At 47.6% G+C, this 72,089-nt stretch overlaps 2 protein-coding genes and 1 pseudogene across 3 annotated transcripts; 2 read left to right on the forward strand and 1 right to left on the reverse strand.

The window, feature by feature from the left end:
* Positions 1 to 33,430: 33,430 nt before the first annotated feature.
* On the forward strand, positions 33,431 to 34,711 carry LOC123078613 (60S ribosomal protein L5, mitochondrial). The gene has a single exon (XM_044501177.1). The coding sequence runs from the start codon at positions 33,940 to 33,942 to the stop codon at positions 34,507 to 34,509; it is 570 nt and encodes a 189-aa protein (XP_044357112.1). The 5' UTR covers positions 33,431 to 33,939; the 3' UTR covers positions 34,510 to 34,711.
* A 336-nt stretch (positions 34,712 to 35,047) lies between these two features.
* LOC123078612 (cytochrome c oxidase subunit 3-like) lies at positions 35,048 to 36,232 on the forward strand (annotated as a pseudogene).
* Positions 36,233 to 52,723: 16,491 nt separating this feature from the next.
* LOC123078614 (bidirectional sugar transporter SWEET6a-like) lies at positions 52,724 to 56,184 on the reverse strand. 2 transcript variants are annotated; one of them, XM_044501178.1, is made up of 4 exons: positions 56,138 to 56,184; positions 54,741 to 54,897; positions 53,251 to 53,370; positions 52,724 to 53,151 (listed from the first exon to the last, which is right to left on the reverse strand). In XM_044501178.1, exons 1-4 carry the CDS (start codon positions 56,182 to 56,184, stop codon positions 53,050 to 53,052), a joined length of 426 nt encoding a protein of 141 aa, XP_044357113.1. In that variant the 3' UTR covers positions 52,724 to 53,049. The 2 variants fall into 2 exon arrangements, 1 of the variants encoding a protein (XP_044357113.1); XR_006437571.1 differs by lacking the exons at positions 52,724 to 53,151; positions 53,251 to 53,370; positions 56,138 to 56,184 and adding an exon at positions 55,017 to 55,171 and having other exon boundaries at positions 54,761 to 54,897.
* Between the last annotated feature and the right edge of the window lie 15,905 nt (positions 56,185 to 72,089).

Genomic DNA, 72,089 nt, shown 5'->3' on the forward strand with positions numbered 1-72,089 from the left:
CAACTCGAGACTCAGGCAAAGCGTATTCGCTCCCTGGTCATCGAAACCCTAGCAATTCCACAACAACTGGATTAGGCTTTTACCTTCACTGCAAGGGGCCGAACCAGTATAAACTCTCTGCGTCCCTTGTCCTCTTTAACCCCTTTAAGCTAACCCGCGCGATGGCTCCACGACTAAGTCCTTTCCTTAGGACATCTGCCGTGACAAAACCACGATCGTTGGCGCCCACCGTGGGGCTATCACACGATGGTTTCGAGTTCTTAGAGGGCAGCTTCGAAGGACTCAAGGGCTACGCTGTAGGCCGGATGACCAAGAGTCATCGCGGCAAGGTCTACATCGACGATGCAGGCTGGGGCCCCGAGGCCGGCTCAATCGAGTATGGGTACCAGGTCCCCTTTGGTGGCATACACGTTTTCATTGGCAAGATCGGCGAACCGGGCCCTGAGCCGGACATCTGCACCGACCTCATCGAAATGGCTCAGCGTGCGAGATCTGCCCGGGTCAAGCCTGTCATGAAGCGTGCCTTCGTGGGAGTCATCCACAGAGGGGAATCTGAGGATAGATCGGACTCTGGTGGTGAAACCGTCGTTTATTCCGGCGATGAGTCATCGACTGGAGAGACCGAATCGTTATATCAGTTGCAAGATGGCTGGATTGGGGGCAGTTCCGATGGCGATAGTATTCCGGACCCCTTTGATCTGCCAAACCGGGTTGCGATCTTCATGGCTGGTACACAACCAGCGCTCCACTCTTCGACCGCAGCGGCGGTGATTTCCGGATCAACAGCGGTGACAGCAGCCAGGGCAGGAGGCCCTGTGTGACCGCCAGCTCTGGTTCTGTCTGATTTGTTTGACACTTTGGCAACGCTGATGGCGGAGGTTAACCCGGCGGATCAAGACGCACATAATGCAGAGATCGCGAAGGTGAAAGATCAGATCACCCAGGCCAAGGCCGACCTGGCAGCAGAGGATACCAGGATGGCTGCAGAATGAGCCGCATTGGATGCACAGGCTTACCGGCTTATGCTGGATCAGAGTGCATCGAATGATGTCCTGAAAAGGAGGTACCGATCTCGCCTGCCGCCGGTTTATGAAGCTAGGAACCTCTTTAATACCCCAGGAGCAGGGACCAGTAATCCGCCGGTGGTAAACCGGGCGGAGGCACCTGGAGCGGGGGCGCCGGTTCAGCCGCATTCCGTGGATCCGCCTCGCCAGAACAACATTGTAACACAGCATGTCCCGACACCACCAGGTCATTACTCTAACCCGATGGACAACATTGTCGCTGCCGCTTCATGGCTGGCGGCCATCCCGATCGAAGGCGAGTCTCCGGCGGCGGTCGAGACACATCGGGTTAGGGAGCTTCTTCAGACAGCCTTGGTTCAGCAGGAGGCTTATTCATATAGTCGCGATCAGATCCATTCCACTCCCCACCCAAGCCGGAGTTACAGCAGGCGTATGGATGAACCGGCAGTGTCAAGCAACGCGCGGAACCGTGATCCGCCCCGTGGCAATAACCCGGTGGGTTGTGCTGGTGATGCTCAGGAGGTGGTGGACCGGGTTCGAGCACGTAGAGAGGCCGAGTTAGCGACGCAGCATGAAGCCCGTCAGCTTACTCCGGTTCGTCCAACCACGTCGGTGGAACCAGAAGTTACTTCTAGTTCTTTGGGAGTACCGTGTCTTGTCCCAGCGTTGCGCAATGTGCGCCTGCCCAAGGATTTCAAAGGCCCGCGCAAGGTGCCGAATTACACCGCCGATTTGTCCCCTGAGACATGGGTCAAAAGCTATGAGATGGCCATGGAGATGCTGGATGTGGACGATGCGGCGTGTGCGAAATACTTCACTATGATGCTAGAGGGGACGGCCCGCACTTGGCTGAAGAGCTTACCGGCTAATTCTATCAGGTCATGGGGCTGAGTTGAGAGCCCGGTTTATCCAGAATTTCAAGGATGCATGCAAGCAGCCCATGTCGATTATGGACTTAGCTGCCTGTGTCCAGGAAGAAGGAGAGTCAACAACCCGTTGGGTGCGCCGGGTTTCAGAGATTTTGCATTCATCGGACCGCATCAACGCTGATACCGCAGTTTTAACATTGGAAGGCAATTGCCGGTTTGAACCCCTGAAGTTGAAGTTGGGACGGCTCAAACGTCATTGTAATGACATGGGAACTCTCATGGCCGCTCTGGTGAAGTATGCCGACTCTGATAGTACCAAGGATCCCGAGTCTGACGATGATAAGACAGGGAAGGGAAAAAGGAGCGGCAACGCCAAGGGACAGCACCACAACCCGGCGGGTCATGGAAACGGCGGCAAGCGTAAGGCGGACCACAATTTAGACTTTGTGGCTAATACCAACACACAGGACATGGGCCGGCGGCGTAAGGGTAAACCGCCCCAGCGCGGTGGAGGGCCAAGTCCTAATCCGGACCGCATGTCTTATCTATTGAATCAGCCTTGCCCAAAGCATGGGACGAAGGAGAACCCGTCTACACACCTCTGGAAAGATTGTTACATCATGCAAGAGTTCAAAAACTCTGATGTTTCCGGTATGATCATGGACCGGGTGGCGGTTCAGGCTCCGGATCTCATGGGCCGGGTTACGGTGGTTATAATAATCATGGGAATCAGCAACAGCAGCAGCATCAATCGGGTTACCAGAGCAACCTGAAACAATTGAATAGCGGGCAGTATCATGTCTTCACCACTAGCCTGGACGAGCGCCATCAAAAGCTTCATAAAAGGGCAGTGAACTCCGTTGAACCGGTGGTTCCCCAGTACTTACGTTGGTCGGAATAGCCTATTGTGTGGAGTCGAGAGGATCATCCGCCCCGGGTTGATAATCCGGGCCATCTGGCATTGGTGGTGGCACCTTAGGTGGGAGGTTATAAGTTCACCAAGGTACTCATGGACGGGGGGAGTAGTATCAATATCCTTTATTATGAGACCTTCCGTCGCATGGGGTTAACAGATAAAAATCTTAAACCGTCCAATACGGTGTTCCATGGTGTGGTGCCTGGTAAATCAGCATATCCTGTTGGTAAAATAGCTCTGGAGGTGGCTTTTGGAGATAAGCATGACTCAAGATCAGAAACTTTGACCTTTGAAGTGGTGAAAATCAAAAGCCCGTATCATGCCCTGTTTGGACGGCCAGCTTATGCTAAGTTTATGGCACGGCCTTGTTATGTCTATCTGCAGCTCAAGATGCCAGGTCACAAGGGAACTATAACAGTGCATGGGAGCCGCAAGATCGCTTTGGAGTGTGAAGAAGGTGATGCGACTTATGCTGAGTCGATTTGTGCAACAGAAGAGTTGAAGTTTTACAAAGACAATGTTGATCCGGCAGATATGACTTCATTGAAGAAACCAACTACAGAGCATGATCCGGCCCTGAAGTTAAAATCGGCTGATGAGACTAAGCTTGTTGACTTTGTGCCCGGCGATTCGTCCAAGCAGTTTAACATCAGCGCTAACTTGGATCCAAAATAGGAAAGCACGCTCACCGAGTTCATCTGTGAGAATCGGGACATCTTTGCGTGGAAGCCTTCTGACATGCCAGGTGTACCGAGAGAACTCGATGAGCACACTCTCAATGTTGATCCCAAGTATAAACCGGTCAAGCAGCTTCTCCGCCGGTTCAATGAAGAAAGACGCAAGGCTATTGGAGAAGAAGTAGCCAGGCTCTTGGCGGCTGGATTTAGCGTTGAAGTATTTCGTCCTGAGTGGTTGACTAATCCAGTGCTGGTCCTTAAGAAGAACGGTACTTGGTGTATGTCTGTGGACTACACAGATCTCAACAAAGCTTGTCCAGCAGATCCTTTTGCCCTCCCCCGTATTGATCAAATTATTGATGCTATGGCGGGTTGCGAGCGTTTAAGCTTTTTGGATGCATATTCTGGTTATCATCAGATCAAAATGGCAGTTAAGGATCAGGAGAAGACAGCCTTCATAACTCCCTTGGGAGCCTTCTGCTATGTGTCCATGCCCTTTGGGCTCAAGAGTTCCCAGGTGACTTATCAACGGTGTGTGCAGAATTGTCTTCATAAACAGATCGGCCACAATGTTCACGCCTATGTGGATGATATTGTGGTGAAATCAAGGAAGAAGGAGACATTGATTGATGACCTGAAGGAAACCTTTGATAACCTGCGGGTTTATAAAATGATGCTTAATCCGGCCAAGTGCGTCTTTGGTGTACCTACAGGCAAACTCTTGGATTTTTTGGTGTCTAACAGGGGCATTGAAGCTCATCCGGAAAAGATCAAAGCCATCACCTCCTTGGCCAAACCGAAGTGTATCAATGATGTTCAACGCCTGGCAGGCCGGATTGCCGCGTTGAGCCGGTTTATCAGTCGCCTGGGCGAGAAGGCCATCCCTTTATATCAGATGCTGAAGAAAACGGATAACTTCGTCTGGAGTGACGCCGCTAATGAAGCATTTGAGGACTTAACGGCAGTTGGCTAATTCGCCGGTTCTCGCTGCTCCGGTTGACAAGGAGCCATTGTTGCTATATGTGGCAGCTAATGCCCGGGCTGTTAGTGTGGCTATTGTGGTGGAACGCAAGGAGGCAGGAAAGGAATATCCGGTTCAGCGGCCGGTTTACTATATTAGTGAGGTACTTATTGAGTCCAAGCAGAGGTACCCGCATTGGCAGAAATTGGTGTATGGAGTTTTCATGGCAAGCCGAAAGCTTAAGCAATATTTCCAAGGTCATCCCATCACGGTGGTCAGCTCTGCTCCTTTGGGGGATATAATCCAGAACAGGGAAGCAACTGGCCGGATTGCTAAGTGGGCTATCGAGCTTGGGCCTCACGGGTTGAAATACATACGCCGAACGGCGATCAAATCTCAGGCACTTGTGGATTTCATCAATGATTGGACAAAACTACAAGCACCAGAAGAGAAGCCGGATCATACTTATTGGACTATTCATTTTGATGGGTCCAGGCAATTGGAGGGCTCGGGGGCTAGAGTCGTATTAACTTCCCCACGAGGTGATAAGTTTTGTTATGTTCTCCGTTTACTGTTCCCTTGCACTAACAATGCAGCTGAATATGAGGCTTTACTCCATGGTCTTCGGATGGCTAAGGAGATGAACCTAAGCCGAGTTAAGTGCTTCGGTGGCTCGGATCTGGTGGCTCAACAAGTGTCCGACACTTGGGATTCCAAGGACCCACTCATGGCAGCATATCGTCATGAGGTGGATATTGTTGCAGGTCACTTTAAAGGTTATCAGGTGGATCATGTGGACCGGCGGAAGAATGAGGCGGCGGACGCTTTAAGCCGCCTGGGTTCCCAACATAAACCGGTTCCACCTAATGTCTTCCTGGATGTTTTGCATAATCCGTCCGTCAAGCTCCCTGGTGAAGAGGATTTGGCTATTCCTGATCCGGAAGCTCAGTTGGTGGCGGCTCTTCATGTTATCCCGGATTGGACGGTTCCATATCTAGCGTATATGAACCGGGGCGAGTTACCAGAGGATGAAACTTTGGCCAGGCAGATAATCCGGCGGTCCAAGTCCATGACTATTATCAATGGAGAGTTACATCATTGCAGTGTGACAGGGGCGTTTCAACGATGTGTGTCTCCTGAAGAAGGCCGTGAAATTTTGCGTGAGATCCACGAAGGAGATTGTGGTCACCACGCCGGTTCAAAGTCTTGGGTGGCCAAGGCGTTTCGTCACGGTTTCTATTGGTTGACAGCTCATGCTGATGCCGAGGACTTGGTCAAAAGATGTGATGGCTGTCAGAAATTTTCAAGGCGCCCTCACGTACCAGCTCAAGAATTGAGAATGATTCCAATCACCTGTCCATTTGCAACTTGGGGGCTGGATATGGTTGGGCCTTTCAAGAGATCCAAGGGCAAGCAAACCCACCTTTTGGTGGCGGTTGATAAGTTCACGAAGTGGGTGGAGGCAGGGCCAGTTAGTAAGTGTGATGGAGCTACGGCGGTTCAGTTCATCAAAAAGGTGATCTTCCGGTTTGGCTTTCCACACAGCATTATAACAGACAATGGTACCAATCTGTCAAAGGGTGCCATGGAGGAGTTCTGTCAACATGAGCACATCTGGCTTGACGTGTCATCAGTGGCTCACCCCCAGTCCAATGGTCAAGCGGAGAGGGCCAATCAAGAGATCTTGTGAGGCATCAAACCCCGGCTTATGGTTCCTTTGCAACGGACGCCGGGTTGTTGGGTTGAGGAGTTACCTTCTGTGTTATGGAGCATCAATACCACACCCAACAGATCGACAGGATACACACCGTTCTTCATGTTTTATGGAGCAGAAGCGGTTCTTCCTAGTGACATCCGTCATGACTCACCTCGTGTAGCGGCATATGTTGAAGCTGACAACGAGAAGGCACAGCAGGAAGCTCTTGACCTGTTAGATGAGGAGCGTGACATGGCAGCAGCCCGTTCGGCGATTTATCAGCAAGATCTGCGTCGTTATCATAGCCGCCGGGTTAGAACCAGGACCTTTCAAGAAGGCGATTTGGTGCTTCGACTCATCCAGGATCAGACGGATATGCACAAGCTATCCCCCCTTGGGAAGGACCCTTTGTGGTCAGCAAGAATCTGCACAACGGGTCATACTACCTAATCGATGTTCGAGAGCGCAAAGACTCAGGTAAATCGGAGGACGAGACCAACCGGCTGTGGAATATTGCTCATCTTCGGCCCTACTATGCTTGAGCCATAGGCTCTGCTTATGTACATATTATGACATTGTATATATTATGATCAATATAATAAACCGGAGCCTCAGCTAAAGCGGGGTATCTGTTGTTTTTCTTACATCTTGTGTGGTTACATGGAGCTTTTAAAGCGGCGTCCGGTTTACCCCTTGATTTAGCTTTTCAAAGCTTTATATTACATCACTTGGATGCTTGGTCGTATCGGAACCATAGCTACACCTCTTGATCGGTGCAATGCCACAGCATCACTTGGGGGCTTGGTCGTATCCAAACCATAGTCACACCTCTTGATCGGCTCAAATCCAAATCAATCCGGGGCCAAAGAGAGTGTTGTAAAGCAATAACTCAAACATAGGCACCCACTGAGCACAGCTCAAAATGTTACTTGGGGATTCTTTGCTGTCGAAATGAACTAAGAATCTACACTTGTAATAGGCTATCAAGCCATGGCTTGGAAGCCTGGTGTATACACCTAAAACCCCGGGTTAACCTGCCTATTTAAGTAAGTCACTCCGCCCAGGTAAACCTGGTATGACCCTTCGAACTTTGACAAGTTACTCTAAAATAAAGACCCTGAACTTGTCAAGTTAAAACAATGATTGGTTAAGGATTGAGGACCATCTTAAAAGGCTTTGCAAAAATGTTTTAACTCAGTGGCTTGGCAAGCCATGAAAAGCGTCGAATTTGGGGCCTGGCAGCCCGTGAAAAGCCTCGACTACAACGGTTTTTTATTTGCCTTTTGCTAAGTTTTTCTTTCTTTTGATAAGATTTGTGATGTTTTCAAACCGGTGTTTATCAACCCGGTTAGGCTGTCAACTACAAGTTGTCAGTACATGATTAAGTTATAATCCGGAGACTATCAGCCCGGTCTGGTTTTGACTCAAAGTCACCAGTATGGAATAAACCGGTATTTATCACAACCCGGAACGGTTTTATTGTAAACCGGCATCATACAACAGGAGTTATTTATTCTCCGGAGTAGGGTTATGACCCTCACTACAAAGTTGGTCAGCCAACATTATGCCTAAAGGTCACAGGTATCATATATTTCCGTATTTGGTTATCTTTTACAACCTTGGTTATAAACCTTGGTCATATATATATTTGGGTGTTGTGACCCGCCTGGTGGTAAACCGCCAGGGCGCTTTAAGCTTCTTATCTGTAGGGATGGCTTGAATAAATGGCTATGGATTATGAATATCATATCTTAAGCATGGCGGATTAGCAAGCATCAGTCGCAGATAAATATGCACGAAGGCATAACATACCAAGTATTTTAACTAGCCTATTACAAGGCGTTTCAGTGCCCAACAGGATAATTGTTTTCTCAAATACATGTTGCAGCATGTAGAAGACTAAACCGGCCTCCGGATCATGATTCATCACCAGCTCGGCCTGACGGCTGCGGATCATCTTGCACCGGTTCACCTCCCTCCTCTCTACCCAGTGGCTGGAAGTCAATAGTTGCCCAGTCGATCCCAGTTAGGGCTTGGAATACAGCTTCATCGCTTATAAGCGTGGACAGTTCAATGTCAGGGGCATAAGTGTGCTTACGGATTGGTGGGATAAGATTTTGTGCTTCTGGAATTGGTGCAGCAACCCGTCTGTTCTTGTCATCATAACTCGCCTGGTAGTATGAGAGATCCGCCGCTTCAGCCAGTTGACAAGCCAATGGACGTACTTCCCGGTTTATGGTTCAGAGATCATCATTGCCAAATTCTGTTCCGTCTTCTTTCAAGCTGGGATAGCCTTGGGCCGCTTCCACTGGATCAAAGTCAGGTACCCATGCTTTTGCCCGGATTAGTGCGGTCAGAGCGCCCGTTCTTGCGGCAGACTTTTTTAGCTCTTCTACCCGGGCATGAAGCATAGATAACCTTTCTAAGGTTTCCTTGATCAAGGTGGGAGGAGGATTATTATGTGAAGCGGTATAGATGATCCGCTGCGCACCGGTGTACAACTGCTCTATCAGAGTGTAGGCAGCCTTCAACTTCTTCTGCACATCAGAGCCCAGATGGCTAATGCGAGTTCCTGCACTATTGTACACATCAGTAAACCGACAACACATGGGAAGACATGTTGAAAGTATTAAGGAAAAGATGTTTACCGAACACAGCAGCAGTCATGGCATGAATCTGCCGCTTTACACCGGTTAGTTCATCAACCACCGGCTTAAGAGCTGCTTCTGCGTTCTCGGCCCTTTTTATCAAAGTGGATTTTTCAATCTCCCAATCCGCCCGCTCCTTGTTGAAGCCCTCTTTCAGTTTCTCCATATCGCCTAGAGCGCTGGTCAACTCTTCCTTGGCTTTGGAGGTTTCGGCTTGCTGGGATTTGAGGTTCTCTTGCAGATCAGCGGTTTGGCTTTCCTTCTTACTCAGCTCAGCCTATAAAGAGACAGATATATCATGAGTTGACAGTACATATTTGAAGTACCAAGCCCATAACAAGTTATGCCCTTGGTACTTGGGGGCTAATGCATATTTGCTCTTTATCAGAAATTTTTACAAGTCCCAAGCACAATACAAGTATTAATCTTGGCACTTGGGGGCTAATGTGTGTTTGCTCATAATTGCTGCTATGGAAATTCTTCTACAGTCCCGGTTCAGCTTTATAAAGTTAAACTGGCCCTTGGGGACTATACCAGTGAAAAAAGATGAAGTGTTGCAAATATAAAGATTGTTATTAAAAGTCCCGGTTTAGATTGATATCTTAAACCGTCACTTGGGGGCTACTGGAGTTGATATTTGGAATTTACAAAGAAAGACATTTAAGCAGAGTTGAGTATTAATTACCTCATATCGCTCTTTCATCATATTTACCAAACCGGCTTCATAGTCACGGCTGGTGTACAGACGGTTCAAGAAGCCGGAGTGAAGGTCTTGAGCACTAAGATGGGCATAGTTTGACAAATCGGCGTTCCATTTGCCTTTGCCGATAGCAGAGAGCTCGTCCTTGGTAGTATGCTTTGACAAAGCGATAGGATTACCAGGAGTGGTGTGGCCAATACCAGTAATCATAATATCATCCTCTTTACCATCAGCAACTTTTGCTGGAGTTGGTGGTTTTTCGGTAGCCTTAACTGGACTAACCGGTTTGTCATCAGTCGGACAGGGCTGGTTGGCTGGTTAGCATGGCTTGTGGTGTCAACTTCTATCTGCTCAGCAACAAAGTCATGATCTTGAGGCGGTGGGCCATTAAGCATGGCGTCAACATTGGTCTCTTCAGGATCTAGAGTTTTTTCCGGTTCAACAGCCACGTTATCATCGACCGGTTTATTCAACCGAGCCTTCTTGCTAGGTCTGGGCTTGGCGCTGAGAAAAATAAACATGATGATCAGTACAGTATATAAAAATAACATATCAAGGATAAAAACAAGTGTATGGCTCACCCAAGAACTGTTTTGAGGGGTGGAAGCTTTGTGGCCGATGACTCGCCAGAAGATGAGTGAGAAGTACCCTGATAATTTGAATCAGATGGGTTAAGAGGCTGACGAAAACAACCCGCTTTGGGGCATGAAGTGTCATGGGGATGAGAGACCTCTGTTCGGCGTTTCCGAACCGGAGTGTTCGGTAAACCGGCGGAGGTAACTACCTGGCCGCTGTGCCGGGTTGTGCGATGAGCTTCGTGCTGATGTGTCTTTAATAGAAAGTTTGGGTCCAAGTAAGCAAGGGGGTGAGAAAATTTTACTTTCCGGTTTGCTCGACGGATTTTTGATGTTGGCAGAGGATCTGAATCGGAGGAAAGAATAATTACCTCTACATCATCAGCATGACTGCCTTCAGCGTCATCCTGATAATAATCATTGTCAATGAGGTGTATGAAAAATGAACCAAGAGAGTAAAGTTCTACCTCTGATTCCGGGTTACCCATATCGTCATCAGCTGGTAGCTCGGCGGATGCAGTGGTCTTTTTCTTGCCAGGTTTCTTAACAACCTTGGTCTTTGGGCGAAGTGGCTTGGCCGGTTTGTCTTGCGGCTTTGCCGGTTTTTCTTGTGGTTTCTTGCTCCAGAACGGATCATTACCCTGTCAGAAGATAATCACAATTTCAGAAAATATTTGGACAGAAGCAACTTCAGGTAAAAAGATTATATGATTCTTACAGCTGGCGGTTTGTTGAAAGTGCAGAAAGGGAGTAGTCCGGTCTGGCCACAGACAGCCTCCGGTTCATTCAACATCTTCTTTACAGCCTCGGTAACTTCCGCATCTGTAAGCTAAATGTCAATGTGTCGTTGAGCATCCTTCAAACTCCCTGTATACTCACACATCAAACCGGAGCGCCGACTTAAGGGCAGAATACTCCAGCTTATCCAGCAACAAGCAAGGTTAACTCCTGTCAAACCGTTCGCCATGAAGGCTCTAAGCTTTGATAACTGAGGGGCATAGTTGGCCCTTTCTTTTGCAGTCAACCTCTGGGGAAAAGGATCCGTGTTACTAAGGCGGTGAGGGCGGTAACCCGGCAAGGGGTTCTCATCGGTTGGAGATGTGTCTTTGCAGTAAAACCAAGTCTGGTTCCACTCTTTGGGGTGACTGTGGAGCTTGGGATGAGGGAAAGTAACTTCCTTCCTTTTCTGAACCGCCATTCCACCCAATTCCATATTGGGTCCATCCGTGAACTCTGTGCGACGGTTTAAGTGAAAGAAGTCCCTAAACAATTCAACCGTGGGCTCCTCTTGTAGATAAGCCTCACAGAAGACTTGGAAGTGGTAGATGTTGGTCACAGAGTTTGGACCGATGTCTTGAGGGTGCAGCTGAAAGCTGGCCAGTACATCTCGGAAAAATATTGAACCGGGTGGGCTGAAACCTCGACCCAGGTGATCAGCAAACACGACTACCTCTCCATCCTTGGGAGTAGGAGGATTTTCCGGGCCAGGGACCCTCCAGTGGATGGCATCTTTCTTGGCTAAAGCGCCCATTTTAACATAGTTGTTTAACTGCTCTTCGGTTACTCGAGAAGGAGCCCAATTACATTCATAGACTTGCTTGGCCATGGCAATGAAAATCTGAAACATGATTATTGCCGGTTTAGGATTTGTAGTGGACAACTGTACAGCGGTATAAGGATCTAAGCATATTGTTAAACCGGAGCTGGTTATATGTAAACCGGAGTCTGACAATGGAGACAGTACAATGGTGAATGCAGTGGCGGTTCAACAGGGGACTAATGGTATCTACTGGGTCATCATTTTTTTCTATGAAGTTAAACCGCCTAATCTGGTATTGAAGATATAAGTTTAAAGATGCGTAAGTGAAGGAAAAACAAGTTTCACAGCTTGGCTTGGTAATTTCAGATCTACCGTGCGTTGGAAAATCAAAATAAATTCAGACCTAATTTCAAGAGTTTGAACAGTTCAGCAAGGTTCAGATGAGTTTTGTGTAAAGGAACAGATCTAACGAAAAGGGGATTATAGCTACAGCCGCGTAAGAAATATCGGATCCAGCTAGTTGTTTATGCTAATGAAAAGAACAGGAAAGAACAATGGCGGAGATTGGATAGACTCCGATGAACATTGAAACCCTAATGGTGGATCTAGAGCAAAGAAAAGAAGAACTCACTGATGATGAGGGAACAGCAGAGGAGCGCCGCACTTTTCTGGTCCAGTCAGGTTGATGCAGCGGCCGTTGCGGAGGCAGAAACGAAGGTCAACGGTGGCGGCGGAGCTCCAAAGGCCGGACATCGCGAGGAAGAAGATGAGGTGAAGAGATGCGGGGGGTGGGGGAATGGAAAGACCCCCTGGCCCTATTTATAAAGGCAAAAAGATAAGCGTCAGGCGCGAAAATCAAGGAGCCCAAAATTTGGATATGAGGCGGAGCTGTCGCCTCGATTGCCGGAGGCTCATTAATGAAGGTGGGTTATACACAGTTTTAAAATAACAGATGACGTCATGGCGGTTTACCATGGTCCTAGAAGATGACGTCACGGCGGTTTACAAGATTACGTGAAGATGTGGAACAAGAAATTTGCTTAAGTATTGAGGATTGACATGAACCAGTTCAAACCAATCTGGGGCCTAATGTTGGGGATATTACCACTGGGCGTAAACCGGCCAGGAGAGGCCGGGTTAACCCCATGGTAGTTCACTATATCTGAAGCCCATGAAGATAGACGGTGACGCTTTATGAAGGCCCAGGGCCCAAAGCCGGTTTAAGTCCTGTAGACATAAATCGGCATTGATATGTAAACTTGTGTTGTAAGATAGAAAGAGCAGAGACCGAGCCGGACATGTTTATGTGCCGGCCTCGGGATTCTGTAAACCGACGGGCGTCAACCCATGTATATAAGGGGACGATCCGGCGGCGGTTCAAGAACAACAGACAACACCTCAAGGCTCAGGCAAAGCGTATTCGCTCCCTGGTCATCGAAACCCTAGCAACTCCACAACAACTGGGTTAGGATTTTACCTTCACCGCAAGGGGCCGAACCAGTATAAACTCTCTGCGTCCCTTGTCCGCTTTAACCCCTTTAAGCTAACCCGCGCGATGGCTCCACGACTAAGTCCTTTACTTAGGACATCTGCTGTGACAAAACCACGACACCTCCCTTCTGAGGTTTCTTTCCATCTGCCATATTCTTCAGCTGAGGATTTTGAACAATTGAGTTCTCTGAAGAGGTGTGCAATTTTTCTTTGAGGAACACTGCAAATGAGTTAAGTTGATGAGAACCTAGTGATTCAGCAGCGGACATGAGTACCTGTGAATAGAGTATAGGTGCGAAGAATTTGGAGAGGTCATATGCTTTCTCAGAAGTTTTTGCAAAAAGAAAAAGTTTGAGGAATTTGACCAGTGGTATCTTGAGGAATTGCACTAAGCGTTTTTGACTTAGGTTCCAGAGTTGTATAGATTGAAAATCCACACAATTGAGGAATCTTGAGGAAAAATGTTGCTTAAGAGAAATAGATCAAGAGCGGATGCTCGTGTGAGGTGTTTAAAGTGTGGAGATTGAAGAATAAACACCTTTCGAAGATTTTGTAGAAAGCATAAGAATCAACAAGGGCAGTAAAAGTTACTTTTAATTACCCTTGACGAAGAACACGACGAACTGGGAATAGTAGATTGGAAGTTCGTCAGTCCAGATCTTCCATGCCCTAACTTGGCAGAGGAAGACAGCTACGACGGCGGCGGAGTGAAGAAATCCGCGGCTGGCGCGAGTACGACGGCGATGAGGTCGAGGCAGTGAAGCTCTTCCTCACCGGCGACGATGGAAGTAGCAGCGGCGCTAGGTCAGGAAGCTCGAGCGAGGGGAGTGAGGTCGAGCAAGGTAAATGCAGTCTGAGAAGGGAAGGGGTATATATATAGCCGAGGTGAAAAATCGCTCGCCCGAGGAAATTGAACAAACGTGCCCCTGACACTTATCATCCTAGCGACTTGTGTCAGCCACGTACAGAGCGGTGGAGATCGTGGGTGAATAGATAAATCCTATCATGGGAGGTGGAACGGTTTGAGTGGCAAAAGCCAAAATTTCAGAGTAGAATATTTTAACGTTTCGTTCGCAAATTCTTCAGCTGACAAGGACATAGTGAAGATTTTGAACGGGTTTCAAATAGAACGCACATGAAGAATTTGTGAATAGATTGGATTGAGTATAGCATAGAAGGGGAAGCATCCGATCACATTCACTTAGCAGACAAAAGAAACTAGAAGAAATAGCAATAAGTGAATGCTATAGAGGACTTAAACTCATATATATATATATATATATATATATATATATAGTCAATGAAGAAAAACGACGGAAAGAGTGAAGACATTGCAAAGTTGAAGAAATTGAACAACTGAGGAATTTCAAAACTGAAGAAAAACTCAAATTGAAGATTTTCAACTTTTGTTGGTGGCGTAACCCACCGTATAAGAATGCTGATTTCAGGCACCGCGTACAATTTTCGTAGGGCTCTGAGAATCAAATTCCTCGTTAATTTATTCACACTTAGAGTGTTAGTCTTCATTGATTGAAGAAAAACGTTACTTCGTGTGTTGCACATCTAAGTCATCAATTTTGCATAAGTGTTAGGATGTGTGTCCTTTTCAAAGGACATTCGAAGATTCTAAGATATTTAGCTCACACCACAACTTGCTAAATCTCTTCTCATCAAACGGCTTTGTGAAGATATCGGCTAGCTATTCTTCAGTCTTCACGTGCTCGATGGAGATGTCGCCCTTCAACACATGATCATGAAGAAAATGATGACGAATCTGAATGTGCTTTGTCTTCGAGTGCTGAACTGGGTTATGAGCAATCTTGATGGCACTCTCATTGTCACAGTAGAGAGGCACATTCTTCACATTGATGTCGTAGTCCTTGAGGGTTTGCTTCATCCATAGCAATTGAGCACAGCACGAACCAACAGCAATGTACTCAGCTTCAGCAGTAGAAAGTGATACGTAGTTCTGTTTCTTCGAGGACCAACATACCAAGGATCGTCCAAGGAAATGACATGTGCCTGATGTTGACTTGCGGTCCACACGATCACCAGCATAGTCAGAGTCTGAATATCCAATGAGATCAAAAGCCGAGCCCTTGGGATACCGTAATCCAAGTGTTGGAGTGTGAGGTAGATATCGAAGAATATGCTTCACAGCCTTATGGTGTGATTCCTTCGGTGTAGCTTTAAATCGGGCACACATGCAAACACTAAGCATAATATCTGGCCTAGATGCACATAAATACAATAAAGAGCCAATCATGGAGCGGTATACCTTTTGATCGAAGTCAATACCATTTTCATCAGTGCATAGATGGCCATTTGTGGGCATAGGGATTTTGACTCCTTTGCAATCTTGCATGCCGAATATCCTCAATACATCCTTGAGGTATTTCTCCTGAGATATGAAGATGCCGTTTCGTTGTTGACGTATCTGAAGACCTAAGAAGAATTTCAATTCTCCCATCATAGACATTTGATATTCTTCACTCATCATATAGGTAAATTCATCACTGTAACGTTGGTCAGTACAGCCAAAGATGATATCATCAACATATATTTGGCACACGAATAATTCATCATCATAAGTTTTGGTGAAAAGAGTTGGGTCAAGTTAATCGGGTTTGAAGCCTTTCTTCATGAGGAATTCCTTCAAAGTATCATACCATGCCCGAGGGGCCTGCTTGAGGCCATAGAGGGCCTTATTGAGTCTGAAGACTTTGTCAGGATGCTTTGGATCTTCAAAACCTTGGGGTTGAGCAACATATACTTCTTCCTCAAGCTTACCATTGAGGAATGCACTTTTCACATCCATTTGATATAAGATGATATTGTGATGGTTAGCATAAGCAAGTAATATGCGAATAGCCTCAAGTCTAGCAACAGGTGCAAAAGTTCCATCGAAATCAATTCCTTCAACCTGTGTGTAGCCTTGAACTACAAGTCGTGCCTTATTCCTCACCACAAGGCCATTTTCATCTTGCTTGTTGTGGTAGATCCATTTTGTGCTGATGATATTGTGCTTGCGAGGGTCTGGTCGCTTGACAAGTTCCCAGACATTATTGAGCTTGAACTGATGTAATTCCTCTTGCATAGCTTGAATCCACTCAGGCTCCAGAAATGCTTCATCTACCTTAGTGGGCTCTGTGATAGAGACGAAAGCAAAGTGCCCACAAAAGTTAGACAAATGTGAAGCTTTTGAGCGTGTGAGAGGACCTGGTGCGTTGATGTCGCTGATGATTTTCTCAATCTGCACTTCATTTGCAACGCGAGGATGTGCTGGTTGACGACGACGAATTTGCTCAGCATTTTCTTCAGAGCCATTTTCTTCAGGTGCACTAGCATGATGTTCTTCACGATCTGGAATGACTTCTTCAGCAGATTCTTCAGTAGGAATGACATCCTCAGTAGCCTTGAACTTTATGGTTTCCTCAGGTGATTTTTCATCTAGCACAGGAGGTAGGTGCTCTCTTTGCGAGACATTAGCTTCATTGAACCGCACATCTACAATTTCAACAACCTTGTGGTGAAAGTTGTTGAAGACTCTGTAGGTGTGCGAGTCCTTTCCGTAACCAAGCATAAAACCTTCATGTGCTTTCGGTGCAAATTTAGAATTGTGATGAGGATCTCTAATCCAACATTTAGCACCGTAGACTTTGAAATAACTCACATTGGGTTTCTTGTCAGTGAGGAGTTCATATGCGGTCTTTTTGAAGAATTTGTGAAGATATACCATGTTGATGATGTGGCATGCAGTGTCAATTGCCTCAATCCAGAAGTGACGAGGCATCTTGTATTCGTCAAGCATAGTGCGAGCCATCTCAACAAGAGTCCGGTTCTTGCGCTCCACGATGCCATTCTGCTGAGGAGTATAAGGAGCAGATAACTCATGAGTAATACCAAGTTCATCAAGATAGTCATCAAGACCAGTGTTCTTGAACTCAGTTCCATTATCACTTCTGATGTGCTTGTCTTCACACCAAAGTTGGTTGAAGCCCTCGAGGAAAATCGTTTGAAGACTTCCTGCACTTCACGTTTGTAAGTGACGATATGCACCCATGTGTATCGAGAGTAATCATTAACAATAACAAAGCCATATAGAGATGCTTCATTAGTGAATGCAGAATAGTGATTAGGAACAAAGAGATCCATGTGAAGCAATTCAAATGGACGAGTGGTAGTCATGATAGTCTTTGCAGGATGCTTGGCCTTGGTCATCTTTCTAGCTTCACCGGCTCCGCACAGGTGATCCTTGAGGAATTTGACATTGTCAATGCCAATGACATGCTTCTTCTTCGCGAGCGTGTGCAAATTCCTCATGCCAGCATGACCGAGTAGTCGATGCCATAGCCAGCCTTCTGAAGCTTTTGCAAGTAGACATATAGTAGGTTGTGGTCCTGTGGAGAAATCAACAATATACAGATCTCCTCTCCTAAAGCCTTCAAAGACTTTGGAATCGTCAGCTTCCATGATCACAACACATCGATACTTGCCAAAGATAACAACCATATCAAGATCACATAGCATTGAGACTGGCATGAGGTTGAATCCTAAGGACTCGACAAGCATGACTTTGTCCATGTGTCAATCCTTTGAGATCGCAACCTTACCTAGACCCAATACCTTGCTTTTGCCTTTGTCAGCGTAGGTGACATGCTTCAGATGCGATGGAGACAAGGGAGCGTCCATCAATAAGTTCTTGTCACCAGTCATGTGATTTGTACATCCACTATCGAGGACCCATTTAGTGGCTTTGGGTTGATCATCCTGGAGATGAATTAGTGCAGCTTACAGACTCATATACTTCATCAGTGAAGAATATGACATCAAATTCATCATATCAAATTCCTTTTCCCACTGAGGACAATCTTGAATGTAGTGACCAGGTTTCTTGCATTTGTGGCACAGTCTCTTCTTGTAGTCATGGGATGAGGAATCATATCTTATGTCATCACTTCTTGAGGATTTTCCAAAGCGACCACGTCTTGAGAACTTCTGGAATTTCCTCACGAGCATTGCGAGCTCCTGGCTCAGTTCTTCAGGATCACCAAGGCTGCTACCAGAATCCTCACCTTCAGATTCAGATACTGCCTTGGCCTTCAGAACGCGTGATCTGCCGTAGCTTGGTCCATAGAGATCTCTCTTCTCAACAAGCTGGAACTCATGAGTGTTTAGCCTCTCGAGGATGTCAGCGGGATCAAGTGACTTGTAGTCTCCACGTTCTTGTATCATCAGTGCAAGGGTGTCAAATCAGGAATCAAGCGATCGAGGCAATTTCTTCACCACCTCGTGGTCGGTGATGTCAGTGGCACCAAGTGCTTGAAGCTCATTTGAAATGTCAGTGAGGCGATCGAAGGTTTGCTAAACATTTTCATTGTCGAGTCTTTTGAAGCGGTTGAAGAGATTGCGAAGAACGTCAACTCGAGAGTCACGTTGTGTTGAGACTTCTTCATTGACCTTGGACAGTCTATCCTAGATAAGCTTTGCTATCTCCAAAGCACTCACTCTGCCGTACTGCCCTTTGCTCAGATGGCCACGTATGTTGTTCTTCGCTTGAGAGTCGAGTTGCTTGAATCTGTTCACATCAGCAGCGTTGATGGTAGGAGTGACAGAGGGAACGCCATTTTCCACAACGTACCAGAGATCGTTATCAATTGCCTCAAGATGCATTCGCATCTTATTCTTCCAGTAGGGGTAGTCCGTCCCATCGAAGGTAGGACACCCAGCAGAGACCTTGATCATAACTGCGGTCGACATAACTAAAACTCCAGGTGGTTAAACCAAAATCACATAGAACAAGGGAGTACCTCGCTCTGATACCAATTGAAAGTGCGTTAAGTCGACTAGGGGGTGAATAGGCGATTTTTACAAATTCGTCACTGAGGAATTTCAGGGTGAAGAAATTCCTAAGTCACGAACGACTAGCAGCGGAATAAGTACTCAGATGCAAACATAACAGAACAAAAGCACAGTCGTCATGATGAAATGAAAACAAGAACAGAGTACAGAAAGCGTAAACACAAGATAAGCAGGCTGAAGACAAACTGACTGAAGAAACTGAACTGAGAAATTGAGAAAGTCTTCAGTCAAAGTCTTCAAACAGTAACGATCAAGTACACAAGACAGTAATGAGGAAATGGAAGGGTTGAGGAAATAGAACCAGTTAGCTCAGTGAAGACAGTGATTTGGTAGACCAGTTCCAACTGCTGTGACAATTATACGTCTGGTTGGAGCGGCTAGGTATTTAAACCTGAGGACACACAGTCCTCACCGTATTCTCCTTGAGCTAAGATCACACAGACCTCGCCCAATCACTCGTGGTAAGTCTTCAGGTGACTTCCAAACCTTCACAAACTCGGTCACTCGGCGATCCACAATTTCCAATTGGATGCTCTAGACCATGACGCCTAACCGTCTGGAAGATGTACAGTATTCAAAGGTAACAAGCATCGGATCCACACAGGAACAATCTCTTCAGTGATGCTCAATCACTTTGGGTTTGTAGGTGTTTGGGTTTGGGTTTTCCTCACTTGATGATTTTCGCTCAAAGTCCTCGGAGGATGGGATGCTCTCAATGACAAGTGTCAGTTTCTCGCGGAACAGCCAACTAGCTGTGGTTGTAGGGGGCGGCTATTTATAGCCTAGGGAGCAGCACGACATGATAAGTCATAAATGCCCTTCAATGATATGACTGTTAGGTGGAGAAGATATTTGGGACAGCTGGCGCATAGCACAGCAACGGTCGGAAATTTGAGGTTCAAATTTCTCAGGGCTATCATGTTCCTCACTTGTAGGCAATCCGCACTGGCGAATTCCTAACTCTTCAGTCATACAAAATCCTCAGAGACCAGTAGAACTTCGTCTCTTTCACTAAAGAAATTGACTGAACTGTATGAGATTTCCAATGGCTTCACTCGAAGGGATTGGTAGGTGTAGGATTTTGAGCATCACTTGGAAACTTTTCCTTAGTTTTTCCTCGACCCCCTTTAATAGTACGGTGTTTCCTATGACTCAAGAAAGATAATGAAACTATGAAAACAAAAGTCTTCACGCTTCATGTTCCTCGCATGAATATCAAGTCTTCACAGTCACACCAATTCTTCACTTTCAAAGTCTTCAGAAAGCCAAAGTCTTCAGTTGAAGACATTCATTTTTAGGGGTCAACTTTCTCTGTAAATATCAAACTCCTCATAGACTTATAGACCTGTGTACACTCACAAACACATTAGTCCCTTAACCTATAAGTCTTCAATACACCAAAATCACTAAGGGGCACTAGACGCACTTACAGGTTGCTGTACTTATCATGCCTTTCCACTACTTATGCAGGACAACAACTGGAGTGGCCACCATTTTCCGCAGAGGTTAGCTTCATCCCTCGGCTTGTACTCCCCCCGTCGTTCCATAATGTAGTGCATATAGATCCAGGCCTAGACACTAGGTAGCTTCTAATATTGACTTGTTGCTTGTAGGTACATATGCCGTTGGCAAGGATCCACGCATCGACCCTTTTTGCGTATGGGGCAATGAGATATTGATGAACAAGCATCAAGTGAGGAACTGATAAGGATTATTAGCAAAAAGATATGAATGGTGACAAGCAAATTATTTGTTTATGCTCTATCCAACACAACAGTGAGTTGTAGGATGGTAACTACAAACTCTGCAGCCTTCTCTTTTTACTGCCCATAATGAGTTGTTAGACAACAATGTCTGAATCTTTTTCGTTCCCAGTGGTTCCTGAAGCAGTTCACTCAAGATTACCTCGCAAAGTACATGATGGTGGACACGCAATGAAGGTTAAAGTATTTCATCCAGACTGCAATGAGCATCAAGAAGTCCTAATGAAGACAGTGAAGGATGGACGGGCAGCCATCACAAGGGGTTGGCCTAGAGTCATGCGTGCATTACGCATGGAGGAGGGCACAATATGGGCATTCCGCTTCACCTTCTCTAGCAACCAGAATGTCTTTCGCCTCTCTCTTTACAATCTTTAGTACAACTGTGGTTCATCATTCTTCACTTGGTGCTTCTGTAGTTCTTCAGTATATGTACCTGTGCATCGAATTATGCATTCGTGGTTGAACCTATATTTGTAATAAAAATGGTTGGATATGAAATAAGTGATTGCCTACTTTCAAATTCAAAACATGTGATTTTTAAATTAGGGATTAATTAGGGATTACACCGCACACGGTTTGCGAAAGCGAAACGTCTGTGATATCGTGGAGATCAGAAACGTTTCTAGGATCCACCACGTGTGCGATCAATCTCCCCTGCACACACGACTTTCTCTTGAAAATGGTTTGTGTTAGGCCACCTTGCGCAGACGTTTACCACATAAAAACTGTGTGTGATGGACAGCCGTTGCCACACAGTTTCTTCTATGCACCGTGTGTGATGCATTCAATAACGCAAACGATAAAATTATTAATATCGTGTGCAATGGCAACGCTATCACAAACGATTTAATGGGAAAATTGTGTGTGATGTACTTGTGAACAAAAACGTTTTCCTTGGAGCGACTGTGTGGGATGTACATACGAACGGAAACGTTTAGCGGGGACTGACTGTCTGGGATGTACTTGCGACCGGAAACAATTTCGCCTATATAATTGTATTTTTAGCTATACTGTACGTATTTCCGTATTTGAGCGCTCGCCAGTCGCACACGACCTCATTTTGCCGAGCATGTGTGCCAGGAGGACATATCCCCGACGGTTTCTGGGTCGTGTGGGAAGGACCCCCCTATCGCCCACACTCACTTGGCGACGGTTCCAAATGTCATCGTGGAAAGGGGTTAAAAACCGTTTGTTTAGGACCGACGCATACCAGGGTCCAACTATAATAGCAAAGCTCGTGGTACATCAAGATCGTGCCAAATCAAGAACACGAGAAAGAGAGAGATCAAACACATAGCTACTGGTACATACCCTCAGCCCCGAGGGTGAACTACTCCCTCCTCATCATGGAGAGCGTCGGGATGATGAAGATGGCCACCGGTGATGGTTTCCCCCTCTGGCAGGGTGCCGGAACAGGGCCCCGATTGGTTTTTGGTGGCTATAGAGGCTTGCGGCGGCGGAACTCCTGATCTAGGTTTATTTCTGAGGGTTTTGTATTTATAGGAATTTTTGGCATCGAGAACAAGTCAGGGGTGTCAACGAGGAGCCCACAAGGACGGAGGGCGCTCCTTAGGGGCGTGGGGGCGCCCTCCACCCTTGTGGAGGCCTTGTGGCACTTCTGGCCCAACTCTTTCGCTTTGGGGGCTTCTTCTGGTCCATAAAAATTGTCCATAAATTTTCAACTCATTTGGACTCTGTTTGATATTCCTTTTCTGCAAAACTCAAAAACAAGGAAAAAACAGAAACTGGCACTCGGCTCTAGGTTAATAGGTTAGTCCCAAAAATCATATAAAATAGCATATAAAACATCCAAGATAGATAATATAATAGCATGGAACAATCAAAAATTATAGATACGCTGGAGACGTATCACCCCGCCCCAAAGGAAGGAGGTCGAGTGGGGAAAGGAAAAGGAGGGGGTTCGCCCATTCGGCGTCCTGGGAACGGGGGTCCCCAGACTTGCCTGCCTGCGGCCCTTGGCGTGGCTCCACCAGCGGCCCTGTACGGCCCATCTTCATCAGCAAACACTCAAGACCCTCGTGAAGGGCCAAGCCTCATGAGGTGGATGATGCAAGACCTCCTAGGGGGCGGCCTCACCAGGCTGGCTTGCGAGGGGGAGAGAGATCAAGGCAAGGGGCACCTCGCGAGGTTTCTGTGACGCAAGCCATGATGACCGGGGCCAGTGTTCGTTTGCACCCCAGTGTTCGAGCCTCAAGGGTTTTGCCGGAACCCGAAATCCGACACGCCCCCTGAGGGAGTCCTGGACTAAGGGGTCCTCGGGCATTCGGCCTGTTAGCCATGGGCCGGACTGATGGGCTGTGAAGATACAAAGACCGAAGACTCTACCCGTGTCCGGATGGGACTCTCCTTGGCGTGGAAGGCAAGCTTGGCGACCGAATATGAAGATTCCTTTCTCTGTAACCGACCTTATGTAACCCTAGATCCCTCCGGTGTCTATATAAACCGGAGGGCTAGGTCTGTAGAGAAAAAGACTCATAATCATAGTCATACAGGCTAGACTTCTAGGGTAATAGCCATTACGATCTCGTGGTAGATCAACTCTTGCAATACTCATATTCATCAAGATCAATCAAGCAGGAGTAGTAGGGTATTACCTCCATAGAGAGGGCCTGAACCTGGGTAAACATTGTGTCCCCCGTCTCCTGTTACCATCGACCTTAGACGCACAGTTCGGGATCCCCTACCCGAGATCCGCGGTTTTGACACCGACATTGGTGCTTTCATTGAGAGTTCCACTGTGCCGTCGTCAAAAGGATCGATGGCTCGCCTTGTTCTCAAGGACAATATCACCTCTGGAGGAGCACTGGCCCCAGGCCAAACCCTTCGGCTGGGCGGCTTTACCATGACCGCTCGTTCGGCCGTTAAGCCGACGATGTCCTCTCGGGTCATCGAAAATCGCCTCCGCGTTGATCCCGAATACTCCAAACAGATGGATCCGATGGAGTTATCGTCTTTAAACGAACTCCTAGATCGCATTGCCGCCTTGAGGGTCACTACAAACTATGACCGGATTGGGCTTAAACCCGACCAGAGAGAAATTAAAACTCCGTCGATCACCCGCCAGATAACGGTAGTTGAGGAGCAAGACAACTCTTCCTCTATATTGAGGATGAACTATGTTTGGATCTCCGATCTCGAATAGCCGAACACCCTCCGGCAGAAAGACATGCCTTGTCCTCCGAACATAGAGTCAGACGACAAGCCTAAAAAAGCATTCGATATCCTGGAGCCCGAACTGTCAAGTCCGGAAGATCTTCAAACTCCGGATCCAAAATTGGGTCAAGGTTCGGATTTAAATCCACCCACCCACCCAGATATGAGCGCTCTCATGAGCATACAACAGCAGTCGCAGGAAACGGTCCACCACTTCTGGGCCAGATTCGTCCTTGTCAAAGACAAGATTAAAGATTGCCGCGACGAAGACGCGATCTCAGCGTTCCACAACAATTGCACGGATGAAGGAATCCTCAACGCCATCAACCGCCATCGCATATTACACTTCGCTGACTTGGCAACTATCATACAGAAGTACAGCGCAATGGAAAGCGCCTGGAGAACTCAGGCAGCCCACTGGGAACCATCTATCCCCACTCAACCCCTTGTTCAGGCGAAAACGACGCACCCTCGTGGCACGCCCGGTCCAACAGTAAAGAAATATAGGCCCATTACAGGGCGCGGAACCATTTTGGAAGGATGGCTCGATGGGCCATGCAAAATACATACAACACCGAATAACACACCAACCCACAGCCTTAGAGCACGTTGGATACTCCGGCAAATGGCCAAAAGCGGCGAGGATATCCTCACCAAGAATACCCCAGAACAACACCCCCAGAAGATGACGACCTCAGAGTATTGACGGTCTTCGAGACATTTGCTTCAAACAATAGGCGAAAAAGGGCACTCCGCGAAATCGCCAAAGTCTGCCAAATCGCAGCAATAAACCCTTGGAACGACACGGCTATAACTTTTAATGCCGGTGACGAACCAAAATACAGGACAATCTGAGCACCAGCCGCCTTGGTCCTCAATCCAATCATGGACGGCTTTCGGCTCACCAAGGTTCTCATGGACGGTGGCAGCGGACTAAACCTCATCTACGAGGATACACTCCACAAAATGGAAATAGACAGGAGCCGCATCAAGCAAAGCAGCATGACCTTCCGAGGAATCATTCCCAGTTGGGAGGCGCGGTGTGCGGGAAAAATCACACTTGACGTGGTATTCGGCACACCGGAGAACTATCGGTCCAAAAAAATAACCTTCCAAGTGGCCCCTTTCAACAGCGGATATCACGCCCTATTGGGGCGAGATGCGTTTACACGCTTCCAAGCCATACCTCATTACGGGTATATGAAGCTCAAGATGCCCGGGCCCAACGGCATAATCACTCTCGCCAGTAATCAGGACATAGCACTCCGCGCCGAAAATAAAACCGCATCCCTGGCCCTTGAGGCATTATCTGAAGCCCTCGCGGTCGAAGAGTTAACCGCACTGCGCTCCATGGTGGATAGGGACGATGTAATCCTGGACAAACGACCCAAGTCCACCTCCTTCAAACCAGCAGAAGAAATAGTCAAATTCCAAGTCCATCCAGCGGAGCCCAACAAGACAGCATCCATCGGGGCACAACTCGACCCAACGGTCGATGCCGCGCTACGAGAGTTCCTGCGTGAGAACTGGGACATATTCGCCTGGCACCCTTCTGACATGCCAGGAATCCCACGCAGGCTAGCCGAACACAGCCTCAATATCTTAAAGGGATATAAACCGGTCAAACAAACACTGCGGCGTGTTTCCGAACCCAAACGACAAGCTATGGGAGAAGAGCTAGCCAAGTTACTCGAAGCCGGATTCATTAGAGAAATAAAACACCCAGACTGGCTAGCAAACCTGGTGATGGTACCAAAGAAGGATAAATCCTGGCGCCTATGCGTCGATTTCAAAGACCTCAACAAGGCTTGCCCTAAGGATCCCTTCCCCCTCCCTCGCATCGATCAGATTATTGACGCAACCGCAGGACACGACTCACCGTGTTTCCTCGACGCGTACCCCGGATACCATCAGATCAACATGAAGGAGTCCGATCAAGCCCCAACGGCATTCATTACCCCATATGGGCCTTTCTGCTTCATGCCTTTCGGGCTTAAAAACGCTGGCGCCACCTACCAACGCATGATTCAAACATGCCTGGAGAAGCAGATCGGCAAGATAGTTGAAGCATATGTGGATGACGTCGTCATCAAAACCACGCACATCGAGTCACTGATAGACGATTTACGTCTCACATTCAACAACTTCCGTGCATATGACATCAAGCTCAATCCGGAAAAGTGTGTTTTCGGCGTCCCTGCTGGAAAACTGCTCAGCTTCATCGTTTCCAATAGAGGAATTGAAGCAAATCCAGCCAAAATCCGAGCTTTGTCACAATTGGCTACGCCAACGGACCTTAAACAGGTCCAAAAACTCGCCGGTTGCGTGGCAGCTTTAAGCCGCTTTATCTCCAGATTGGGAGAAAAGGCATTGCCACTCTATCGCCTTCTAAGGCGCACCGATCACTTCGAGTGGACGGATGCGGCAACGGCTGGACTGGAAGAAATAAAGGCCCTTTTAGCAAGCAACCCAATCCTGGCCACGCCGAACGTCGGCGAACCCATGTTATTATACATATTGGCAACACACCAGGTCGTAAGCGCCGTGCTCGTCGTAGAACAAGAACATGACGGACACAAATTCCCGCTTCAGAAGCCAGTATATTACATATCCACTGTCCTCACACCATGCAAATCCCTGTACCCCCATTATCCAAAAATAGCATACACGGTCTTCATGGCATCCCGGAAGCTACGACACTACTTCCAAGAGTGTTCGATCACGGTGGCTTCCGAAGTACCACTCAATGATATAATAAACAACCGCGATGCTACGGGCCGGATTGCCAAATGGGACATTGAGCTCCTTCCATTCGACATAACATACAAACCGCGTCGGGCCATTAAATCCCATGTACTGGCAGACTTCGTCACCGAATGGACAGAGGCCGAACTCCCTAAAGAGTACGGCACATATTCCAACTGGGTTATGTATTTCGATGGCTCCAAAATGCTGGCAAGATTAGGAGCGGGCGTCGTTTTAACATCCCCCACTGGAGACGTAGTCCAGTACGTACTCCAAATATTATACACAGACTCCAACAACGCAGTCGAATACGAGGCCTTATTGCATGGTCTTCGGATGGCCGTCTCCATGGGCATAGAACGCCTGGAAGTGCGCGGGGACTCAAACCTCGCAATATATCAAATAATGGAGATTTTGACGCCAAAGATCCGAAGATGGCGGCTTATCGCAACGCCATCCTGAAAATGTCGGCTCGGTTCGAGGGGCTCGAGTTTCATCACGTGGCTCGAGAAAGTAATCAAGCGGCGAACGTCCTTGCTCGCGTCGGTGCCAAGCGCGACCCTGTCCCACCTAACATATTTCTGGAAAGGCTTTTTAAGCCATCTGTGGTGTGGCAAGGGGAGAGCGGCAACACCACCCCGGATTCGAACACAACCCCAGATTCCGAACACACCGATATCATCGGGGGCTAAGCCACCGAAATAACACCGTCGGCCCATCTCATTATGGCAGTCATTGCCCCATGGACCGAACCCTTCTTGGCCTACCTTAATAGGAAAGAACTTCCTGAGGATCAGATTGGGGCCCGGCGCATTGTCTGGCGTTCGAAGGCCTACAAGGTTCACGGCGGAGAGCTCTACAAGAAAAGCACTACCGGAGTCCTTCAAAGATGTATCTCCGAGGAGGAGGGGCGGCAGCTCTTGGCTGAAATTCATGCCGGTCTCGGCGGTCACCACATTGCAGCTCGGGCCCTTGTTAGCAAGGCCTTCCGTATAGGTTTTTATTGGCCGACGGCCCGAGCAGACGCACAGGACCTTGTACAACATTGCGTCGGATGCTAGCTTTTCGCCAACCAGAGCCATATGCCACCCACCGCTCTACAAACAATCCCCATCACTTGGCCTTTTGCGGTCTGGGGGCTTGATATGGTCGGACCCCTTAAAGGAGGAAGCCATAAGAAAAAATATCTGCTGGTCATGGTGGATAAATTCACTAAGTGGATAGAGTCCAACCAGTTAAAACGGCCGAAGCCGGACCAGTGATAGACTTTATATCCGACGTTGTACACCGTTATGGTGTTCCACACAGCATCATCACCGATAACGGCTCCAACTTCACAGCCGATGAGGTAAAAAATTGGTGCGCCAATCTAGGCATTAAGCTCGATTACGCCTCCGTCTATCACCCGCAAACAAACGGTCAAGTCGAACGGGCCAATGGTCTTATTATGAGTGGCATCAAACCTAGGCTGGTGCGGTCTTTGAAGGAATTAGACAAGCACTGGGTTGAGGAGCTCGACTCTGTACTCTGGGGGCTGCGGACCACGCCCAATCGCACTACCGGATACACACCTTTCTTCATGGTGTACGGCGCAGAGGCTGTGCTACCCTGCGACATTATTCATGACTCACCTCGAGTGCGCATGTACGAAGAGAGAGAGGCCGAGCTTGATCGGCAGGACAGCCTAGACGCCCTGGAGGAGGAGCGCGACGTTGCAAAAGCCCGTTCCGCATTTTATCAACAACAGGTCCGCAGATATCAAAGCAGAGAAGTACGGGCCAAGACTTATAATGTTGGCGAACTCGCTCTACGCTTGCCAGAGAAGAAAAAGGACAAACTCAAGCCCAAATGGGAGGGTCCCTTCATCATTGACGAAGTTCTCACTGGAGGAGCGTACCGCCTGCATGATGCGTCAGACAATCGCCTAGAGCCGAACCCTTGGAACGCGGCCAGACTCCGAAGATTCTATGCCTAGCGTCGAACTCTTTGTTCGTCTCCTTCTCCCTATTGTTCCCATTGCTTTTTCCTCTCTTTTCGCTTTTTCCTTTTTTTTAGCCTTAAAACTTTTCGTGCGGCTCAACCGTGCACCTGTGACATACACATACTCAAATATGTACGTCCATTATACCTGGGGGCTTCTTTGACAGAAGCTTGTTAATGTTATTTTTCGAGCATCAAGCTCATCACATATGCGCGTTTTCCCCATATGTACCTTTTCTTCACCATTATATGCATCGACATGACTTAAGTTTTGGCCAAGCTGGATTTCCTGGCTCCTGTGCTTATGCCCTACGTTCCCGTTGGTTCGGCTAGGGCATAAAGGGAGCACCTCTGCGATTGTTACTGCCGGGTCATCCGGATGTGTACCTCAGACTGGGTGAAGCCGAAAGCTAGCGTTCTTAAGGGAATATTTGGTCAGTGGATTAAAGATGTTTTTGCATTCACCCCATTGTGAACCCCCAGATGTTACTTATACTGCGATTGTTCCAGTCACAGTTTGGACATGCATTTTTACGCATGCACACCCAGGGAAAGGAACCCTTAATGGAACTATTCTCTCTAGAAGATGTTTCTTACAATCATAATGTTATATAACATAACTAGCCGAATACAACTTGTCTGTTCAAGCAACTATGACCCCTACGCCTGGTTTCCACGCATACCCCGGTCTATTTTACCGCTCTGGTATTCGGAAACACTCTGCACCTTCCGGTCCAGAGGTCGAAGCGAAAAGGTATGCCATGAAAATCGTTTTACAATTCAGCTAGAAGGAAAGTACATAGTCACTTGGACTCAAAAATTTCCTCCTCTATCCCGTCGGCAGGCTGTCTAACTTACAATCCTGTTGGGAATACTTGGCGGCTACTTTTACTTGGTCATATACCAATTAACGGGAACTTCTTTCCCATCTGACCCTAGAGGTCCGACCCGAGCCATATGATTCGGATCAAGCTTGGTGTACCATGTTTCACCATGGCCCAGGCTTCTCGTGCACCTTCCCGGCAGGCCGATATCTTCCACAATCGAAAGCGCCACCGCGCTCCCTTGAATAGCTCTATGAGCTCCTCCATCTTTCCTGGAGGGGAGGCAGATGGCCACAAGGCCTTGGCAACGCTTCGCATCGCCTGCTGAGCCTGCTCGTGCATGTGCGACAGCTCTTGTAGCAGATCGCCCGAGAATCCGGACATCTCCTCTTCGGGACGACCGGTCAGCATACCTGCAGACATAACTCTGTCAGCCCCTTTTATCTCCGAATTATTCGAAGGTAAGTTCGACCACATACTGAATATGCCTCCTCGCAGCCTCTTATTTTCCTTCACGGAATCAGCCAGGTGGGCCTGTACATCTTTCAGTTCTTCGCCCAGCTGGGTCTGGGCATCCTGCAGCTTGTTTTTCTCATCTCTGACTCGTGTCAGCACACGTTCGCCCACGTCCAGTAGTCTTTTGGCTTCTTGTTCTTCCGTTTGGGCGGCTTTCAGTTGATCTGACGATCCTGCCATAAGTTGAGCAACAGCGTTAGCATTGCTGGTATCCAGTTATGTTTTCTCGATGGACAGAAACATTACCAGGTGCCGCCTTCTTGGTTTTTTCCAGTTCGGCGGCAACAACAGTTAGCTATGACCGACACTTTTCTAGCTCTGGGCTAGCAGGTCGTTCTTCTCCGTAAGAACCTGGTTATACAACGATCCTTAAATCACTTGTACCAACTGCTTCAAGTCTCGGGGGCTACTGGCATATGGTTATCATATTCGGACAAAGTAAACTTACCTGCACATCTTTTAAATGTTGATTCGTGGCTCTGTTAAGCCCATCTCGAGCAGCTCGGATGTATGCATCAGCTGAGCTGAAGGCATTAAACGCCTCTTCTGAAAAGCTGGGGTCTCGTAAAACGGCCCTTCGGCGCTGATGATTCATGGCGCTCTCCACTTCCGAGTTGGTGACGGATACATCATCCGAATTCTCGGCTGGAGGACAATCCGGCGTCACCCCCGTATCAGCCCCCGTCTTTACGGCAGGATCTGGATCCCGGCTGTGGGGAGTATGACCGGCCGGACCCCCGGACATAGTGCGGCACACTCTCTTCCTGATACAGGACAAACATAGAAGTCAAAATTGGATGCGACTGCTGAAGAACATATTTGCAAATCGATACCTCTTCGATGAAGGCTCGGCCGTATCTTCGTTTGCCTTCCTCTTCGAAGGCTTGCCCGGCGTGGGGACCGCTCTCTTTGGAGATGCCCCTGGGGCAGCATGGCGCGCCGTATGCCTCCCCTTTTGAGCACAGGACGGTGCGGTGGGTGAGGTAGAATGAGAGAACTCTTTCGGATGAGATGTCTCCTGATTACTTACGTGTGAAGCAGGGAGAAGACCGGGATAATCGGCGATGATGGCCACTTCTGTGCCGTCATAACTCGCCTGGTAAAACATCCCGTCCTCGAGCACCACGAAATCCGGGGTCAAGGTCCCGATTGTGGCCCTTGGGCTGTGGGGCGGGGCTGTGAAGCCCTTCGGAAATCTTTCGCCAGTGCTGTTATAAATGGGCGGATTAATATTCATTGAAAGTAGCTCAGGGAGTGGAGTGCGTAGAGCAGAGGAGTTGGGACTTACCCAGCTAGGAGGACTGTACATGGAAAATCCATCTCTGCGCTTGATACGGAGAAATTCCTCTTCCTCCCCTTCGAACAGTTCAGCCAATATTCTGGCCAGAGCGGCGGGGGTGTCCGGACCCTTCCTGCCGCAGCGGGAGGCGTCATCCTCCCCATTGTAGTGCCACATGGGAAGCCCTCTGTATTGGAGTGGCTGAACCCCCGTACTATGGAAGTCGCCATTACTTCAACTGTTGATAAGCCGGACTAAGCAAGCATCCTTATCTTGCTCATGAGTTGACGAACTTCAGCACTATCTTCCTCCTCGAGGCTCCGAGGGCGCCAGCTGTGCCGTTTCTTCAAAGGAACGCTTGTGAACTCGGGAAGACCCCTCCGAACTGGGTCTGGAAGTGCGACGTCCTCAATATAGAACCACTCGGACGGCCACTCTTCGGATGCCTTCTTTGGTGTGCCGGATAGGTATCCGGTCTCGGCGATGCGCCATATTTCGGCTCCGCCCACTTCAAATATTGATCCCTCGTGGTTGCGCGGGACGACACAGAATAAATTTCTCCACAATTCAAAATGGGCCTCACAGCCCAGGAATAGCTCGCAAAGGGCGACGTAACCCGCGATATGCAGGATGGAGGCCGGGGTAAAGTTGTGCAGTTGGAGGCCATAGTACTCCAGAAGCCCTCGGAGGAATGGATGAATTGGAAATCCGACACCTCTTAGCAAATAAGGGACGAAGCACACTCGTTCCCCCCTGGATGGATTGGGGAAATTTTCAGCCTGAGCATCGCCATTCAAGAAGGTAAATCCTGCTCGAACAGGACCAAATCCGCAGGAGGAAGAAATCCCTATGTTTGCAGCCTCTCCAGCTGACCATGGGATACGGAGCACCTCTCCCACTCGCCTTTTTCTGGGCCGCGGGGACGAGAGGAGGAGCTGGGAGGGTTAGCCATGTTGGAGTGGTCTTTCCTAGCAATCTCTGAGGATTTTTCCGCGTGGTGCCGAATGGATCTAAGATCCAATCTCTTTAAATAGACACTCTTCCTCGCCCGGCCGGGGTGCTATCTGCAAAAATAACCTGACCTCTCGCATTCGCTTGACACGTGGAAGCTGAAGTTGTTGATACACAGAAGCCGAGGGGTACGACGTTAAATGGAAGGCCAAATACATCACTTTGAAGTCATCAGAGGAGGAACGCACCTTGCAATGCCGAAGACAATCTGCACGCTGGACACCTCGTCATTGAAGTCTGGTTCGGGGGCTAGTGAGGGAGTCCTCGGGCGTCCGGCCTGTTAGCCACGGGCCGGACTGATGGGCTGTGAAGATACAAAGACCGAAGACTCTACCCGTGTCCGGATGGCACTCTCCTTGGCGTGGAAGGCAAGCTTGGCGACAGAATATGAAGATTCCTTTCTCTGTAACTGACCTTATGTAACCCTAGATCCCTCCGGTGTCTATATAAACCGAAGGGCTAGGTCTGTAGAGAAAAAGACTCATAATCATAGTCATACAGGCTAGACTTCTAGGGTTTTAGCCATTACGATCTCGTGGAAGATCAACTCTTGTAATACTAATATTCATCAAGATCAATCAAGCAGGAAGTAGGGTATTACCTCCATAGAGAGGGCCCGAACATGGGTAAACATTGTGTCCCCCGTCTCCTATTACCATCGACCTTAGACGCACAGTTTGGGACCCCCTACCCGAGATCCGCCTGTTTTGACACCGACACCCCCCCTTTCCTTCTCCCCTTCCTCTTCCCTTTTCCCTCTCCGAAAATATGGAAGGGGGCGAATTGGACTAGGCCCCCAAGTAGGATTCCTCCTACTTGGGGTGCCCCAAGGCTGCTCCCCTCCCCCTCCCACCTATATATATGTGGGGAGGGGGCGCCTAGAACACACACCAACAATTGTTAGTCATGTGCGGTGGCCCCCTCCACGTTTATGCCTCTGGTCATATCTTCGTAGTGCTCGATATGGTTCATTTCAGTGCTCTTTCTCTCGGTATCGTTCACCACATGCCTATGGTCGATCTCTCTCAAGCTAGGTTTGGTATCGGTATCGGTGAAGTCCGTCATTGAATTGAAGTGGTAGAGTGGTAAGTGGGCGTACGGTCTATGTATTTCCTATCAGTGGCATTAGTTCCTTTTCATTCTCTAGATAGATGGGCAGAACAAGCTTCTGTTTATATTCTATTCTAGAAAGGATCAATTAGATTCTCATCTCCTATTTGTTTGAGCCATTCATTATAGTGGTGGTGCCGGGAAGGCTGCTTAGCACTCTAGTCCTTTTGAGTAAGGAATTGTAGCATGGGCAGGCAATCTCTTCGATTGATTCCCCTCCAGGAATTACTTGAATTAATTAGCCGGCCCACGGAGTGAAATATCGAACTTAACCTATAAATAACTAGTATCTCAAAAACCAAATAAAAGGCTTTCTTTTAAGCTTGTTAATGGAATTCCACAGGAGTCAAGCGCTAGCAAAGAAGAATTGGAAATCAGTCGCTTCCCTTCTGGACTCAAGTCAGCAGAAGAGTGAACTTCATATTAATAGGTAAATCCTACATCAAGCGTAAAGGAAGTACACTTTTTTTGATTCGGCGCTTAATAACTCGTACTTGACGTTGGTTTCGGTTCGATCAACTATCCTTTTTGAAGCGGATAGTTCACAGTGCTCATTCTCAAAAAAAGCGGAAAAGCCATGATGTTTCCACTCCATTTTCATTACGAAGATGTATTACGTCAGGATCTGTTGCTCAAACTGAATCACGCCAATGTTATGGAAGTTCCTGGATTGTTTGAAATAAGATTAGTACCAAAAGCTGCCTCTGATTTCAGAATCCAATTTGGAAAATTGGCTATGGAGATTTTGTGCGGTCAGAGATTCATACAGACACAAAGGGGCCCCTATTTTCAAGCAGGAAAGTCGTTTCGATCCAATCCATTCTTGGGGTCCGAAAAAGACACTGGATATGTCAGTGACTTTGCACGACAAAGCGTTCTCCGAGGGCATGGAATGTACCATTTTTTGGTCAGAATCTTTACAGTAATGTCTATGTTGGATTCTCCGGTCGAAATACGGGAAAACTCCATCAAATTCTTTATGGAAACGGAGTTTTGCGAATTCTCCCCGGAACTGGAAGATCATTTCGAGATCTTCGAGCATATTCGAGGGTTCAATGTGACTATTGTCACTTCGGCCAATACAAAAGATGAGACTTTACTACTGTGGAGCGGCTTTTTGCTAAAAGATGAGGGGGAAACTAAGTAAGATGCCGGAGAAGCGACGAAATATACGAGATCACAAACGTAGATTGCTCGCGGCTAAATATGAATTGAGACGAAAGCTTTCTAATTTTGTAACCCGATCTTCCGTCTGATATGCGGGACAAACATCGTTATAAGTTGTCCAAGTTGCCAAGAAAGAGTTCAATGGCACGAGTAAGAAACCGAGGTATTTTCACGGGTCGCCCTCGTTCTGCGGTTGATTTCTTTCGCATTTCTCGTATCATTTTTCGTGGATTAGCATCTCGAGGTTCTTTGATGGGCATAAAGAAATCGTCTTGGTAGCAACCACCAAACCAATAGAACAAAGGTTAGCTCTGCAGCTAGTCCACAAGCAAGGGTTGTAGGTCCATTACCGTCCGGCTCCCGACCGAAACTAACGGAGTCATCCCAACTCTCGGATCGGAGATGCTAACGGGACAGGAATTGAAGTGGGGGACCTCTCTACTGCACCTGTCTCCCCAGACATAGACTACGTAAAGGGTAGTACTCTTGGAAAGAGAGAAGATCACCGTGTGAACAAAATCCAGAGTAACGAATGTCACTCCCGAGGGATCGACCACTATCATACATGAAATTTTGCATAGAATGATTGTTCATGTTCACGCCGGAGTGCTGAGGTTGTTCCCACCATTGAAGTCAGAGTCTGGGTGTGTTTTTCTTACTAATACGGAGAGGGTTCCGAATGATAAAGACCAATCAAAAACTTCTTCGTTTCGTTGGTAGAACCCACGCCAACTCTTTTCTCTAAATAATAGAGAGATCTTTTGATAGTCTCACTTCTATCAATGCAATGAAAGAACTATCCCTTCCTATTTGTTTGTCCTAATGAGACAAAAAAGAGCCTCCTTCTTTACCACTTTAGGGGATGGGGGTGAAGGGGGGTTTACATACAACCGGGGCAAAGTGGTTTATGATTGAATCTCAGAGGCATTCTTATCATTTGGTAGATCCAAGTCCATGGCCTATTTCGGGTTCACTCGGAGCTTTGGCAACCACCGTAGGAGGTGTGATGTACATGCACTCATTTCAAGGGGGTGCAACACTTCTCAGTTTGGGCCTAATATTTCTCCTTTATACCATGTTCGTATGGTGGCGGGATGTTCTACGTGAATCCACGTTGGAAGGGCATCATACAAAAGCTGTACAATTAGGACCTCGATATGGTTCTATTCTCTTCATAGTCTCGGAGGTTATGTTCCTTTTCGCTTTTTTGGGCTTCTTCTCATTCTTCTTTGGCACCTACGGTAGAGATCAGAGGTATTTGGCCCCTAAAAGGGATTGGGGTTTTAGATCCTTGGGAAATCCATCTTCTTAATACCCCTATTCTCCCTTCATCCGGAGCTGCCGTAACTTGGGCTCATCATGCTATACTCGCGGGGAAGGAAAAATGAGCAGTTTACGCTTTAGTAGCAACCATTTCACTGGCTCTAGTATCCACTGGCTTTCAAGGAATGGAATATTACTAAGCACCCTCCACTATGTCGGATAGTATTTATGGTTCTACCTTTTTCTTAGCAACTGGATTTCATGGTTTTCATGTGATTATAGGTACTCTTTTCTTGATCATATGTGGTATTCGCCAATATCTTGGTCATCTGACCAAGAAGCATCACGTTGGCTTTGAAGCAGCTGCATGGTACTGGCATTTTGTAGACGTGGTTCAATTATTCCCATTTGTCTCTATATATTGGCGGGGAGGTATATGAAAGAAGGGAACGAATAAGTGGATTGGGGAATAAAAGCTCGAAGACAAAGAGAACTTCTCCGGGTAATTGGATCGCCCTGGCACTGTGGTTTAATGAGCGGAAAACCACTAAAAGCACAGGCGATGTGCAGGAAATAGCGGTCCTAAAATGAGTCTCCCCCATGAGCATTTTTCATCACGATATCTTTTTCTTCCTCATTCTTATTTTGTTTTTCGTATCATGGATGTTGGTTCACGCTTTATGGCATTTCAACAAGCAAACCAATCCAATCCCACAAAGGATTGTTCATGGAACTACTATCGAAATTATTCGGACCATGTTTCCAAGTGTCATTCTTTTGTTCATTGCTATACCATCGTTTGGTCTTGCGTTGCCAGTACTAATAATGGCATTTGTTGTCTTATTCGGAGTTCAAGGAATAGCCTTTCATCTTGGGAATGAGAATGTCACGGATCTCAATGTTCTCGTCATGACCAATGCTCCTAACGAGGGTGACTTTCCCATAGACCAACCTCCTGTTGGCGGACTACCAGACCTCCAGCAGGAAATGGCGCACGCCGCCCATCCCGAAGACATTATTGCGGAGTTGACTTCCAAGGTTGAAAGAATATTTCACGAAGTAGGCACTCCTCTTCCATTAGAGGACGGTGAATCTGCGCGATCGTTAACTGAAAATCATATATTGTGGAATAGTGAGGGAGGAGATACTCTTCAACAAATCTTCTCAGATTATACGGAAGCCGGGGACGAAAGCAAATTCGTCGCAATAGCCACCAATCTGGCGAGGCGGTTTCGCCGCGCCGAGCTCAGTGGACCAGATACTCCCGACCCCGATGCGCCTGCGGAAGAGCAGGAGGCTCATTCCACGGGATCTCCTGAAAGCAAAAAATAAAATGATGGGGTGAACGAGGCAGGCCCGTCTACTTCGAGGAAGCGTAAAAGCTGGGATGATGATTCGGGTCCGAAGATGACGATTCGGGGGGGCCCGGGGAATCTCCAGATCCAGTGGAAATCGTTTACGAAGGGGATGCACAAGGTGTCGGTGTACAAAAGTAGGGGCTCTCCTTTTGACCCCTTTACTTGTGCACGGGCAGTCAGAGCCGCATGCCGCAGCCACACTTAGCAGGGCAGAGGAGGGGGTTGGAGGAAAACTGAAGCATAGGACGAACAAGGCAACACCAAGATCAGAAACACAAAGAGCAAAGGGCGCGAGGTGGACCCCCGGCAAGACCCTTGCCGGGACGACCTCCGCGGCCCCGGCAAGAGCTTTGCCGGGGCAACTTGCCAAACGCCAGCAGAGCGAGCCACCCTTGAGCCCAAGGGTTCCAAACATCGTCAACAACTACATTGGAACCAGGGCTCGGGAGGCACCTCCGTGGTGGCATGCAGATCTTTGTCAAGATCATAAGTACAGAGGATCAGATGAGGACTACATGACGACGATCCTCAGCAAAGATCCTTGCCAAGGAGATCCACAAGACCCCCGGCGAGATCCTTGCCGGGGACAACCATGCTACCGCGGAAAGACCCTTGCCGGGGCCCCGGCAAGACCCTTGCCGAGGACGCCTGCGGGTCCACAGCCAGGCCCGCATCAACCAAGACTCCATCGCCATTCGCATACAGCTGCCAGCCCAACCAGGTGGGCAGGCACCTGCGTGGCAACATGCGGCTTCCAGACCAACTCAGCAAGCACCCGCGTGGTGGCATGCAGATCTTTGTGAAGGCCCTGCCACCGCACCACCTCAGTATCCTGCCTGCCTACATGGCGCTGCACACATCGCTGGCCTGGGTGCATGTCGAAGCGAGGCGGAGCGGCGACGGACGGGACGGGCCTCGTTCCCATCCCCGATAAAGCTAATGGACACCTAAGTAGCGCATTTAATACGCTTGCCACTATGGCAACCCCTTTTTCGACTATAAAAGGAGGCCCGAGGCAGACTGGAGAGGGATTCGGCTCTTTGGAACTACGCAGCCACCGTAGCTAGTTCGAGAGCTCAAGAACACTCTGAAAGACACACCAAAGCAGGACTAGGGTATTACGCATCCTCGCGGCCCGAACCTGGGTAAACGATCTTTGTGCTAGCTCCTAAACCTGCTCTTCTCACAACCCCGCGCATGCCAACCGTAGAAGGGATTCCAGTGATCCCATAGGTGTCGTTTCCCTAACATCTTTGGCGCGCCAGGTAGGGGGCGCGGTTGTGATAATCTGGTTTAGTAGCCAGCTTAGCAGTTCCTCGTGGCCATGGCTTCTAAAGAAGAAGACGGCCAAGAGAACGGCGCCGCCTGCAAGCGCGAAGGGCGCCAGTGCGGCGACAGGAAAGCTAAGTCATGCCGAACTTTAAATATTTCCTTTTTATATAAGGTTATTCCCCTCGGAGATCTCATCCTTTGTATGGAAAACCTGCACGCAATGGGGCCATTCCGCTATTGGCAACGCCCTTCCTCTATTTCGAGTCCGCTCAACAGCTTAAGCGGCCGCGTCGAGAATGGCACGGTAGCATTCCGCAATTGGCAACACTCTCGATTCTGACTCGAGTCAAGCTCGACAGTTCGAGCGGCCGCGTTGAGAGTGGTAAGGTGGTCTGCCTGGCAGCAAGCACACCCGGCCGGCTATCGAGGATCTGTCCTCGAGGCGTCGCGGCTTGGGTTTACGCGCCGGCCAGCCTACCCAAGGAAACATAGGGTGGACATATAGAGAGAGATTGAACGGGAAAATAATATGCGTCAATTTAAAACTACCGCAGAGTTATATTACGTCACTTGTTGCCGCAGTTCTAACTAGAGATAAAAATAGTCTTGGTAATGAACTTGCAGCAGCGATAAGAAACAGGGTGCCTAGTCCCGGCACTGGCCCTCTACCCTCTGGACTCCATCGATGTGGCTGATGACGGGCTCGATACGCAGCATCGAAGTCGAGGTTGGGATTCCAGTACGCCACCTTGGTGAGAACCTTGGTCATGGCACCCCGGCGAAGCCTCCGGGCCTCATTGGCCAGGAAAGTCGCCCTGGTGGAGCGGAAATGCTCCAGGGCTCCGAGAACACCCTCGAAGAACAGGGTCAGCTTGGCGTTGGGGCTCGCATTGCGCTCCGGGGTGTACTTCACATTTGGCATCCCCATGGTGGCCAGCTGCATGGTGATCCTGCCGGCGACATCTTTGAGGCGGGCGATCCAGCGGTTCTCGCCATCCACAAAATCCTTGTGGTTGGCGGCTTCGTTCTTCCGCAGCTGCTTCTCGGCCTCCAGATCCTTGGCTAGGGTCCCCTCCCGGGCCTTGGCCTCCGAGAGCATCCTTTCAAGACCCTCCAGCTTCAGCTTCAGATCTTTTTTGGAGTTGTTGGCCTTGGAGAGCTGCTCAACCTTGCCGAGGACTATGCCCTGCGCCTCCACCAGGGCACCGTTCAGCGTGTCCTTCTCTTTGGCCAGCTTCAGGGCCTGATCCTTCAGCCCGTCCCGCTCCACCTCCAGCTCTTTACCTTGCCGGTGTGAGCCAGAGCCTGGGCATCGAGTGCCTCCTTGTGCCTCTGCTCCAGCTCCTGGGTCCGCTGCACAACAAACTTCTCCACCTCCTCGTCCTTGCCACGGAGCGTTGCGGCGAGCCTCTCCTCGCGCGCGGCAATGTCCTCCTCCTGGGAGTTTAGCGCAGCCTGCTGCTGGTGCCGAGCGGCCTTGGCCAGAGCGGCCTCCTGCTTCGCCAGTTCCTGGGCCTTCTTGATGTCGGCCTGCTTCATGACGAGCGCCAGGTCGCGCTCAGCCAGCGCGTCTTGGGCGGCCTTCAGGTCCTTGTGGGCCTGGCAGAACCAAGCCTGTGCCTTGGTGACACGCCCCTCGAGGTCCGCCTCCGCCTTGTCCACCACCGCCATCCTGGACTTGGCCTTGTCCAGGCGGGCACGGCGAAGCGCCTGGAGCTTCTGGAAGTTGGCACTCATGGCCCGGAGGAGCCGCTCTTCTTGGGAACCGCCGCCACCAGCGCTCGGCTCGTCAACAACCTCAAGCCCGGCGGCGGCGAGCACTTCGTCGTCAAACACCTCCCCCTCGATGGGCGCCCCGGTGCTCGCCGTCCCTGGGAGGTGGACGAACAGGTGATCACTCACCTTCAGATACCTGCCAGAGCCAGAGGCAGCGGAGGAGGAGGGTTGGTCGTCAACCACCTCCTCCTCGACAGTGGCTTTGCCGGCCTCCCCAGCAGGCCCCTTGTCGGCTTCCTCGGCGGCAGCCTTGCCGGGTTCCCCGGCGGACCCCTTGGCGGCGCCCTCAGCAGCATCCTTAGCGGCTTCCTCGGTGGCGATCTTCTCGGCCTCCGCCGCGGCATCTTTGGCGACGTCCTCGATGACGGTGTCTATGTCTTCCCGGTCCGCCGAGGGAGGATCTGGATACCGAGAAGGGGATGAGGCGAAGCCGGGACCAAGATTTAGAAAGAACAGAAAAAGAACAGGGACGGAAAGCGAGTGACTTACCCGTGCCGGGCTGGGAAGAAGAGGTCCCCTCCCCGGCAACATCTGGCGCTGAGGTGAAGCCACCAGCGCCTGAGTTTGCCTCCTCCTCCTCCTCCGTGTGCAGGGGCTCGGTGCCTGGCGCCCTTGCCGGGGACGCCCCTCGGGGCGGCGTGGTCGATGGGGGCGGCGTGTTGGGGGTAGCCCTTGGTGGCTCCTCCTCCTGCTGCCCTCCTCCTGCAACCACGGCAAGGTCAGCGCCAAAGGATCGTACCCCCGACACACGTCGACGAGGGGTGAGTGATGAGCTTACGCTGGGGGCTGCGCCGGGGGCTGCTGTCCGGGCTGCTCAACACCACCAGCGGTGTACCAGAAGTACCTGCCGGGGGCTGGCCGCTCGCCGAAGCCCTGGCCCTCTTCACCCTCTGGGCCAGTGTCTCCGCGTCCCTGCAATGAAAGAAACAAATCAAGATAAGCGGCACGGTTTGAGAAGGCAGAGATGGCAATAAAAAGGGAACAAGATACTTACTCGTCCTCCACGTCGTCATCTGCGGGAGGAGGGGAAGCAGATGGGGTCCGTGGACGCCTGGACGAAGCAGAGGCAGTTGCCTTCTTCGCCACCGCGGCTTTCACCACTTTCCTCACCGCTGCGGCCGTCGTCTGGCGCACGGATGCCCCCTGGGTTTGCAGCGGCTCGCCAGAGCTGGCCCGCCGCAGGACTCGCCCTCTCCCTGTTGCCGGGGGGTCGACGGTCTCGACCTCCTCCTCCGACAGCTCGTCGACCACATCTTCAATGAGAGGGGCCCCAGTGCCAGCACTGCTGGCCTCCCCAGCGGCCTCCGCCCACTGGGCGAGCTCCTTTTCCTCCGCCTCTGCCGCGGCCTTGTCCTCCATGCTGCCGGCGCTCCCGGCCTCCCTGGCGAGCTCCGCCTCCACCGCCCTGGCGGCGATGTAGTCCAGCTCCGCCTGGGTGGTGTCCTGGACGAGCCGCGGCTCAGCGCTGACGTACTTCTCCTCCAAGATATCAAAAAACTCCTGCACTTGATCCTCCGGCGGCTCGGCCCAAGTTGAGGCGAGGCCAGGCGCGTTGAACTCCGGCATCATGGCAATGATGTCGTTTCGGCGCGAGTTATTGCTCAGCGGGACCACCCCCGCCAGCAACCCAAACAAGGGCCCCTTGGTGACCTTGCCAGTTTTGGCAGCCTTGCCGGACCGCTCGACCTTGCCGTCGCAGTTCACGTCGATCTGGAAGAGCCGCTAGCAGAAGTGGGTGTGCCCCATCACCGTGAAGTTGTGGTCAAGGCCGGGTCGAAGCCTCATGATGTCGGCCGCGTTCATAAAGAGCCAGACCGGCCTCCCCTTGTTTTGCACCGGAGCGATTCGGAAGCGGATGAAATCCACCCGTTCATCTCAAGGGTGATCCCGGCCTCGGTGAGGCGGAGAATCCTGGTGGTGGCAACTGTGAGCTTCGCGTCGAGGGCAGGACATTGCTCCAGTCATTTCGATGAACCGGCAGCACCTGGTGAACCTGGCAAAAATCTTGTGGATCATCTTCCTCAATCTAGCACCGCCGGCCCCGCCACTCCTCCCACCTCTCCTTCTGAGCGCCCTCCAGTTATGTCCCCTTGGACCTTGGGATCCAGGCGACGCAACCGGAAATGGCACCCCCCTTTTGGATCCGAGGGAAGAAGTAGTGGTGGAAGAGAACCGTGTTGGGATGCACCCCGGCGAAACCCTCGCAGAGGTGCGCAAAAAGAGCCATGCACGCCATGGAATTTGGAGTAAAATCCAGAAGGTGGAAGCCGTAGGTGTGCATGCCGTCATTGAAGAAATCAGAGAAGGGGGACAGAGGCCGCAGGAGAAGTAATCGACAAAGAATGGGTACCGATTTGGGCCGGCTTCGGCGAAAGCGGCGGGGATGACGCGCGTGGCCGGATGCCCCGTCGTCTCGCCCCCCGTCTTACACCCCCACAGGTGTTTGAAGTAGTCTCGGAGTTCGACCGCATCGACCGTCGACGGAAAATAGGCGTGCCGCGTCCGCCGCACTGCCAACTCGCTCTCCGGCGGCTCCTTCTCCCCGTCATCCTTGGCCGCCGTACTTGCCTCTGCTGGTTTTGGGCGCCATGGCGGTTGAGGAGGACAAAGGCGCGGCGGTGGCGAGAGGGGGAAAAAGCTTGAGAGGGAGGAAGAAGGGGACGGCGGTTCCAAGATTGGAGAAGGCGCAGGGGGTAAATCAGCAGCGCACCCGCGGTTATTCCTTTTTACGGGGAAGGCGCGGGCCGCCTCTTTTCCCATTAACTGCGATGTGACGCATGCGTGCGGAGACCACCCCATGCATGACCCCCACATCACGCACGACCCTCCACGTCGCGCGTTCAACGTGGGTCGTGGGGAAGCGCAGCGGACGAAAAGTTACCGCGGTAAAAATCCGCCCCACCTGCCCGCGCACCGTTCTGGGCCTGGCCCAACAACGCGTCGCGCTTATGTGTGGCCCAGACCCGGGGGCTCCTGTCGGTGTACAAAATTAGGGGCTCTTCTTTTGACCCCTTTACTTGTGCATGGGCAGTCAGAGCCGCGCGCCGCGGCCACACTTAGCAGGGCAGAGGAGGGAGGTCGGAGGAAAACCGAAGCACAGGACGAACAAGGCAACGCCAAGATCAGAAACACAGAGAGCAAAGGGGCGAGGTTGACCCCCCGGCAAGACCCTTGCCGGGACGACCTCCGCGGCCCCGGCAAGAGCTTTGCCGGGGCAACTTGCCCAACGCCAGCAGAGCGAGCCATCCTTGAGCCCAAGGGTTCCAAATGCCATCAACAACTACATTGGAACCAGGGCTCGGGAGGCACCTCCGTGGTGGCATGCAGATCTTTGTCAAGATCATAAGCACACAGGATCAGATGAGGACTAGAAGACGACGATCCTCGGCAAAGATCCTTGCCAAGGAGATCCACAAGACCCCCGGCGAGATCCTTGCCGGGGACAACCATGCTACCGCGGCAAGACCCTTGTCGGGGCCCCGGCAAGACCCTTGCCGAGAACGCCTGCGGGTCCACAGCCAGGCCCACATCAACCAAGACTCCGCCGCCGTTCGCATGCAGCTGCCAGCCCAACCAGCTGGGCAGGCACCTGCATGGCAACATGCGGCTTCCAGACCAACTCAGCAAGCACCGGCGTGGTGGCATGCAGATCTTCGTGAAGGCCCTGCCACCGCGCCACCTCAGCAGCCTGCCTGCCTACATGGCGCTGCACACATCGCTAGCCTGGGCGCGTGTCGAAGCGAGGCGGAGCGGCGACGGACGGGACGGGCCTCGTTCCCGTCCCCGATAAAGCTAATGGACACCTAAGTAGCGCATTTAATATGCTTTGTCCCGTAATGCCGGGCGATAAGCTCGCGCACTGTACACCTTTCCACCTCCTGTGTGCCACTGTGGCAACCCCTTTTTCGACTATAAAAGGAGGCCCGAGGCATACTGGAGAGGTATTCGGCTCTTTGGAACTACGCAGCCACCGTAGCAAGTTCGAGAGCTCAAGAACACTCTGAAAGACACACCAAAGCAGGACTAGGGTATTACGCATCCTCGCGGCCCGAACCTGGGTAAACGATCTTTGTGCTAGCTCCTAAACCTGCTCTTCTCACAGCCCCGCGACCGCCAACCGTAGAAGGGATTCCAGTGATCCCATAGGTGTCGTTTCCCCGCCATAAGGGTACAACTGGGAGGGGAATTAGGTTGGGTGCCAACTTTTCCTACCTTTCTATTTGAGTTCTTCCCTCTTGATGCTTTCGAACGACTCCTAAATTTCACAAAATCCTTTTTTTTCTTATTTGAAATCCAAATCGAAATGCCTCAACTTGATAAATTAACTTATTTCTCACAATTCTTCTAGTTATGTCTTCTCCTCTTTACTTTTTATATTATCTTATTTAATAATAATAATGGAATACTTGGAATTAGTAGAATTCTCAAACTACGGAACCAACTGCTTTCGCACCGGGGGGCGAGATCCGGAGCAAGGACCCTAAGAATCTGGAAGATATCTCGAGAAAAGGTTTTAGCACCGGTCTCTCATATAGGTACTCCAGTTTAGCCAAAGTATCCCAATGGTGTAAGACCGTCGACTATTTGGGAAAAAGGAGGAAAATCACGCTGATCTCTGATTTCGGAGAAATAAGTGGCTCACGAGGGATGGAGAGACAGATTTTCTATTTGATCTCGAAGTCCTCATATAACACTTCTTCCAGTCGGATCACTTGTTGGAAAAACATAATGCTCACACATGTTCCACACGGGCAAGGAAGCATAATATCATGAAAGCCATCTGATAATCTTTCTATTGGTTCCCCGAAGAGAATGGAAAAATCAAAAACACTTTGTATACGTTCTATTTTTTCGAGATTTGAAGAAGCAAGCAAGTTTTTCATATAGCTGTTTCCTGTGTAGTGATCTCTGATCGTGGAGATCATGAGGCCCCCGATACCCTCTGGTACGGGGGGGGGGGGTAGAAGAGTGGGCATGTGGGCTTCTATCAAAAGAGGAAAAGATACCGCTATCGCTATGCTCATATCTCCCTTCCCTCCTCCAGGTGAGAAGCTGGTGTTGAGAAATGACATCCAATCTTTTGGTATCGATCATATATAGTAGGTGGATCACTTTTTTTCTTCAACTGAAATGGGCTGATCTAGTGTTTTTAAATGACCTTCCCCGATCAGAGAAGGGCAAGAACTCTCTTGAACAGTGAGGAGCACAACGATTTGTGCTCTGAGCGATACAGCTTTTGTAAAGGAGTACAAGGTGTTGTGCTAATAAAAGGAGAAATGAGATAAGGAGCAGTAAGGAGGATAAAAGAAGTAGAGTTAGGTTCTTGTGTGTAATCGATATGTCTCCCGGGAGAAAACCCTCTATCAACACAACTATCCGAACACCTATAGCTAGCTTGCTTTAGCTCCAACTACTGCTAGCTTTACCTGCAACGCAACTATCTTATGAAAAACGAGTTGTTCGTTGCCCGAGCGGCTCTGAATCTGCCTGCCTGGCACTAAAGCATCTATAGATTGAGGATTTGCCTATGTACCATCATCCGTCCTCTAAGTAATATGTATTCTTCCTCTAAGGTTCCCCCTCTAAGGAGGGTTGTGTAGTATTTAGCTTACAAGGATTGACTCGACACCATCGATGCATATTCTATCAATCAATTTAATGGGACTTATTTATATGCCTGTTACGAGGGGAATCTGCCTGTTATTCAATCTATCTCTTCAATCTGCTTACTGGTTTCCTTCTCGGCCAATGGAACATCTATTGCTTCCTAATCTGGAACTGAACTAAACAGAAATCTTGGTCAAGTATTGGGAAAAGGAAAGAGGCCCTTTTCTTTTTCAAAACAAAGAAGGAGATGTGCATAGCGTTGTAAAGATGGGCAGAAGAGGAAGGGTGCAGTTAAGTTACAACATCTTCTATTTCCAAGTCAATAGGCTTCTTTTGATAAAGGAAACTATTCCTCTGCTCTCCATAGTCAAACCCTTGCCATTTCCTCGATTCCCGTTGAGAAAACAATCGATTGACCATTTTAGGACCTATTCATCAGAATATAGAGGTATCGAAGATCTAGAAACAATGCGATGACTCATGTTCGATCCTTTTCCGATAAATTGAATGAATTACCATGCTTTCTGCCGGTTGATAAAGAACTTTTTGATGATCGATTGCTTCACCCATGATCTGATGATCTTGCTATAACATAACGATATTGCATTTCCCCTCTTCCTTGTCTCTACTTACTTGTTCATTGCTCGACTCGAGGGAGGGGCTCTATATAGCTGTTTTGCCTTCTTTCTTGGACTTTTAGGTGAGCGCTTAGGCCAAGCCACAATTACCAAGGCATGATTGAATCCGCCAAAGAGAAGGGAGTAGATGATCTCACTGGAAAAAGTTGCATACCCCCCCCCCCCGTTTTTTTGGCATGATTTCATGATTTTGACCTGATTTATGAGAAAAGAACTTAGTTTTGCATTAACCCGAAAGAATCTCGTTTTAATTGAGTGTCCAGTAAAGGGAGTTGTTACACCAAATCCCTCTGCTGAAGCTCTATCCAACTGCTTGTTAATAGCGGATTGGGTATTGGTCGATCGAAAGCTGTGATACGCAAAATCCTCAGCGGAATGAAATGCGGACTACAATTAAGTTGGTTGAAAAAGAGAGTAAGGAATGGGACCGTCAACAGGAACTCTTGAATTGAGGGTTTTTCACACTACCTCTAGAGAGATTGAACCAACACGGTGCCCACGGTAACTCCTCCACCCGTACTGTTTGCTTTCGTGGGGCTTTGCTGCGCTTTGGATCTTATCAGGTAGCAACCACCTTCGGTTCTAGACTCTGGCACTTCCCCTGGCTGTGGCACTTTCACTGCCGCCTACTCCTACTATTGGGTCGGTTGTGGTTGGTGTTTTGATTCAAAAGTGGATAATAGATTGTTCATTGTGAAGGAAATCAGAAATCTACATACGAGGGTCAAGATGTAAGCTCAAGTTAAGTGGACGGGTCCAAAGATCAGGGAAAAGGGTAGACCAGGACATGGTTGCAAGGGCTATATATCTATATAGTTACAAATGAATGAAAACACCATGCTTAAAGCCAAAAGAATAAGCTCTTGATACGGATCTCTTTCATCTTGTAAATAAAGTAGGGGCGTCCCTAACTACAGCTTCCTACCATAAGTCAGACATTCAGCTAATACTGAAGAAACCTTCTTCTGGGGACACCTCTCTAAAATAAGAATGATGGCGTTTTTTATCTTATTCATTTTCTGATCGAGAAATGTGAGAATGTAGTTATTTTTATGAAACCGGATATTCAACATGCTTTCCTCGACTAGATCTATTTACGGGAGTCGTATTTCGAACTGACCCCGGGTCTGATCTAGAAATGATAAATCCTATTTGATCTTCAAGGTTAAGTACTTTTGCGAGACTATCAGCATCTTATCTGGTTGATAGCACTCAACCCACTTACTATACGTTTTATATGGGAGCCCTAACTCCACCATGCAATTCAACAAGCTGAGGACGGAGAAGTCAACCGGTCTCAGGTTTTCTTCTTTTCTTTTTAAAGAACCTGCCCCGAAGGAAAGCATATTATAGGGGAAGAGCTAGCTTCATTCGAGCTGGATGGGCTAAAAGCTATCGTTGAAACAAAGAAGGCAAAAAAAGTTCGAGAACAGGATAACTAACGTTTGGAACCAAGAGATCTCATAGTTCTTCAAGTGAGAAGCTGAGAAGGGATGACACCCATTTGACCTAGAAGACCGATGATCAAGTGTCAAATTCTAATCCAAGAGATGGCAATGGGACTATAGGAGCACGATACTAAACCATCATACCATACCAGTGACTTCACCAACCGAAACCAACTCAAATGAGTTCAGGGAGGAAAAGAAGACGGTCGTGATAGATTGGTGAATGAGGAAGTAAAAGAAAGCCTAAACTATCCAAGTAATATAGCGAAAGAGAAAGCTGTCTTTAAAGCCTGTTTTGACCAAGCAAGCAAGTTGGAGCACCTTTCACGCTAGCTTCCCATCGCTCAAAGTACACTTCCGGTGCACTTCTCACTGCTCAACCGCTTTATCTTTAACCTAACCGCCTTCTAAAACTTCCACGGGAAAGCCAGTAGAGTATGCCTTGGTTTAAGAGAGGAGCTCAGGTCCATCTTGTGCTCACAATACATCTTATTTAGCAGGACCTCTGGGCTCTTTAGAGAAAGGCGAAGTCTCTACTTGTTAACCATGGATGCCTATTATATTTACTTATAGAGTGAAGAACAAGCCCACTTTCCATATCCCTTTCATCCGGATGATCGATTGCCTCATTCTTCTTTGAAAATAACTGCATTTGTCCACTGTGTTTTTCCAACTTTCGTAATAGATCTGGGCATGCATGGTTTTCAATAGATAACCCTAGGCCTTCTTCGTTTCCCCACGGGCATTCACTTCTCTTCAAGCTCGGGATTAGCGAAACATGGATCTGACGCCCATCTCTTTTTCCACTTTGCAAGGCTGAGAGACTTTACCAATTGATAAAAAAAAGCATGAGCAGGATCAGCAGAGGAAAAATTGAATAAAATGGCTTATTTGCACCTTTCTTTGGTAGGCAAGGAATCTCACGGAATGTGGAAATCTTTTACAGATGTGAATTCGCGCTTTAACGCTTTGATAACATACTTGTAATCAGGTATCTTCGGGAGCGGGGCTCGCCCTCAACAGATATTGTCTTTGCTTCCGCTGATGTTGCGTCAATTGCCCGAGCGAGCATAACACTGCAGGCCGCAATGAACATGCCCGCCGCATCTCGGAAAATTGCTCCAGTTGCGCCTATTCCAGTATCCGAGACAGAAAGCAGCATCCACGTGAACTTTGACTGTTCATAATATGGGAAATTCCGAGGTGAAGGATGCCTGCTCAGGTCATGATATCACTGATCCAAACTATGCTACACCAAATCTGAATCCTGACTAGTTAGCAAATCGTGTGCTCTGCGCGAATGTCTTTATTAGTCTATTTCATTAAGCCCAATGGATCTTCGAATACCGACTAGTCGTCCCAATCCAATCTCCCTTCTGCTTATTCCAAATTTTCCTATTCCTAGCGAATCAAATGAGATTTCTGTTCTTCCATCAAGAGGAGATAGTTATCGATAAAGCAAAAACGAACCTATTGACATAGAATGCAATCGAAATAGAGATAAGAAACTTCTACTCCCTAGGTGGTTATTTGCCGCATAAGACAGCGGTGGAAGCTAAAGGAAAGAGTGGGCTTTGAATCTAGGTATGCTTTCTAAGGATTGCACTGCGCCTAGCCTACCTTTACGAACATACCTCTGTCTTTCAAACAAAGCCCTGTGTGTGGAACTACTTAGATTTGTTTTCAAATTGCTTTTCTTGGGCCATTGAGAAGTCAGTCAGCGGTTGGCTTGAGTCCTCAAGTTGGTCTTTAAGACTTAGCAGGGCCCTACACACAGTACACCTTAGTAGAAGGTAGATTTCTCTCACCCTATGTGCAATCAAGCTCAGAGACTTGAGCCGTAGAATTCCTTGTCCACTGAATGAAGAAGCTCCCTACTGTGTCCAAATCGAGGGATCAATCCAACGATCTTCTCCTTTACTCAAAGGAGTAGGTGGAAGAGTTATGAGAGAAATCAAGCGATGGTGCTTGACCAGTGAGAACTGCACCGGAAGTGTACTTCGAGCGATGGGAAGCTAGCCTGAAAAGGTAGAGCAGAGGTGCTAACAATAATAAGAATATTTCATCATGTAAGTTACTCATAATTGAGAACTGGTAATGTGGATTTTGTTCCATGCAGCTACACCTTTTCGAAAGCAAATTCGAGGAAATCGCTTCTCTCTTCCCATCCCGACCTGTATCACTTGACTTTTAGATTGGTAAACTAATACCTGGTTGATGACTTCACTTCTCTTGGGAACTTGCTTCTTCCTTCACCGAAATTAGTAGTTAGCTTTTATGGGCAAGGTGCCATACTGGGAATCCAGTCAAATGGTCCAAAGCAACCCAAGGCAGAAGGCCCATTTTAAATAACTAATCTTGTGACTTTTGCTACCGGGGGTAGGAAGGAAGCAGTGAGATCGAGGGAGAACAAGCAAGACCAAGAACAAGAATGAATGCTAGAGCATATGCAAACCCTAGATTATTGTGATGGCAGCCCGGTCAACCACACGCTGGAAGCGGATGGCATTCCCAATACAAGCCTACAGATCCCTGGACTCTATTTAAACATTGGGAAGTCCTTGACAAGAATGCTACATTAAGCACTTGCCACACTAACATATTGATGAGCAAGCCAGAGACCGAATCTGGATGCATGCTTAAGTGCTCAGAGGGCAGAGCCTGGGCCTCGATCGAGCCAATATGTCGATCGATAACGTTTAAGCTCCTTATCCCCAAGATCTTCCATATATTAAGACTAGTTCGATCTTCCTTAGATAAACATATTCCAATAAAAGGTTAAATAACATATATAGGTATCTGCGGGCATTGTGAATCAACTAATCTATCTAGAAGTGACTCAATATGTTTTCATGAGTGATTATGTTGTAGGTGCTTCCCCTCTGTCGAGGCTGGTATGTATAAATGGAGTATTGACCTTAACTTTGAGTGTGGGTTCCGGTTTTGAGTGAATGGACTGATTGCATTGTTGTTAAGAGTGGGCTGGCCTGCTTGAAGCACCAATGTGCTATAGATACAAGTACCCTTCCCTTGGGGATCGATTAACGGATTACTCAGTATCGGATGGGTGAAAGCCTTATCCATCACCTTTAAGCTCCTTCTCTTTAAATAAAAGCCATCAATAACCTAGATCGGTCTCAATAGCACTGCAGGGCAATTATCTCCCCTACTATATGGGTCTACCCACCTGGGCATTGTCCACTTGACCAACCATCATGGCTATATAATCTATTTTAACAAAGAAGTAAATAACTCGAGTCTCTCTCTGGGGGGTTGTTACGCGACCTATTCCAGACAAGGAGTCCGAGCCAGGAAGAAAACCGGGGAATCTATATTCCACAAATGGTCAGGATAGCTCAGTTGGTATAGCCTTGAAGATCTTAGTTCTTTCGCGAACTATCAATATTGGAAAGTCGAGGTACTTGAATTCAGGAATTTCATTGACCGGGAACAAGAAGAATTCTCGCGATCGTGTCTGATCCCTCTTTTCCAAATCTTGTACTTCTATAGATTATATAATTTATGTCGATTCGAAAGATTCTTTTGATCTCCTTTTTTGGCGTCTATGCATGCAGCTGATTTCGTTTTGCTGAACCTCAATCGATGTATCTCGTCTGCAAGGATGGATCAAGGGACTACCTTCTATTTGGCACAAGGTCTGTTTTAATAGGACAATCTAGCCTATTTGTCACTTTACCAGCCTTTCGAGCCTTCAAGAGGTAGGCAAAACCAGCTCTTTGTTACTCGGAAGCCGTTACACATCTGTTTTCTCGCTGCAAGAAAAGCATTAGAGATATATCAGGAATGAAAGTAGGCGATCGATCGAAGCTTAATGGCGGATCGATAGAATGCCTTTCACTATGTGCCGTAGGCAAAATAAGAAAGAGATGAACTTCCCTTGCTTTGGCCAACTAGATTAGTGTGATTTCGCTTCCGCAGCCTTATGCTTTACCACCATCTTCGAATTATGATTCCCGCCATTAAATAACCTATTACTATTTATGCATTAATGAGATTGTTTCAGAAGTGGAATATAACCTCCGCTATAACAGGGATTTCTGTTTCCAATTTCTATAGAAGAAGGATCCGACTAGCCAGTTGGAAAACGCACACCCCCAAAAGGCGTATTTGAGTAAGAGGCGTCCCCCTCCCTAATCGATCAGAAGTGAAGAGATAGGGGTCGCGGATTCAATACGCCCGCTAGACCCATTCTTAAAGCAATGCGTAAGGCTTTCGGCATTCACCATAGGTTAGGTTCCTCATCTCTCTCAGATGTAGTAGTTCCAGTTGCTCTGGTTGTCTCAATTCATTCGATTGTGATAAGGCAAGAAAGCTAATAGTTGAACAGGTGGTGAAGTCACCAGTACGGTAATGATGCTCGGCATGTGGAAGTTCTCGTTTCTCAACGTGCCATTTGGTTCTAACGAATTGAACTACAAACGGGCTTTCCTTTATCCTCCTTGTATGCCAACCTACTGACAAAACAGGATTTCTAGCTACCTCCTCCGGTGAAAACGAACCAGTAAACATATTATTAGACCTAGGAAAATCAGAACTCGTCGAACAGAAGAACCGAGTACTATAGAATCTGAAACACACATATGCGAGCTATTAAACATACCATTCCTATTTCTAAATAACAACATATTACCACAGCGCTAAGAAAAGGGTTTGAAAGCTCTAAGTGGTACGATAAGCGGAATGAATCAAATGAAGTGCATCATGAGGGTTGGGGATTTAGAATACGCTCTACTATCAATTATAGGTTCACCTATGCCCCAAGAAAGAGGTGCAGAGGTGGAATTCAATAGATTTAAGCAACTCCAGTATGCGGGTAGCGATGCTTTTTGGAATCCAAGAGAACTTTGAATCGGAGGAACGACCAACACAGCTGGCATGGCTTTGTTGAATCAGGATTTGATGACAGGAACGTTGTTGAAATAACTTCTTTACCTCCCGTAAAATCCTTTATGCCTGATTTCAGTACTAACAATAAATGGCTAAAAACATCCTATTTTTATGGTAAAATATGGAAAATCATATGGGAAACGAATAACGAATAGAAGTAGCCTAGCCTTTTCTATCAGTCTCGGTCTCTAGATTCCCTTGTTCTTACTGTAGCTAGCACTTTTTATTGCAGTCAAGGAGCCAGGAGCCTTCAATCACATTTGAGCTTTACGCTCTTCTCCTTCTTGGGGGTCGGCCTGTAGTAGCAGGCGTACAGGACGAGGCTGAATAGCGCACCGAGGCCATTGGGGATCTGCAGTGCACGAACGAAGACAAGAGCCGGCACGGTTAGAGAGGCACTCTCAAGTTATATAAGATTTGGTTGGAACCTGAAGATGGAGATATTACTGACTGTGACGTAGAGGTCGAATTTGATGAGAGCGTAGGACGTCCAGCAGACGCCGTTGAGGAAGCTCACCAGCGACAGGAAGAAGGGCATGTACTCGACACTCTTGTTCTTGATCACTTTACCCTGCATGCAACCCACAATACACATTAATTCCTCCCCGCAAAAATATATATTCATTAATTCCAAGCACAGGATGCAACAGCTCGAGCGTTCCAAATATATATATATATTTAAATAGGTAATTAACAAGATTGATTCTATGTTCTATGTAAAATGTAAATAAATTCAGCAGGTAATATTGGTGAACTCTACACCTGGACCACATGACCCACGAGAAGAAACCGACATATAGGATCCCTTTTCCGTTTCAACGTGATCATCTCATAGAGTTGGCAAGGGAAGATCACAAAAAGCACAGACTGGTACAGGGACACATGTACTATTTCTATCCAAGAACACATGATTCGAAATCTGGCACACCTGAAACTTGCATCCCCTAGGTGAACACATATGTTTATGATGATGCTGAACATGGCAGATTTCATTAGATGAAATATTCCTCCCGTTCCAGACCCATCACTCAACAGCCAACGAGTTTGGCGAGAACAACAGAACAAGTTTGGTTGGCTAATCAATTGTACAACATAACTGCCTGTATTGAATGCAACTGCAAGTAACCAAGAACACCACATCGATAATCAGAGGACACGTAGGGGCTACGGTATCTTTTTAGGTAGAAACGAACAATAGGCCTTTTTACGGAACATAGAGCAACATGTTCTTGGGATGTGCCACACGAACACCATGACAGTTTAGCCCAAAAGGTAGCATGTTGGTTTTTACTGGTAAAAAGGGGGAAAGAAGAGATTTGACACGATGGTTAAAACAGGGCCATTGAAGCATCTTTTAGAGATGGATTTGGTTCCAAAATTGGCTCCCGCATCCATGCTTCCAGAACAAACAGCAACTAAGGTATGCTAATAGTGGTACATAATGAATGCCTCAGCTATAACCTGATGAGTCACTTGCCCCGAGTAAGCTGCAAGATCCTTCATAGATCACTGTGTCTAGATCATGCAATAGATTTGAAAGATGATGGCAACCCATCATTAATCAGTAATCAGAAAAGAACCTGGAGACTGGAGAAGATGAATATGGCTAATCTGTTCTTAAATAGAAGTTCAAGAATTAATATCGGCTTTTTTAATCTTAAACAGTAGAACCCCTGAATCACCAATCCATTCTGAACTGCAAAGGCAACGTGTCACTGACAGCTGGGTCCACAAAATCCTTGACTGACCCAGTAGTAAGTGACCATGCACGACAACTTAACCTATGAAACCCTCATCCACACAACACCAACAACATCACCGCTGCCACCAACCGAAGGGGAACGCACGCCTATTCGCCAACAATATCACTAACATCTACCAATATAGATCTAAAAAGACATCTATGCACGTGGATCAAGAGCGGGATCGATGGGTACGTACCATGATGGTGAGCAGGGAGGCGTACATTGCCGAGCCGAATATGACGTAGAGGATGCCGTAGAACACCCAGAGCATGCAGTTGAGCAGCGTCGCTAGGTACGGGTCCGACTTGAACTCCTCCACGTCCTTGTTCTTGATGATCCGCCATAACGTCGGCCTGCACATGTACAAGCAAAAAGCAAGCGCCCCCTCATTGGAATCAAACCCTAATTACCAACCACCTTCCATAGAGAGTAGACTAGACAAGCGGACAAGGGCGTGGCGGCGGTGGCTTACACAGGGGAGAGGAAGAGGCCGAAGGAGATGACATTGCCGACGACGTCGCGAGCCACATCCGGGGAAATCATCTTGCTTTGCTTGCCGCGAGCGGGTGGGGACTTGGGATTGGTTTGGATTGGACGGCGCACGCAGCGAAAGGGAGGGAGAGAGAGAGCCAAAGCAATTGAGATTTGGGAGTCGGTTGAGGTCGAGGGATTAGCTTATATAGATAGACGTGGCGGGGGCGCGGTGTTTATCCGTTCTCGTGTTAGATCCTATGATTTGGTTAGTTAGCCTACGAGAACAAGTCACAAGTTTTTTGTTTGACTATGCATCCAGTTCGTTGCTATCTCTATCTTTATCTACATGTATATTAACACACACTATTCTTGAGAGTCAAGACACCGTTTTGCTTTAAAGAGCAAAATAAATCCCAGATAATTATCAATGCACCGTTGAGTACACAGATTCTTTTCCTAATCGTACTGGAGTATAGTAAGGAAAAAATGCTTGAACGAATCAAGGTCAAGATAACTAGTGTTATTCCTACACTGGGAGAATCGTGGATATGTAGGGAATAGAGAAATGCCACCCGCCTAAGTAAAGAACTGTTACAAATAAAGAGGAAACTAATATGGATAAGTAAGAAACAAGAAAAAAGAAACCATATTTGATACCGGAATATTCGGTTTGATAACATGCAACTAATTCCCCCTCTGGGTAATCTTTCACATTCGGCCAAAGAAGAATTTCTAAAAACTAGAAAGCCTATAGGCTGACACCAAAGATTCCATAAAAAAAACCATATTTTGGTTGTGCTTCAACTATATCAACTGTACTTGAACTGTTAGATAATCATAGTCGATAATAACATCACAGCTCCCACCACTATTACAAAACTATACATGAAACCTTAGCTTCACACGGCTCCTCTATGATCAGAAAAAAGGACTTTTTGGGTATTATCCCCCAGGTTTATCAGTTGCAGGTGAATCCTGTGAAACATCTCTCTCGAGGCTAGTAACAACACTTGGAAATGAAAATTGAGCTTAGCGGCTGTACCGGGTCAGGACCATAAACACCACGAGCCGGTTAAGCAACAGAAGCTGTGGGCGAAAGCACACTCGTCATTCTCAGACCTGCGGTCGAGGTACGTGCGAACAAGTTCCCATTCTCTATGTTTCATGGCCTACCAATGAAAGTCGGTATCAGGCTGGCTCGCTTGGCGGGTCATCTCCTTATATACCTAAATCCTCGTTTCACTCATCTGTAAAGGTATACCCTTCGAAAGGTAGGTTGAGTTCCCCCGTATGTAGCCAGCCACACTCTACTCGCATGTCAAATATTGGCGTAGACAACAGAGAATGTGCTAGGTAGGAAACCGAAGGAACTCTTACTATACGAGAATTTGCAATTCAATATGACAACCGATCAGAAGGGATTGGATGACCCCATGCGTTGCCCTCCTTCGCAATACCGGAACTATCTGACCAAGCTCCATCAACACAGAAAGCGGAAGGGACAGCAGATACGGATAGACTGGATCCGGAAAGGGATTTCAGCCAGTCCTTGCCTATTGCTAGGCTGGTTGTTTTGGCACGGTCCGATTAGTAGAAGGTGAGTGAGTAAGACGAGGCCCCCCAAGCGTAATGTAGAGCTATACTGCTCTTGTTTTTCCTTCCGCCCTGCTTAGGAGAACTTTGTCTAGAACCCACTTTAGCTAGCTATACTGCTCTTGTTTTTCCTTCCGCCCTGCTTAGGAGAACTTTGTCTAGAACCTTGAGTGAAGCAAGTATATCGTTTTCGGAGCTCCCGAGGTTGCGCGGTAGCGGAATCCCTTACTAGTTCAAGCAGTTCCAATTCCTATTCCGCTTCACCGCTTACACCACACTCTATTGGTTCGCCTTGTGGTGCCTTTCGATCAAGGTCTACTTTGGTTGATCCACTTTCTTCTACAGCGCGTTATCCGCAGTGAGGTTAGCCAGGTTCCTACCACTTCTTGATATTATGGATTTTGCAATCCCTGAACGCCAGTGCTTCTACAACCAACGGATACTATTTAACATAAATAATAAGTAGAAATGGACAAACGAGTGTGGCTACACAGAGTGAGGAAAAAACATGGTGGTACCAGCATTGCGTATCACTCACTATGCTTTATGTAATATGGCTTAGGCAATGGTAAAATGGGAGTCCTGAGCAAAGCACATCTGATCGATATGAATGAAAGATACATCCGTCTTTTCTTCTCCTTCAAAGGTTAGGTATCCGCTCGTTAGTTCAGCGCCGCATAAATACTGACTTTAAAAGGGGCGACTCCCGCCTGTGCTTAAGTTGTTTCAAGCTTGTAAAGACTCGCGATCAGAAGATTGACCTGGTTTTCTTTCAGCTGAAACTCTACCTAATGGTTCAGATTCCCCGGGTCCATGGGTCCATGGCCACTTAGCTTAGACAGCCTTGCTAGAGACATGAATGCGGGGTTCGGTTTCCAATTGATTTGTATTCACCGGGACCTCCCCTTATTGGATTTTCTCCACTTTTCTAGTTGCTGTGGAAAGAATGTTGAGCAAATGAGTTTAAGGGGTGGTTTTCTGTTTACTTTTTTTCAGCCTACATTGTCTCTCTTCCAGAACCTCACAATCATCAGTGTCTGAAGTTTCATGATGAATATTGGTTTCACATTTTATTGCTTACGTGAGGAAATATCAATTTGCAACTCGAATTTGTATTTGAGTTATGATGAGGAGTGAGGTAGATTCACATTGTTGAAGAAAGCGAAGAAAAGCTATGGCTTGCTTGTGGCTCTTTCTTCTATTGGCTAGTCTCACGCATGATAGTTTCAATTTCTTTTGGAAAGCAAGTGCGGCTCAGTCATAAGTGTTAGTAATAGCATGAAGTAAGTTGTCGGTAGCCGGCATTAGGTAAAAGGAAAAGCTTCTCAAAAGCATCCAGAAATATCATAGAATGGTGATCGAGATCACCTTCACAGGAATCATCCTTTGCAAATTGGGGGAAGGGAACCAATCAAGTCACCAAGAAGTTCCCGAAACTTGGTTTAGTATTAAGGTTCTTCTCTTCCAGCGTTTAGTATTCAAGTTCTTCTCTTCCAGCCCCCCGGCCCCTCTTTGATAAGGAAAGTTTTCATTTCTAAAATAAAAAATGACAAATATGGTTCGATGGCACTTCTCCACTAGCAGGTTTACTGCTTTCTATTTTTGCTTTTGTATTAAGTTTCCTTATATATACGATTTTTTTATTATTTTCTATTTGTCTATTTTTATTTATTTTGCGTTTTATTTCTATTATTCTTCTCCGAATTTTAAATCTTTTCGGAGTCTCCTTCATTATTACTCTTCCTCCAGAGATTGAGGATCCCCTAGCTCTAGCTCATTTAGCAGGGCTAAACTTCTATCTGAGCCTTTACGAGCAGGATCCTGGATGGGTTACGTTCATTCAGAATGAGCTTAATCACAATACCCCTCTGGAGGACATACGTGGATGGCTTAAGCTCTTCCTAATGGAAGAAAAGATATCTAGTATGTGATAAGATGTCATTCAGGAATTTGTGGCGCTTTATCAAAGTATAGGGCCTTATCTACCGATCGAGCCCTACTTGGTCGTTGAAGCGCTTCATTCCTATCTGGACCATATTCACGCAACTGATTCTTTCACTGTTCTCCAAGCGTCTTATCAAGATCTGTGGGAGAATGAGGGAGGATCTGTTTTCTTTAGAAATGTTGTTTCTCACAACCGGGATCTCCTTGAGGCGGAAAGCTCCGCAAGGAGGTGCCTGGAAGTGGAACAGAGGATCCGATGGGAAGAAATCCCCAAGAGCAAGGCAAGTCTCGAAAGAGCTGAGCACGAGCATGCTCTCGACTTGTTTAAGTCGGAGGATCTTAGAAGGGAATTAGAAAAAAAAAGAGCGGGGTAGCTCAGTAATTCTGATTCTTTTCTCTTCCAGCCCCCGGGTGGGCCCCTCTTTCTTTTCTCTTCCAGCCCCCGGCCCCTCTTTGATAAGGAAAGCTTTCATTTCTAACATAAAAAATTACAAATATGGTTCGATGGCTCTTCTCTACTAACCACAAGGATATTGGGACTCTCTATTTCATCTTCGGTGCCATTGCAGGAGTGATGGTGTCACGCCCGGGTAATTAAGCTACAGAAACCCCCTCGTAATGATGCCACATCACCTCGGTTACTATTGTTAATCTCGCATTAGTTCAAAACCGATTCAAATTCAAATTCAAAATTAAGGCAAACATCAAAAGCTTTTAAATATTAAAACTAAAATGTTCGGTATGTGCCGGAAAATGCATAGGTGATTATGGTGAAGAAACCATACTTTTTTAAAATGTTTAAATGCTATAATATGAATAAAATAGTAGTGAAAACTATTATTTAAATACTTTTAAATAATAAATAATTACAAAACTATTTTAGATTAGTTAGCTAGTTAATGTGGCAGTGGCATAATTAATAACATCAAATTAGTTGCCATTTTGGTATTTTGCTAAAAACAAAAATAGAAAGAAACTAAGCTAAAACGGAAAAGGATTAAAAAATAAATATTTAAAAACTAATAAATAAGTAAATTAATTAACTTAATTAATTCTGTTTAGATTAACCTAATCATTAGGTAAACTAATTAAATCTGTTTAATTAACCTGCTAATTAAACAGCCTATGACATGCGGACCCCACACATCAGTTTGACCAGTCAACACCTCTGTTGACTGCTGACGTCATGATGACGTCAGCATGCACTGTTCTGGGTAATGTTGAATTAAATTAATTAAATGAATTCTAAAAATGATTTAAAACTTTAGAAAATCATATAAAATAAACCGTAGCTCAGATGAAAATGTTTTCTACATGAAAGTTGTTCAGAACGACGAGACGAATCCGAATACACAGCCCGTTCGTCCGCCACACACCCCTAGCATATCGAACACGCAACTTTCCCCCTCCGTTTCATCTGCCCGAAAACGTGAAACACCGGGGATACTTTCCCGGATGTTTCTCCCCTTCGCCGGTATCACCTCTTACCGTGTTAGGGCACACCTAACACCGTTGTTTGCTTTGTCATGCATCTTTATGCCTCTGTTTGCATTGTATTCATTGTTTCTTCCCCCTCTTCTCTCGGGTAGACTATGAGACCGACGCCACTGCTGGTGCCCCGACCGACTACGCTGTTGACGACCCCTTCTTCTTGCCAGAGCAACCAGGCAAGCCCCCCCTTGATCACCAGATATCGCCTATTCCTTCTCTCTACTACTTGCATTAGAGTAGTGTAGCATGTTACTGCTTTCGGTTAATCCTATTCTGATGCATAGCCTGTCATTGTTGCTACAGTTGTTACCCTTACCTCTTATCCTACTGCTTAGTATAGGATGCTAGTGTTCCATCAGTGGCCCTACACTCTTGTCCGTCTGCCATGCTATACTACTGGGCTGTGACCACTCGGGAGGTGATCACGGGCATATGCTATATACTTTATACTGTTACATTACTAATTATACTGTTCGGAGATGGGGGCTGAAGGGGCAGGTGGCTCCATCCCGGTAGAGGTGGGCCTGGGTTCCCGACGGCCCCCGACTGTTACTTTGTGGCGGAGCGACAGGGCAGGTTGAGACCACCTAGGAGAGAGCTGGGCCTGGCCCTGGTCGGCGTTCGCGGATACTTAACACGCTTAACGAGATCTTGGTATTTGATCTGAGTCTCGCCACTGGCCTATACGCACTAACCAACTACGCGGGAACAGTTATGGGCACTCGGCGTCGTGGTATCAGCCGAAGCATTCGTGACGTCAGCGACTGAGCGGCGTGCGCCGGATTGGACTGGAACGCCTGCTAGGCTAGGTATGCTTCCGGCCGCGTTCGCAACGTGCAGGTGTGCAAAGGGCGATGGGCCCAGACCCCTGTGCCATAGGATTTAGACCGGCGTGCTGACCTCTTTGTTGTGCCTAGGTGGGGCTGCGACGTGTTGATCTTCCGAGGCCGGGCATGACCCAGGAAAGTGTGTCCGGCCAAATGGGATCGAGCGTGTTGGGTTATGTGGTGCACCCCTGCAGGGAAGTTTATCTATTCGAATAGCCATGATCTTCGGTAACAGGACGACTTGGAGTTGTACCTTGACCTTATGACAACTAGAACCGGATACTTAATAAAACACACCCTTCCAGGTGCCAGATATAACCCGGTGATCGCTCTCTAACAGGGCGACAAGGAGGGGATCGCCGGGTAGGTTTATGCTATGCGATGCTACTTGGTGAACTTACCATCTACTCTCTTCTACATGCTGCAAGATGGAGGTTGCCAGAAGCGTAGTCTTCGACAGGACTAGCTATCCCCCTCTTATTCTGGCATTCTACAGTCCAGTCCACCGATATTGCCCCTTTACACAGATACCCCTGCATATGTAGTGTAGATCCTTGCTTGCGAGTACTTTGGATGAGTACTCACGGTTGCTTTTCTCCCTCCTTTCCCCCTTTCCTTTCTTCTCGGTTGTCGCAACCAGATGCTGGAGCCCAGGAGCCAGACGCCACCGTCGACGACGACTCCTACTACACCGGAGGTGCCTACTACTACGTGCAGGCCGCTGACGACGACCAGGAGTAGTTTAGGAGGATCCCAGGCAAGAGGCCTGCGCCTCTTTCGATCTGTATCCCTGTTTGTCCTAGCCATCTTATGGCATCTTGTTTAACTTATGTCTGTACTCAGATATTATTGCTTCCGCTGACTCTTGTGTATTCGAGCTTATGTATTCGAGCCTTCGAGGCCCCTGGCTTGTAATATAAAGCTTGTATTATTTTAATTTGTGTCTAGAGTTGTGTTGTGATATCTTCCCGTGAGTCCTTGATCTTGATCGTACACATTTGCATGTATGATTAGTGTACGGTCAAATCGGGGGCGTCACAAGTTGGTATCAGAGCTGACTGCCTGTAGGAACCCCCCTTCCAAACTCCTTGGCCGAAGTTGAGTCTAGTCATTGCAAAACTTTTACTAACATGGCTGTGTGCCTTACGGGCCCACGTCGCCATTGGGTGGTAGTAGGATCTTTTATTCCTCAACCTATACTATGGGACTCTAACATCTCTTCTATTTGGGTTAAAAGATTTTACTAACTCTGACTCTAGGTTCTCGATAATACTTTCTCCCGGAGAACCTTTCAGTCCAAATGATCACCGACTACACCAGAAGATTTGGAAGATACTCTCCAGTGTTCACTCGAGACCTTGTTCCCGTTGCTTTTGCAATTCCCTACAACCGTTATCCCTATGGAGAATTACATGCACCTGTCGCCTTACTTTCATTCCCAGTTGCTCTTGTTATTACAAGATGCATCGAATTATTCTCCAAACTTTTTAAGAATCCTTGAGCTTACTGCCTTGCAGTTCTTTGCCACATGAATACCCCCTATGGATAATTCCTCACACTTACCGAGTATCGGTTCTTCCCTCATTGTTTATATGATTCACAAGATACATTGAGATGTTATCCGATCTTCCGATAATCCATTGCCAACTATTGCTCTGTAAAATACTTGTCTGCTTGCATTATGGTTACTTTCCATATGTCTAGCAATATTCACGAGCATCCTTTGTCACCGTCATATTGAGTCTTTGATCCAATATGTTTGCGAATGCTCGTAATCATCAATCCAACCCAGAGTTCCTCCTTCCGGCTCAGACGCCATTTTAAACATGAGCTGGATCTCTACCAATCAAATTACCATCGATGGTATCCCTAAGCCTACTCAACTTATCCATCCTTAATTAGAGCGTTTGCTTCTGATCCCTTGATTTGGAAATCATAATTCATTTGCATTTGAGCTTTCAATTAGTCAGTTGATTCTATAATCTGATGCCTTTGCATTCTTTTTCCTTTTGATTGAGTACCGATACTCACATCAGATCCCTGATGGTCCGCGAGACCAATTGCTTGGTTATTATCCGACAGTGTCCTTCACAACCAAAATTCTTATGAGTTCTTTACCCGATACATAATGCCTTTGGTAAATTGTATCCTCTACTTTTGTCAACCATGCTCTACTTTTGAGCTTGTGTTATTTACTCCTGAAGTTCATGGTATATGTTCTAAGAAGCCCCGATGGGTTGAACCTATGCCTTCCTTAATCTGTGTGAACTCAAAAGTTTTCACGGGTCATACTCCTCTGGTAATTCACTAGGTAGTTTTTGACACTGAAATCATTTTTATCTAGAGCAGTGAATGAAAGGTCATGCATTGGAGAAGTGGGAGTCGACCTTGAACCTTGTGTTCATGCCCATGGAAACAATGTAGATCCTATCATGGAAGCTTCTCGCAACAATAATTATCCCCTTGGTGTAAGTTCAACTTATATCTGGGATTTGGCCTTTTGCAATCGTGGTTCTAACTAGATGTTCTTCTCTGATCCCATGTGTCAAGAAAGTTTAAGCACTTGTCTTCTATGGATCAATACACCAGTCCAACCTTTACTTTGATCTTTCGTCGAGTATTAGACCATGGTATCTCGAGATTATCACGGAACTGCATAACTTCTTATGAGTTCTCCATCAAGTACCATTCTCACTGATTCCAATTTTTTCACGGGCTTTGAGTCATTAAACACTCAAGGACACCGATAACTGAATCAAGTCTGAATCACGATTAAACAACTATTAGTAATCTTCTTTACTTACGAGTTTGTACTCGATGATGTCATTTCTAGCCTGATCAGCTATATCATTATCGTGCTGAAATTTAACTGTGCTACCTGGTCCTTCCCGGAGCACAATTTTTGATGATGAGCTAAGCTTACGTCGATCTTCCTCATCATATCATTTCGCTTTGAACAACAAGCTTGGTTTGGAGTTGTGTCATACCCGTGGTTCCAATATCCTTTCGCTTCATCATTCCTTTGACTTGATGTCATCGCCAATCGATTACATCTTCATGAAATCTCTCGACAAATGTGTCGTGATCATCATCGGCATTTGGAGCTCTTCCAGGATATCAATTGAGTTCATGATGAGAAATACCATCCTTTCTCTCGATGATTTGTGTTGTCATCGACCACTTTATTGACTTCCCTCCAACACAAACTTGTTCGTGTTTTGTGTTATACCTTGAGTTCCTTGCTATCCAGCATTTGTTCTTCTTTACCTTGGAGTATTACCACCTTTTATGTCAAGAATGTCATGTGAATTTCACCACCTCTTAAGAATACTTGATTTAGAAATACTTCTTGCCATCTCCGTTCATTTCTTGGTCCCCGTGTTGTTTCTAATCGGAATACCGACAATTGAACTTTGATGTGTGAGTTCAAAACTTCTAGCAACCCTATTGCTTTGAAGTGAATGGTCGATAGTTTCCTGCTAATTCTTTTGTTCATTAAGTCACCATTCTAACATTGATCGTGCAACCCAGCCCATATTTCTGGTGCACCTTTCAACCAATGTTTAATTGTGTATGTTTTCCTCGAGCATACATCATTATACCATTTGATCTAACAAATGCTATCTCCTTGTTCACATAGTTGTGGAAATCCATCTTTTGTTAATCTCGATGAATTGTCGCTGATTCCATCAGCCACCTCCTCATCCTCTCGTTGGTTTACTGATGAACTCTTGTTTTGGAACTCGCTTCCATAGTTCAATTCCCGAGAATCTTACAATGTCACCTCGACAATTTGTGTTGCACCTTTCTTCTTAGGCATCCTGAGTCTAAGGTATCCTGACACCAATCAGATCTGAATCTCGGTCAGATATGATGGTTGGAACATATTTTCAAGAGTTATAACATTGGTCCCTATATGCCCTGATAAGGTGATGTCATGCCTAGCACACCTGACCAGAGGACCTAGTGTTATAGTTTCCTTTTTAACAAGGTTAATCATTTTTCCATGAGGAAATTGAATGCCTTGTTTACTAAGTTTATACTGATGGATCCTTTGTGTATCCAAAGTCCGATCTTTGCTTGAAGACCATGTCAATTCTACCCCGAAGCATGTCGGTGGTACTCCGATTTTCAATAAGAGCATTTGAAGCAAAATGCTAAATTTTTCTTGCTCAATTATCCAAACATCGTTGTATGGGTAATGTCATGAAGTTTCTCTCCCCTTACCTAAAGGGTTTTCTACATTTTGTCTTGTCACAGATATCATGCTCTGCTTGTCCTTGGGAAGGATATACCCCTGAAATATGTGTTTAAACACATTTTCCTTTCCATTGTTCTCTTTAATCTGATAATCGTATTTTCCTTTCCATTGTTTGGTTTAACCTTTTGGGTGACCTATATGATCTAAGCACTAGTATTCTCCTGCTTATGTAAACACCTCGGTGTACAACTCTGCCAGTAAGACCCTATTACTATAGTTGATGACATTTCGGTAGCCACCGATGGACGAGAACTTTACCTAATGGTCCACCTCGTTCAACGAGCAGGAAAATGGTTCTCTTCGTCCCTCGCCCTTGGTATCGACATTGTTCCCAACATAACTGATAGGCTACCCTCTGACATGTCTTGCTATCACGACCGTGCAAGATATCAACGCTTTTCCTACTTTTAACCACATGGTGGGCCCATAACCCACAGGATCGAAACCTGACTCTCCTGTACACCCCCGGTTTCCAAAGTTATTCCTCGCGCACGACTTCTTATGTAACTCACGGTCCACCTGCCAAGTGATCTATTCAGGTATCAAATGCAATACTTATTCTCGTTGCTCTGAACCCCTTTCACCTTCTGATAGGCATCGAACGCTTGCCTATCGGTTTGAAACTTCTCATGGTACCTTCTTACTTTGCTCTCGACATCTTCTTAAGTTTCAATTCGAGAGATACTTATGTTTCTTCCCCTGAGTTAACCGTCTGATGCTCGATCTTGTTAGAATCCGTCCTTATAGGGTTTTCCCTTCTCACCCTTTCGTAAGTACGGTGAAGATCCTGAAGGAAGGACGACAATTTCATCACGATGCATTGAGGCATAGGAGTGAAGACATCAATGCTATGGATCGACCTCTTTGAGGAGAGCAACCAAAGACGAGAAGATCCGTTAGACTTTCGTAACCAGAACTTCCCCCTTACACCCCTCTTAAATCTCGGGACGAGATTTCTTGTAGTGGAGGAGAATTGTGACGCCCGGGTAATTAAGCTACAGAAACCCCCTCGTAATGATGCCACGTCACCTCGGTTACTATTGTTAATCTCGCATTAGTTCAAAACCGATTCAAATTCAAATTCAAAATTAAGCCAAACATCAAAAGCTTTTAAATATTAAAACTAAAATGTTCGGTTTGTGCCAGATAATGCATAGGTGATTATGGTGAAGAAACCATACTTTTTAAAAACGTTTAACTGCTATAATATGAATAAAACTGTAGCAAAAACTATTATTTAAATACTTTTAAATAATACATAATTACAAAACTATTTTAGATTAGTTAGCTAGTTAATGTGGCAGTGGCATAATTAATAACATCAAATTAGTTGCCATTTTGGTATTTTTGATAAAAACAAAAATAAAAGGAAACTAAGCTAAAACAGAAAAAGAAATAAAATAAATAAAGGAAAAGAAAAACAAATAAAAAGGCAAAGGCCGCCCCCTTTCCCCACTGGGCCTCTTGGCCCAGTCGGCCCCGTCGACCAGGCCGGCCCAGCTGGCTCCCCCCTGCTTAACCCCCCACCGTGACCTAGCTCCCATCCCACGATCTCCACTTCCCCCCACGTCCCACTCCTCCCTCTGCCTCCCTCCCGATCCAAATCGGGATCGGGGGCACCAAGCCTACCGCCCCGTCGCGACCCCTCGACCTCGCCTGTGCCCCGACGGCGGCTGGCGCTCCCGTCGCTCGACGCCGCAGCCCGTCGCCCTGCCGGCGCCCCGCCACCTCGCCGCCCCGTCCACGACCGCGTCGTCGCTGAACCCCGCCTGGAGCTACCTCGACCCTGCCTCCCCGACGCTGCGTCGCCGCCCTCCTCCTCGCCGAACGCCCTCGTCGCCTCCTCCCCTGCATCGTCGTCGTCCCCGTCGACCACCCCGAGCCCCACTGCCCATCCCCTACGGCCGCCGTGAGCACCTCTCGCTCCTCCTCTCCCCTCTGTCCCTCACCCACGCACTGCTCGACGTCGCCCGCGGCCACGCTCGCCATCGCCGCGCCCGGAGCATTGCTCCTGCGCACGCTTGTGCCCCTTCGGCCACATCCCTCCCGCGCCCCTCCGGCGCCCCCGGCGGCCTCCACCGCGCTGCCACCGGACCCCCCTTTTGCCCCGCCACAGCCTTGCATCTCCTCCCCGGCCGCCTTCCCCGCCGGACTGCTCGACCCCTCCTGTGAGCTCCCTTCGGTCGCCGCCCCCCTCGCGCTCGCCTCTCCCTCACCTCGCATCGCCACCGCACCGCGCGCGCTGCCGCTCCCCTGCGCGCTCACCGGAGCGGCCGCCGCCGCTGCTTTGCTGCTCCGCCCCGCCGCCCTGTTCGGGCCAGCGCCCGCGCGTCCCCTGGCCACCAGAGCTTGCGCCTGGCTCCCCCGTCGCCCGGGCAGGCTACGGCCTCGGGCACGGGCACCACACCCGCGCGCCCGCACGCCCGTAACCGCTAAGGCCCCTAGGTCCAATGACATGTGGGGCCTAGCCCCGAGAACATTATATAAAAAAAAGATTAAAAAATAAATATTAAAAAACTAATAAATAAATTCGTTAATTAACTTAATTAATTCTGTTTAGATTAACCTAATCATTAGGTAAACTAATTAACTCTGTTTAATTAACCTGCTAATTAAACAGCCTATGACATGCGGACCCCACACATCAGTTTGACCAGTCAACACCTCTGTTGACTGCTGACGTCATGATGACGTCAGCATGCACTGTTCTGGGTAATGTTGAATTAAATTAATTAAATAAATTCTAAAATGATTTAAAACTTTAGAAAATCATATAAAATAAACTGTAGCTCAGATGAAAATGTTTTCTACATGAAAGTTGTTCAGAACGACGAGACGAATCCGAATACATAGCCCGTTCGTCCGCCACACACCCCTAGCATATCGAACATGCAACTTTCCCCCTCTGTTTCATCTGCCCGAAAACGCGAAACACCGGGGATACTTTCCCGGATGTTTCTCCCATTCGCCGGTATCACCTCTTACCACGTTAGGGCACACCTAACACCATTGTTTGCTTTGTCATGCATCTTTATGCCTCTGTTTGCATTGTATTCATTGTTTCTTCCCCCTCTTCTCTCCGGTAGACTACGAGACCGACGCCACTGCTGGTGCCCCGACCGACTACGCTGTTGACGACCCCTTCTTATTGCCAGAGCAACTAGGCAAGCCCCCCCTTGATCACCAGATATCGCCTATTCCTTCTCTCTACTGCTTGCATTAGAGTAGTGTAGCATGTTACTGCTTTCGGTTAATCCTATTCTGATGCATAGCCTGTCATTGTTGCTACAGTTGTTACCCTTACCTGCTATCCTACTGCTTAGTATAGGATGCTAGTGTTCCATCAGTGGCCCTACACTCTTGTCCGTCTGCCATGCTATACTACTGGGTCGTGATCACTCGAGAGGTGATCACGGGCATATGTTATATACTTTATACTGTTACATTACTTATGATACTGTTCAGAGATGGGGTCGAAGGGGCAGGTGGCTCCATCCCGATAGAGGTGGGCCTGGGTTCCCGACGGCCCCCGACTGTTACTTTGTGGCGGAGCGACAGGGCAGGTTGAGACCACCTAGGAGAGAGGTGGGCCTGGCCCTGGTCGGCGTTCACGGATACTTAACACGCTTAACGAGATCTTGGTATTTGATCCGAGTCTCGCCACTGGCCTATACGCACTAACCAACTACGCGGGAACAGTTCTGGGCACTCGGCGTCGTGGTATCAGCCGAAGCCTTCGTGACGTCAGCGACTGAGCGGCGCGCACCGGATTGGACTGGAACGCCTGCTAGGCTAGGCCTGCTTCTGGCCGCGTTCTCAACGTGCAGGTGTGCAAAGGGCGATGGGCCCAGACCCCTGTGCCATAGTATTTAGACCGGCGTGCTGACCTCTTTGTTGTGCCTAGGTGGGGCTGCGACGTGTTGATCTTCCGAGGCCGGGCATGACCCAGGAAAGTGTGTCCGGCCAAATGGGATCGAGCATGTTGGGTTATGTGGTGCACCCCTACAGGGAAGTTTATCTATTCGAATAGCTGTGATCTTCGGTAACAGGACGACTTGGAGTTGTACCTTGACCTTATGACAACTAGAACCAGATACTTAATAAAACACACCCTTCCAAGTGCCAGATATAACCCGGCGATCGCTCTCTAACAGGGCGACGAGGAGGGGATCGCCGGGTAGGTTTATGCTATGCGATGCTACTTGGTGAACTTACCATCTACTCTCTTCTACATGCTGCAAGTTGGAGGTTTCCAGAAGCGTAGTCTTCGACAGGACTAGCTATCCCCCTCTTATTCTGGCATTCTGCAGTTCAGTCCACCGATATTGCCCCTTTACACAGATACCCCTGCATATGTAGTGTAGATCCCTTCTTGTGAGTACTTTGGATGAGTACTCACGGTTCCTTTTCTCCCTCCTTTCCCCCTTTCCTTTCTTCTCGGTTGTCGCAACCAGATGCTAGAGCCCAGGAGCGAGACGCCACCATCGACGACGACTCCTACTACACCGGAGGTGCCTACTACTACGTGCAGGCCACTGACGACGACCAGGAGTAGTTTAGGAGGATCCCAGGCAGGAGGCATGCGCCTCTTTCGATCTATATCCCTATTTGTCCTAGCCATCTTATGGCATCTTGTTTAACTTATGTCTGTACTAAGATATTATTGCTTCCGCTGACTCTTGTGTATTCGAGCTTATGTATTCGAGCCTTCGATGCCCCTGGCTTGTAATAGAAAGCTTGTATTATTTTAATTTGTGTCTAGAGTTGTGTTGTGATATCTTCCTGTGAGTCCGTGATCTTGATCGTACACATTTGCGTGTATGATTAGTGTACGGTCAAATCGGGGGCATCACAGATGGGCACATGCTTCTCCGTACTGATTCGTATGGAATTAGCCTGACCCGACGATCAAATTCTTGGTGGTAATCATCAACTTTATAATTTTTTAATGACGGCTCATGCTTTGTTAATGATCTTTTTTATGGTTATGCCGGCGATGATAGGTGGATTTGGTAATTGGTTTGTTCCGATTCTGATAGGTGCACCTGACATGGCATTTCCACGATTAAATAATATATCATTCTGGTTGTTGCCACCAAGTCTCTTGCTCCTATTAAGCTCAGCCTTAGTAGAAGTGGGCAGCAGCACTGGGTGGACAGTCTATCCGCCCTTAAGTGGTATTACCAACCATTCTCGAGGAGCAGTTGATTCAACAATTTTTAGTCTTCATCTATTAGGTATTTCATCAATTTTAGGTTCTATCAATTTCATAACAACTATCTTCAACATGCGTGGATCTGGAATGACTATGCATAGATTACCACTTTTTGTGTGGTCCATTCTAGTGACAGCATTCCTACTTTTATTATCACTTCCGGTACTGGCGGGGGCAATTACAATGTTATTAACCGATCGAAACTTTAATACAACATTTTTTGATCCTGCAGGAGGGGGAGATCCAATATTATACCAGCATCTCTTTTGGTTCTTCGGTCATCCAGAGGTGTATATTCTCATTCTGCCTGGATTTGGTATTATTAGTCATATCGTATCGACCTTTTCAAGAAAACCGGTCTTCGGGTATCTAGGCATGGTTTATGCCATGATAAGTATAGGTGTTCTTGGATTTCTAGTTGGGGCTCATCATATGGTTACTGTGGGCTTAGACGTTGATACGCGTGCCTACTTCACCGCAGCTACCATGATCATAGCTGTGCCCACAGGAATCAAAATCTTTAGTTGGATCGCTACAATGTGGGGAGGTTCGATACAATACAAAACACCCATGTTATTTGCTATAGGGTTCATCTTTTTGTTCACCATAGGAGGGCTCACTGGAATAGTTCTAGCACACTCTGGGCAAGACATTGCTCTACATGATACTTATTATGTGGTTGCACATTTCCATTATGCACTTTCTATGGGAGCCGTTTTTTCTTTATTTGCTGGATTTTACTATTGGGTGGGTAAAATATTTGGTCGGACATATCCTGAAACTTTAGGCCAAATCCATTTTTGGATCACCTTTTTCGGGGTTAATCTGACCTTCTTTCCCATGCATTTCTTAGGGCTTTCGGTTATGCCACGTCGCATTCCAGATTATCCAGATGCTTACGCCGGATGGAATGCTCTGAGCAGTTTTGGTTCTTATATATCTGTAGTTGGGATTCGTCGTTTCTTCGTAGTTGTCGCAATCACTTCAAGCAGTGGAAAGAACAAAAAATGTGCGGAAAGTCCTTGGGCTGTTGAACAGAATCCAAACACAATAGAATGGTTGGTACAAAGCACTCCGGCCTTTCATACTTTTGGAGAACTTCCTGCGGTAAAAGAGACAAAAAGCTAAGAAAAACCTCTCCTAACTATGAAGGAAGTTTCATAGAGATAGGTGTGGGGAAATAAGTTCTTCATTTGAAGAGTTAGTTGGCTGGCCTACCAGCTCGCAGATTAGGTTGGCTTTTATCGCCAACTGAACTACGTAACCAAAGCGATTCCTTCTTGGTGGAGATAGGTGGGTCCTGGTCGAACCTAAGTCAGTTCGAACCTGACGGGTCGTTCGTTCGTGTGCAGAATCTCTCTCCTTACTCTAGATTTCTTTAGTCAGTCTATAACTCAGGCTTTTCTTTATAGGACTCCCACACAAGTAAGTAGCTAGCTAGCTGGTATTGCCAAAGCCAAAAATGGTGCTGCATTTGAAAAGGCGAACCGCGCGGACCCGACTTCTTCCTTTTATGCTGAAACTAGGGCTCCCTCTGGGTAATTCTACCTATCCGTTTGGACCACGTACCTAGATCAAGTCAATCATTTCAATCTAAGTTGTCCTCAGCTATAGCAAAAACAGAAGAAAGCAACAAGTTCTCCGTTTCCTATTCCCAAAGGGTGTGAATGGAATCAATAATTATATATATATAAAGTTGGCATAAGTTGTATGCATTCGGCGCCCTCAAGTAGGTACGAC

This window comes from Triticum aestivum, chromosome 3D (genome assembly GCF_018294505.1).
Source record: "Triticum aestivum cultivar Chinese Spring chromosome 3D, IWGSC CS RefSeq v2.1, whole genome shotgun sequence".
Lineage (NCBI taxonomy): Eukaryota > Viridiplantae > Streptophyta > Magnoliopsida > Poales > Poaceae > Triticum > Triticum aestivum.

Excerpts from the sequence above, each read along its gene's own strand:
- LOC123078614 (XM_044501178.1), bottom strand. The coding sequence starts at position 56,184 with ATGAAACATAGAGAATGGGAACTTGTTCGCACGTACCTCGACCGCAG. Across the intron at positions 54,898-56,137 it reads CGCACGTACCTCGACCGCAG|GCCGACGTTATGGCGGATCA; the intron begins GTCTGAGAATGA and ends GTACATGTGCAG. Across the intron at positions 53,371-54,740 it reads CCTCCCTGCTCACCATCATG|GGTAAAGTGATCAAGAACAA; the intron begins GTACGTACCCAT and ends GGTTGCATGCAG.
- LOC123078613 (XM_044501177.1), top strand. The coding sequence starts at position 33,940 with ATGATGTTTCCACTCCATTTTCATTACGAAGATGTATTACGTCAGGAT.